This window comes from Vicia villosa, linkage group LG6 (assembly GCF_029867415.1).
Source record: "Vicia villosa cultivar HV-30 ecotype Madison, WI linkage group LG6, Vvil1.0, whole genome shotgun sequence".
Taxonomy (NCBI): Eukaryota; Viridiplantae; Streptophyta; class Magnoliopsida; order Fabales; family Fabaceae; genus Vicia; species Vicia villosa.
Window position 1 is genome coordinate 4600850 of NC_081185.1, and position 72089 is coordinate 4672938.

General features: G+C 33.1%; 4 protein-coding genes and 1 non-coding gene across 10 annotated transcripts; 3 read left to right on the top strand and 2 right to left on the bottom strand.

The window, feature by feature from the left end:
• Positions 1-13427: 13427 nt before the first annotated feature.
• On the top strand, positions 13428-14996 carry LOC131611151 (AAA-ATPase ASD, mitochondrial-like). The gene has a single exon (XM_058883253.1). It carries the CDS (start codon positions 13447-13449, stop codon positions 14938-14940), a length of 1494 nt encoding a protein of 497 aa, XP_058739236.1. The 5' UTR covers positions 13428-13446; the 3' UTR covers positions 14941-14996.
• A 2798-nt stretch (positions 14997-17794) lies between these two features.
• Positions 17795-19714, top strand: LOC131611152 (GDSL esterase/lipase LTL1-like). The gene is made up of 4 exons (XM_058883254.1): positions 17795-18061; positions 18154-18281; positions 18362-18857; positions 19293-19714. The coding sequence occupies exons 1-4, from the start codon at positions 17809-17811 to the stop codon at positions 19523-19525; spliced, it is 1110 nt and encodes a 369-aa protein (XP_058739237.1). The 5' UTR covers positions 17795-17808; the 3' UTR covers positions 19526-19714.
• Positions 19715-27449: 7735 nt separating this feature from the next.
• LOC131608778 (inositol hexakisphosphate and diphosphoinositol-pentakisphosphate kinase VIP1-like) lies at positions 27450-46425 on the top strand. 6 transcript variants are annotated; one of them, XM_058880311.1, is made up of 31 exons: positions 27450-27576; positions 27696-27845; positions 27992-28051; positions 29043-29089; positions 30039-30122; positions 30833-30896; positions 31462-31615; positions 32652-32722; positions 33335-33439; positions 33579-33671; positions 34039-34113; positions 35190-35275; positions 36094-36300; positions 36376-36475; positions 36577-36647; positions 37374-37452; positions 37852-38010; positions 38148-38190; positions 40712-40794; positions 40947-41009; positions 41082-41156; positions 41254-41379; positions 42255-42496; positions 43080-43124; positions 44043-44109; positions 44353-44424; positions 44536-44786; positions 44873-44930; positions 45143-45310; positions 45473-45547; positions 45943-46425. In XM_058880311.1, the coding sequence occupies exons 2-31, from the start codon at positions 27759-27761 to the stop codon at positions 46198-46200; spliced, it is 3168 nt and encodes a 1055-aa protein (XP_058736294.1). In that variant the 5' UTR covers positions 27450-27576; positions 27696-27758; the 3' UTR covers positions 46201-46425. The 6 variants fall into 6 exon arrangements, with proteins under 6 accessions (XP_058736294.1, XP_058736296.1, XP_058736298.1 ...); XM_058880312.1 differs by having other exon boundaries at positions 27529-27544; XM_058880313.1 differs by having other exon boundaries at positions 27506-27845; positions 45946-46425.
• Positions 38494-38567, bottom strand: TRNAN-GUU (transfer RNA asparagine (anticodon GUU)). Its single transcript has one exon. It is a non-coding gene; the product is annotated as a tRNA-Asn (tRNA).
• Positions 46426-52565: 6140 nt separating the features above from the next.
• On the bottom strand, positions 52566-53538 carry LOC131611153 (thioredoxin H2). The gene is made up of 3 exons (XM_058883255.1): positions 53318-53538; positions 53098-53220; positions 52566-52972 (listed from the first exon to the last, which is right to left on the bottom strand). Exons 1-3 carry the CDS (start codon positions 53456-53458, stop codon positions 52841-52843), a joined length of 396 nt encoding a protein of 131 aa, XP_058739238.1. The 5' UTR covers positions 53459-53538; the 3' UTR covers positions 52566-52840.
• Positions 53539-72089: the final 18551 nt, after the last annotated feature.

The following is a 72089-nucleotide window of genomic DNA, read 5'->3' on the forward strand; positions in this document are numbered from 1 at the left end:
CACTGGAAGATATCTAATGCAGAACCGCAATGTGTCTCCCTTCTGAAGGTTGCGGTCTTTGAAAAAGTCCAACCATCCACCGCATAAATACATATCCACAGTGTCTTCCCTCTTGATCATCTCGCAGTAGTACGGAACATCATTGTTGCGATCAATCAGGGTTATTCTTGGAATCTTCCCATATATACATGCACGAATAACAGCTCTTGGAATATGCTGAAAGAGAACATCAAACTCCAAATTTACATGCCTACTTTCTATGCAGCATTGTTATATTTAATGATAGTTGTCGCAGCGTAACTTACCAGAACATTATTTCTCAACTTATCTGGATTGTCAACCACCCTGGTCCAACATTGCTCTTTCACAGCCACTGATTCTGGAGTGGATTTCCTACATAAATTAAACACAACAGGATAATATAAACCATTAAAACAGTGTAATTTTACGGTCGTAAACAACATATTGCACAGATGAAACCAGCTAATTCAACCCACAATAAACTTATACCTTCCAGAATTAGCACGATTGACACCCCTGTGGGAAACTTTGACTTTGGCTTTGTATTTCTGCCTCATGGCCGACTTTTCCACACTGTTTCCAATAACTTTTCCCTTGCCTTTCACCTTCTCCAAATATTTTTCAGCTCCTCCATTCCTACACTGATTCAATACGAAATATCAGAGGCTTAATGTCCTCTTTTTTACCTTTGTAACTACTACTTCAGCCACTAATTAATTCTTACACGACTATGTCTAATATATTTTACAACATATTTACCTTGCAGCGTTGGATGCTACGTGATCCTTCTTTTGCCGGGTTGGCCGTTCACCAATGTCAGCCATTCCAGGTATACAGGTTTTCCTCTTGCCTTCACGCCGCATTCTTCCGGCATCATTGCTCATTGCAACGGCTAATGCCTTTCCGTTTTGTTTGCCTGACCCCGAATTACATTGATTTCGGCCACACAATGTCCCACCAAATACATCATGCTTTTTACATACTTGGTTTAAGCAAAAATTTAACTTTTATACTAAAAAACTTGGTTATAACAATTAAAAACCAACACACAAATACCTTCGGGTTACAGCCGGTTGAAACGATGCGCGGTAGACAGCTGCGAGATAGCTTTTGCTTCCATGCCCGGCAGCAATGACTGGGGTCTGTTGTTTCCCTTTCCCTTTCTTACCGCCTCCTGTAATTTCTTCACAGTCCAAACCATGTATTGCCAATCGACGTTGTTGTTCTTCCTCAACCACTAGTTCTCTTTTCACCTGCGATGCCTTAATTTCTTCAATCGCATCTATACTTTCTTTTTTCACACCACGTAACTCCTTTAACATTTGTTTGAGAAAAAAACTCCGTGTGCGTTTCAGACTCTTTTGGATTTCAACACGATCTTCTTCATCTCTGCACAATGACAATTTTTTTATTAATCAATCGCTTCCTCATCTTTTATCATTACATATAAAATTATTAAACCATATCAGTTTTCTAATGTCAGCTTCGCGGTTGAAGGTTCATCAATATACATGCATGAAAAGCGAAGGAATAACTATTAACACAATCCTATGGCCACTACGACTACATGCAAGGGTAATTAAACCCACAAATCGTCAGTTACTGTAACGTTTTCGCATTACGATTGGTCTAAGGCGGTGTTTGTGACTATACGACCGTATAATAGCGACAACGCTTCAAATGAATGACGACAACAACTTAACAAGATCTTACCTTGAAACGGTTACTGGGGATCGCTTCAGTGAGCTTCCTTCCATTCTGTGCCACAGAGAATCTCCGATGACTTGCGATGCTTCTATCTGCAACAAAGTCACATTTCCAAGTGAGTATAACACAAAGACTCAGAGAGAGAGGCAGCGCGAATAGTATTTCCCTTTCCTCTAAATAATTTCGTTTTCCAAGTAATAAAGTTTAGGTTTCCCACATTTATTTAATATTGTAGATGTATAACGTCCTTTCCATTACTCACAGTAATTTCCAAATTTATTTCTTTATATGGTTTATTCCATTATTACGATAAATGTCTATTTACAAATATTTTTAATCAGTTTCTTAATAGTTTTACTGCTCTATTAATTTTTTTGTTTTTATGGTTATGGTAATGCTCATTTTCAAAGAGCACTAAGCAATCCAACCATTTTATTTTTTTATTCTTATTATAAATTTCTATTCATTTATAATATACTTCCACTTTTTAATAATTTTTACTTTTTAGTCTTCCTCTCCATCTTTAGATTTATCTAATAATAATAATTTCTTTACATTTATAATATACTTCCACTTTTTAACAATTTTTACTTTTTAGTCTTACTCTATGTCTTTAGATTCATCTAATAATAATAATTGATACAACTATGCCATAATAATTTTTTATTTTTATGATTATGGTAATGCTCATTTTCAAAGAGCAATAAGCAATCCAACCATTTTATTTTTTTATTCTTATTATAAATTTTTATTCATTTATAATATACTTCCACTTTTAAATAATTTTTATTTTTTAATCGTCCTATCCATCTTTTGATTCATCTAATAATAATAATAATAATTTCTTTTCATTTATAATATGCTTCTACTTTTTAACAATTTTTACTATTTTGTCTTACTCTATGTCTATAGATCCATCTAATAATAATAAGATACAACTGTGCCATAATATCTGGTATGCACAATTCTTCTTTGACCTTTTCATGATAATCAATAATGCTTTCTTTGACTCGATATTTACTCTTAAAAAATATATATCATAATTGTTTTTAAAATATGTATTTCTTATAATATATATTTTTTACTTTTACTAAATTTTATATCTTATACTATCAAATATAAACACCCACCAATTTTTAAAAAATATATATCCTAAAATAAAAATTATACATCGAAAATGAATGTGCGTCTCATACCAGAACCCGTGCGAACGCACGAGTTTGTTACTAGTTTTCTCTAAAAATAATTAGTAAAAGATTTGTGCGCACGCACGGGTTCTGATTTGGTACGCGCATTTTGTCACATACACTTTTTTCGTTTATAAAAATATTTGTTTTAATAATACTTTTTTATGTCTATAAAAATATTTGTATCAACAATATTTTTTTCTCTCGTTTATAAAAATATTTGGATCAACTGGTATAATACACATATTTGTTGTTATGACTCCAGGTCCCTTACAGATGTGCTCTCCAAAAAATATAGTCATATATTTGAAATAACATATAAAATATATTAATATGCAATTCTATTCTAAACATATAAAAATTAGGAACAAACAAAGAAAATCAAGCATGTTATTCCATCCAACACTTACAACTTCAGACATGTAGGTAGTTGAGAAAATCACTTTGGCATATTTTCTCCAAGGACTTTCAAGCAATATTTTTCCAATACCATTGATGTTACAATTGAGAAATGAAAATTCAGAGTTATCTGTCAATGAATCTTGTCCCTGGGCTGTGATATATCCTCCATCACCAACCCACTCAGGTTTTGCTATAGAGTTTAAGATACAATCCTAATTCATCTTACAACTTAATTAGTCAAGTGTCAATATATATTATTAATTTACAATTACTATTTTTACGACAAGTACCTGATAAAGTGACCTAGCGTTTCCAAATATGAAATCAATGGATCCTTCAACGAAACATTCTTCAATAAGAGTGTAACAAAGAAACTCCACAAACCTATTTTCTCTTTTACCTGTCATCTATTTTATTAAAGTATAAGTAAAACTATTTATCAAAGGTCTATTTTATACCACTGATTTTTAATTCACAAAAAAACAATAATAAAAGCTTTAAGATTCTAATCAGTTAGGACTTGAGTGAAATATCAATAGGAAAAAATACAATATTTTAAAGAAGAATTTACCTTGATTTATCATATAAACTGCAACATTTAATTCCTTAGAAATCGTAATCAAGCGAGAAAGCATATATCAATCTCTAACTTGTAGTCCATCTCTTCAACCGTGCACATTCTTCAACCGAGAAAACAATAAATAGTGATGGAAAAATTGAAAGAGAAATAGAATGAATGAACCGTGCACCTTCTCTTGATTCTCATGAACCATGCATCTTCTTCATTTTCATAGTTTTTACGAATCCCTAATTTTAATTCAATACTTAGCCTTATTTTGCTATTGTGTTCTTGACATATCTTAAACTTTTTTATGGATCATTATTTTAACTTAGAACCTAATTTTCATACTACTAATATCTTATTAGTAAAAAAAATTAAATGGTTAATTTGTATTTTATATATGCAATTTAGTCAAACTTCTTTACTTCACATTTTTTGTATCATTCAAAAAATACTACACCACAAATAATGCATTCGGACGACAGTACAAATCTCTGACTGGTTATTAAATTAAAATTATTGTTTGAGTGGTGCGAAACTAAAATTTGTGAGTGAGAGGGAAATGTTTATAGTAGGAGTGAAATTGAAATAATTTAGGATAATCACATTTTTAATTTAATATATATTATATTATATATATTATAGGTAAAGGTTCATATTTTAAAAAAATAATATTGATAAAATAGATATTAAAATAAGTTTTAATAAAAAATATTATTTATTTGACAAATTAAATTTTATTTTTTACAATGATTTTATAATAATTTTTAATTAAAATCTAAACTACAATGTCATTTAAAAGAAATTTAAGTTTAATTTATTTTGAATAAAAAATATTAGAGATGAAATATTTCCCTTGCAAAATAATCAAACAAGTTTATGAGGGAATTTGTGAGGGAAACATTAGAGTAGAATAAAATTTATTTCAAAATATTTCACGGAAATTACTTTTATCAGTTTTGTGAGAGAATTTGTGAAGGATTTTTTGTGACAGAATAATTGCATCACAAATTTCTTCGCTACTTTTTATTCAATCTCAATTTATCATTTATACAGTTGTTCCTTACTAAATCCATCACAATTAGTGAGGAATTTACTTCCATCACTAATTTCCGTCAAACAAAGCCTTATTTCAGAAAATAATGCAACTTATCAATCTCTTCACATCAAATTTGTGGCTTAAAGTTAATGTGGTTCTTTATTGCATTAAGAAATTCTTCGTGTTTAAACGTTCTATTAGGTTTAATATTACATTTTTGAACTTTTTTAAAGTTTTTTTATTACTAGATGAATTTTTTTAATGGAGACCAATTCTTTTCGAGTTATTTTGTATTGTAGAAAGCTGGTAATAAAAATAAAAAGTTACTTCTTTAAACATATGATAAAATAAAAAATAAAAAATAAACATAATCAAATAAAACATAAATTACCTCGTTCATCGAATGTTCTGTCCCGATTTTGCAATCATGTATCCCAATGTCTACTTTACTAGAGTAAATATCCTTTCTATTTCTCAAAAGAAATAGAGATGTTCATTACTACAGTTTTAATGAAATAGTACTATTAAGTGTATAGAATTTTTCATTTTTCATGATGAAATAGTACTATTTAGTGTATAGAATTTTTCATTTTTCATGATAAAATAGTACTATTAAGTCCAATAGTTGATAAATCAAATTAAAATTAAATTGAAACAAATAAAGAAACATGCAAAATATTGATAATTACTTGTTAAGGAAAAGAAACATGTAGCAAGGACCGCCATGGAGGAAGGCATGTTTTCTCTAAAAATAACTAGTTAAAAACCTATGCGCACGCACAGGTTCTGGTTTGGTGCGTGCATTTTGTCACAACTACACATTTTCTGTTTATAAAAATATTTGTTTCAATAATACATTTTTTATGTTTATAAAAATATTCGTATCAACAATATATTATTTCTCTCTTTTATAAAAATATTTGAATCGACTGGTATAATACGCGTATTTGTTTCTTAAATGTAATCAAAATGAAATGAATGATATAATATTTTTGGAATATAAAAATATTTGATTCAATAATATATTTTTACCGTATATAAATATTATTTTTGTTTTGGAATCATTTTTAAGAATAGTTGGATCAATAGTAAACTTGTTTCGTTTATAAATATATTATTTTAAAATGGAAATATTATACTTAAATATGAAAATGAAAGGAAATAAAATCCTTACATTGTTTATATAAATATTAGGATGAATAATATTTTTATTACATATAAAAAATATTTAGATCAATAATATAATTGTTACCGTATTTATAATTGTATTTGGTAGGTTATTTTTTTTTAAAACAACATCAAGTAAATAAATATCAAAGAATTTAAATTTTTTAAAAAGTCGAATAAAACCTAGAATAGAATAATTGTGAAAATACGTTTCTTCTTTATTTAAAAAAATCATAATCTTATATAAAATAAAATTAAAATTAAAATATATATTATTATAAATATATTTAAAGAGCAATAAATAGATAAATATGTTTCCGTTTATAAAAATATTTGGTATTGTAACAGCCCAATTTTTATTTACGTATTTATTTATTAGGTGTTTATTTTTATTAATTACTATTTATGTGATAATATATTATTTGGTGCGTTTTGTGATTATTTGAATATGCATGATATTTAAATAATTAAGCAGATGTGTGAAGGTTAGTAAATACCTAGTAATGGGCCTAATTAATTAGAATGTGAAATTGGGTGGGTTAAATCAACCAAGAATAGAGAAAGTTAGAGAGGTTGTGTGAGAAAAACCTAAGTTAGAAAGAAAAGAAAGAAAAGAGGCTAGAAGAGAAGAGAAAGAAAGGAAAATCTTGAAGAGGGGAGACTAGAGATTTCATCTAATCTAAGATAAGGGTGTGAATCCAAGTGATTATAAGTGGATAATGTATGTGGGGTTAGATATGTATTATTTAGGATTGGGAGTTTACTATTTCATGAGTTTTGTCTTAAAATTGGTATGTTAATCCATAAGTTATGTAAAATATAACTTGCTATGATGATTCTGTATGTGATTCTATGAATGGGTATGTGAATAACATATGATTTGGTGTATGTATGTTGAATTGGAGAAACCCTAACCTTAGAGATTTTGTTAGAATCCATGGAATTGATTGATGAATTATATTTTGATATAATTGAACGTATGTGTTGTATATGTGATATAAACATGAAATTCATGGTAAAATCTGAACTAAAACTGATTTTGGGTGAAAATGGGGAAAAAGGAACTCGCAAAACACATTACAGAATGTAGCACGCGTCGCGCGAGTGCTAGGGAGCGTAGCGCGACCTGTGTAGAAAAACGAAATATTTTCTTTTCTTGGATTGGCTTATGTATTTGCATGCTATTGATTTATGAATAACTATCATGAGTTTTGATTAATTATTTGGCATGTATTGGATGGTTTATGGATGAATTTATAGGAGAAACATAATACTTGAAATATGTATGTGTCATGATGTGAATTGATGAATGACGATGCAATACATGTTATACCATGTTTGAATACATGTGATTGAATGATGTGGAGATGATGTATGCTAAATGATGCACTGTTTGGGATTGAAGTCATGTTTGTGGATGTTGTGCAATGTTGGATGTGATATGCTTATGTATTTTAAGAGATTATGATCGTCTTATTTGCATGAGTCTTGTTTTGTTGCACACTTACACTAGCATGAGTCTTTGAAAGAGGCAATGTCGGGTAATCTTGCAAAGATTATTTGCTTGTCCCAAACCTAACGCCGAATGGGGTTTGAAATCTTAACGCCGAATGGAGCTTTATAGGTGGTTATCTAGTCCGAGAGATGGACAATCGGCTTGCCGGAAATGATAACGGAGGGATCCACATGTATATCGCATTGAGTCACACTTGATTCTTGATAAAGTAAATATGATGTATGTTTATGTGAAGCGTGATGAATTCTTGGAATATGTTGTTGTTGTGTTATACATTTCCTATGATTATATTTATTTATAATGATTTGAATTCTTACCCTTCTGTTAGAATGATGTTATATTGCGACATAGCTCAGGTATCGAGGATAGTGGTTCTTCGGAGGTAGTTTAGCTTGGAAGCGTAGAACTCTTTTAGTGTGTCTTGACTAGATAGTCTTATTGTGCTCCGGTCAATATAACACATGGGATTTTGAGTTTATTATCTTTGACTCGATGTTCATGAGATATTTTTTTTACTCTTATGTATTTTCCTATTTGGATATGTCATGTTGTTGATGAGTGGCCTTTGAGTCCGAGACATTGTAATAGGGTGGATGATGTATGAGAATCATCCAAGTTTACCATTTTATTGATGAGATAATTGTTCCGCTGTGGCTTTGCATGTTTGTTTTGAATCTTCAATTCCGTGTTACTTTATGTGACCATTGCATGTTAAAGTGTTGTTTGGCAAAAGTGTGTAATGCCCTCATGTGATGCATGCTTATTTTTACTCTGAATGATGCAAATATATGCTTTATTGAGTAGTATAGATTTGGTGGTGTGTTACATGTATCATTTATAAAAATATTTGGATCAATAGTAAATTTTTTTCCCGTTTATAAAAAAAATTGGATGAACAATACATTTTTCACATATATAAAAAATATGATTTTTTTGACACTATTTATTAAAATATTAGGATCAAGAATTCATTGAAGTGCTTATATGATCAATGTATCAAAAAAGGAATATTGAAGGGGTCAGAGTTGTGAAAGAGATGAAGTGTGAAAGCTCCCCTAGTCGTGTCTGTATGAGTCACCAGAGTTTTGTAAAAGTAAGGAAGTAGCTCCTAATATACTAAGAAAACTCACACTCACACACACACACACACTTGAAACTCGTTTTTTATCTATCAAATATCTTTAAAATGTTTTCAAACCCCAGTCAAGTGATTAAGATACTGTCAGCCTTCTTTTTGAAACCTTTTTGCACTAACTAATCGATTAGGACCTTAAAACAATCGACTGGGAGATATTTTTGAATTACTTAAAAGAAGCTTAAACGAGTGTACAAACAATTATGACAATGTCTTAATGACTAGCAACGACCCTGTATCAAATCTTTCCATTTTGGGCTAAGAAAATTATTTGTTTAGATAATCTAATCGATTACCATTCAAGTCTAATCGATTAGACATTAAGAAGGCCCATGAATCATTTTCTTTTTCAGTTTTTCCTTCTACTATATGAAGGAGGGTCACCTCTCTTTCATTTCACACCAATTTCCAACGTTTTACATTTTCTTTGGGATTTCTCTCTCTCTCTCTCTCTCTCTCTCTCTCTCTCTCTCTCTCTCTCTCTCTCTCTCTCTCTCTCTCTCTCTCTCTCTCTCTATATATATATATATATATATATATATATATATATATATTCACTTATAGGTTCCTTGGTGCTTTTGAGTGAAGCCTTATTTGTGAGAAAAATACTTTTTAAGTGGCTGTGGTGGTTGTTTTTATTCTTAAGGGTGCGATACCTTTAAGAGATTGTGTTTTGGTTCTTGAGATCAACCATAAATCTTTGTTATTGGTTTATTTAACTCTGTCGAAAAAAGTTTTGATGTGGTTAAAGAGATCAGCCATAAATCTCTGTTTGGTTCGATAACATAGCCTGAGATAAAAGTTGTCTTTAGGTTCGGGATAAGCATGTTGAAATCTCAAGATCAAATTGTAATAAGGTTCATGGGCATAACCTATTAAAAGTTCAAAGTCTATAGTGAAACTCTCAAGAAGACTTCTTGGGGACAAGACTAGGCAAACGTTCGGTAAAACCTGTATAAATCTCTGGTGCAATCTCTCTAACTCTATCACTTTACTTCTTGCAATTTACTTTTCTGTATTTTGTTTCTGCTGCGATTACTCACTTTAAATTCATTAATACGATCTTAATCAAGAAAGGTTAAAATTTATCACGAATTTTGAATACCACAATACAGTTTTCTCTTATGTTTGACGTCACTTGCCAACACAAAACAAATCCCCTAGTTAACACTCAGAAAGAAATCATCTTTTTAACATTCAATAACAAATCGTTCCTTTTAGTACTTACAACACAATGAGTCTATATATCATGCAATACAAATTTACCTTAATCATCTGTAGTGACTCAAAGTCACAACAAAGACACATTCACAACAAATTGTAACCCACATTTACATCACATATGCTTTCACAATTTTTTTACTTAGAAACATCTCAATTTATAACATGCATATTTTCTAAACCGTGAATTATTTATAAATCACAATAATATCTACAGTTAATTCATAATATTAATCCACTGACCTAATATGAATTTAAGGGTTATCAATAAAATCAGAGACTTGTTTCATTTTATTTGAATGGATTGTATGGTGCGTGATGTGTGTCTTGTTTGTGGGTGTTCAATCACATATGAATCTATGTGGAAGTGCAATTAATAAGTTAAAGTTTAACAACAACAAAAAAATTCCATTTGACAATGAGTGATGTTTGACAAATCCATACTACTTTCCTAGCTGGAATTTTTGTCAAAGTCCAAACAACTATCCTAGCTGGAATTTTTGTCAAAGTCCAAACAACTATCCTAGCTGGATATTTGTCATGCACGATGGGAGCTGAAGGGGCATATCTGAATGTGCATGAACATGCATATGAATAATAATGGACTACTTGTCCATGTAATCAAAAAGTTTAGCCGACATTGTCTTGCAACTTGCCACACACACAAGATCCTTTAGATGATATGAATCTAAATCCAATATAATTTATTTTCTTTTGCACTTTTCTTACATGTTATTCATGTTGTTTAGAAAACTCTTTAATTTGATGCATGGTCTTTAATCCTCTCATGTTACAAAGGAATGAAAAGTTGGATAGACAAAATGAAAAACAATGTCTAGAATAGTTCACCTGATATATATTAATTGAATTAAATAAGTATAAATTATTTATTTGAGATTAAATATTTTATGATAATATTTATTTATATTTATGTATTAATATAAATAAGTTGTAGATATTTTATAAATCAATAATTAAAAAAAAATCGTGTACACTATTAAAATGTTCCAAAATATTTCGAGTTTCAATTTAAGGTGACTTTTCTTAATCTAAACCTTATTTACCTATCATGCTAATTCTAAATTACTAATATTTTGTTACAATTGGAATTTAAATAGTGGAAAGATGCCTTCAAGCAAGATCAAAACATATTGGTTTGAAAGAGAGTGTGATAGATCTAATGTAAGACATGTTCAAAAAAATGTGAATTTTAAGATTGGAGAGCAAAGAGGTTTGAAATGTCAATATTAATTGTCCTATAGAGTCGAAGATGTATGTAGTTGATAGAGTTGAATATTTCATAGCAGTCGAATATGCATGTATTTGATAGAAGGTTGAACACAATTTATAGTAGTCAAGTTGTGTGTATTTGATAGAAAGTTGAATACAACAAGTAGAAGACATGTGTATTCGATAGAGAGTCGAGTATAGTCTGTTGAATTTAATGAGTCAGTTAGTTATTTTGAGATTGCTTGATGTGCAAGTAATTTCATTATAAATAAGAAGAAACCAAATATTTGTAATAATGTTGAAAAACACTCCGACAAAAAGAAACTTTGTATTCAGTAGAATCAAAGAAACATATTATTCTTTTCTTCTATCGAAACCTAATTTTCCCCTTCAAAAATTTTCTTTACTTTTTCAAATTGATGTGCTGAAAATCGTCTTACAACTAATGTATGGTTGAATCTTAAATCAATTTAAAAAATATTGAATCCGTCAAATTTGATTCCACCATGTGCACCAAATTTTTGGACATTTAAGATCTTTTTTTAAACACTAGTCATAACATGTCTATATTCGCCCTATTAGAACTCAACCCATTGGCATTTGAGGTCATGTGGATGCTTAATACTTAAAGTGTAAGTTAATTAACTTGAAATTCCTATAAATCTAATTTAATTTGTAAATTGATAGTCTATTAATTAGTAAAATTATATTTAACCACCCACTTATAAAAGGATTATTTGATAGTTGGTCTCTTTCCCTATGCTACTAGAACCGTTGAGTAAAAGTTGAGAGGATAGACACCAACCAATAAAAGTTGTTCTACTTCACCATTATAGATGGCCCTAGCATGCTCTAAGGAAACATTTTACAAACTATCCGAGGCTATAGAAGATTGTGTTACCATAATTTGTAAAGAGCTTTTGGAGTTATGCTTATTTTGTTTATGCAAGTTGACGTTGTTTTCCAATAAAAGAAGAGTGATTAGACAAATATTCAATTTAATCATTAAAACTAAATTATATATTTTGATCATGTTAAAAAAGAATGCGCATTTTTTTTCATAGAATTTAAATTTATAGATTTTATTTATCTTATAACCAAGCATTTTACAAATTTCACAAGAAAAATGATGTCCAATCATGTGTTTTATTGACATGAAATTCACGTGGCTAAAAATAAGAGTTGTGACGTAAAAATCACGCTACAAAATAATTAAAATAATAAATGTTAGATTTTCACATCAAAAAATTTTAAAATTTGTTGTGACGTGCATATCACGTCACTAATCAAATTTCAAAAATCAAAAAAAAAAAAATTGAGTGGAAAAAGTTGACTGATAGAGTTGATTGGACTTGATAGAGTTGATTGGACTGACAACTTTATATGTTGCATTATGGTTTCCACATTGCGAGCACTTTACCGTTCTGACACTCTGTCAGCACATATAGCGACATAAAAAGTACGTCGCAAGCCCAATAGATAAAGCTTTAGCTGTGTGAAATTCACGACAGATGTTGCGAAATGAAATCCATGTTACAAGGATTAAATTTTAGCAACATGATAATCATGACGCTGTAGACTTTATTTATTAAGCAATTGTCCCGATTCCCCACACATTATCATTATTTTTCATTAGTTTTTTCTTCTTCATTTTTTTCCAAGCTTTTTAAAATATAACATATGATAATGTCTTTTTATGTAAGCTAACATTAGGACTCTTATTCATAAAATCTTGATTTATTTTCTTAATTCGTGTGAAAAGTCTAAAATAACTGATAAAAATATTGAAGAAGTAATATTAAAGTGTACATAGTATAAATAAAATAATATAAATTAGTGCGGTCAAATATATTCATCGTATATCTACTAATGCCATTGAAACAAAAGTAGTTAAAATTACTTAAAAATTTCTTAAATGCAAACGTAATAATTTAAACCCACAAAATATGACAGAAGTAACTAATTTCTTTGCATGAGATGTCAGAATTGTTTATTGTTACTATATTTCATGCAATTCAAAATTTCCCATATTTCTTTTTGTTTCTCTCTTTTATTAATAATTGTTTTTTTGTTAAGTTACTTTAGTGCTTCAAACCTAGTTGAGATAACTAAAAAATCAAAACTTCTTTGAGTGTTTCTAATAGTGTTTTATCCGTGTTTTAATAACTCCTAAAAAAGCCACTATATATATGTGTAACATGCATGTCTTTAGCAACATAAAACAAAGTGTTATACTAAAAGAAAGAAAAAAAAAAAACTATGAACAAACTATGGGCACAATTTGGCTCTATACTAGCCACCATCATGTTTATGTATGCCATAATTGAACGTTTTCTACCACCTGCATTTCGAGACACTCTTCAAATCACCACACAAAAAGTACTAAACCTTCTATACCCTTACATCCAAATCACATTCCATGAATTCTCAGGTGAAAGACTCAAAAGAAGTGAAGCCTACACTTTCATCCAAACCTACCTTAGCGAAAACTCTTCCCAACTAGCCAAAAGACTCAAAGCAGAAGTCATGAAAGACAGTCAAAATCCATTAGTTCTTAGCATAGATGATGATGAAGAAGTCACAGATGAGTTTCGAGGCGTTAAACTCTGGTGGGCCGCGATCAAAATCGAAACTTCATCGCATGGTTTTTCGTCCTTCGCGAATTATAAAAGATACTACAAACTCACTTTCCATAAAAAGCATAGAGATTTAGTAACGGTTTTGTACATCAAACATGTTTTGAGAGAAGGGAAAGAGATTTCAATGAGAAACAGGCAGAGAAAGCTTTACACAAACAACCCTAGTAGCGGTTGGTATGGCTACAAACAATCGAAATGGAGCCACATTGTTTTCGAACACCCTGCCACATTCGAAACTCTTGCAATGGAGAAGAGGAAAAAAGAAGAAGTTATTAAAGATCTTTTGAAGTTTCGAAATGGTAAGGACTATTATGCGAAAATCGGTAAGGCTTGGAAACGCGGTTACTTGCTCTATGGTCCTCCGGGGACAGGTAAATCTACTATGATAGCCGCTATGGCGAATTTCATGAACTATGATGTTTATGATCTTGAGTTAACCGCGGTTAAGGATAATACTGAGTTAAGAAAGTTGTTGATCGAGACTTCTAGTAAAGCGATTATAGTTGTTGAAGATATCGATTGTTCGCTAGATTTTACTAGCCAAAGGAAGACTAATAAGGATAAAAATGTGGAGGAAGAATTCATAGATCAAAAAGATTATTATTATCATGGTAAAAAAGATATTGAAGAAGAGAATAATAGTACTAGTAGTAGAAATAGTAAGGTAACTTTATCGGGTTTGTTGAATTTTATCGATGGAATTTGGTCGGCGTGTGGAGGGGAGAGGATTATAATTTTTACGACGAATTTTGTGGAGAAACTTGATCCTGCTCTAATTAGGAGAGGAAGAATGGACAAACATGTTGAGATGTGTTATTGTTGTTTTGAGGCATTTAAGGTTCTTGTTAAGAATTATTTAGATATTGAGTCACATGTTTTGTTTGATGAGATTGGTGATTTGTTGGAAGTGGTTGATATGACACCTGCTGATGTTGCTGAGAATTTGATGCCTAAGTCTTTGAATGAAGATGTTGAGAGTAGTTTGAGGAATTTGATTGAAGCACTTGAGGAGAAGAAGAAGGTGGAAGGACATGTTGAAGATGAAGAGAAGGAAGATGGTGTTGGAGTTGTGGAAGATGTTAAGGGAAATGGTTTTGTTGTGAGTGGAAAATGATAGAACTTTGTGATGGTGATTGCTACATTGTTTGTTCTATTATTCAGATATAGTATTGTTTAGTTTTTATGAAGTTAGATATGTCATTCTCATATATGTACTTTCTTGTCACTATATTTTATATATGAACATTTTGCAACAAAGACATTCTATATAAGGGGGTGTAGATAGCATTGCGTTTTTTCAAATGCCAAGTAGAAATCTTGTTCATAGCCTTCCAAGACCAACTTCTATTATTTAGGAAATCTTGTCCATAGCCTTCTAAGACCAACTTCTATTGTTTAGGAAATTGTTTTTCTCCCTCTAAGCATTGCTTACCTACCCTATTGAAAAATAAAAAATTACTTTTAAAATTCGGAAATGAATCTTCAGACGCCCCACATTCACGTTCGTTTTCTAGTCAAATCTTAAGACTATGTCAAAAAATAATACGGAAATGCATCTCCGTATAACTTATGGAGGTGCATCTTCGAACATTTTTTAATGAAATACGCGCCAAGGAAAAAAATAAATTTTCCTCGGTTAACCTCTCATCTGAGATGAAAAGTGACACGCTTTCAAGTTTTTCACTTTGGCATGTGACCCGAGGAAAAAAATAATGTACTTTCCATTACACTCTACGTTACTGTTAAGTGTCAAAATGTAGTTATTTTGTGTTTGTAAATAGTGGCACTTATCGATACTTTTTGTTAATAACGTTTGAATAATACCCCATTTTGTGTATAAATACGTATACTTTGTGAATATATATATTTTCATACACTTTTATACTTTTTGATAGTTTTCTACTCTTTTTGTAGGTATTCTTGCGTATTTGGAGCATGAGCAATAACGTGTCGAAGACACGGCTTCAAACGCGCGATTTTGAGCGGCGGAATCAATTCATTCGGCGAATAAAGCTCAAAATCAAAGAATAATAAATCACCAATTTGGTTGATATGTTGTAATTGTTAGATAAGAAATTGAATAAGCTTTCCAACGCTTCGAACCGGGCGCAAATCGGAGTTACGGTTCTCAAGTTACGCCATTTTTACTAAAAGCTATTTTTTCAATTCAGCAGGTTGGGCGCGATGCGCGCTCCTGCGCGCGACGCACGCTGTACCAGATCCAGAATTGTATAAATAGGCGGAAATCAGATATTTTAGGGCATGGTTGGATATTTTAGAGCTCCAATCCATCCAATAGCATTTTTTGAGTGGAAAGATGCTAGAAAACACATTGGAGCTGTCAAATGGATGATCCGGGGTTGAATCCTTCATCAATCGGAGCCGACAAACCGTGAGATTTTTGGGTTTTTCTTCTTTTCTTCTCTTTGTGGTTTCATTTGTGGGTTTCGTATATATATACTTTGATCTCATGTATATTTGTCGCCCATGGCGTTGTATAAAGTTGCTTTACAATATAAACTTGTTGTTTTTCCTGATTTTTTACATCTTGATGTTTGGGTTATGTTTGGTGGGTTGTTTTGCATCTTGATGTTAGGGGTTTGTGTTGTTGTAGAGATAGACCTCACAAATCTTGATTAGGAGAGATAATCATTAGCTTCTTGATTGTAGAGATAGATGAAGAGTTAATGTTCACTTTGTGTTGGTTCGTAATGCTACCGGGTTGTTCGATCGGTGGAGACATCGTCGATCGAGCAATATTTTAATTTAACACGGTAAGCTACCGTATGTTTGATTGGTGGAGAAATCGTCAACTAAGCATACGATAGAACTCATGGAGGTGTTTGGATACGAATGCCGACAACGGGCAACACGTGAATGGTTTAAGGAGTATAGTATACTGAGTGCAACTGGTCGATAAGTTTAAGTTTGTGAAGAGTAGATTATATGCAATATTTGATAGTTTCTTCTATTTGAAGAATGTATTCTTTTTGTGTTGATATTTACTTTTCCATTTCATATTTAAATTCATTCAAAACCAAACTCATAACTAAGAATCCGTCGAACGGCAGTTCAGTAGCACTAATCTCTGTGGACACGATAAATTCCCGGATAAATATTTCCAAAACTTTTGTTGTTTGCCGCTTTACCGCTCCAACAGTTACCTTATCCACCAAAACGATATAAAAGTCATTTTTTCAACTTGAAATAAAAGTCATTTTTAAAACCTGATATTTTCGGTAATTTTATGAACTGATGCCACACCGGAAATTTGAAATATCTGAGTTTTTTCATATACCGGATATTTCAAATTTCCGGTATTAATTTTAACTGTTGCTACATATCGAAAATTTGAAATATCCGGTATCGGAAATTTTAAATTTCTAATTTTCCGTTATGTAGCATCAGACACGGTAAATTGGTAAATCCAACAAAATTTCTGGTATTTATATAAAATTTTCGATAGGTACCAAAAATTTTAAAAAATCCAATATTTTACTGGGATAATTATGTAAATACGTCCTACTTAAGGGAATGACATATATAAAATGGGGGTTGAATCAATTCTCCTAATTCTCTCAACATCATAATCGGCAGAGTCAAATGTTAATTACTGTTGTGTTTATCATTTTATCAACATTGATAGAACTTCAAATCACCTGAGAAGTTAGGAAAGAGGGAGGTGCAACAACTTATAATGTGGCACACCATTAACAATATGGCGTTGAACCGAAGTACTAGCTCAAATATTAAATTCATTTATCAAAACTAGTCATCACATATTATAAGCTTTTCAATCTTTATGTATTCAAATATTTAGATTAGTTGACATAAAAAGCATTTACACAAATGTCACCCTAAACTTTGAACAGTCAAACACAAGACATACATTCATAACATTTGAATATTATGATAATGTTATATAAAGGCACCAATGAATCTCTACACATATACTCACATACAAAACATTCATTTAATTTCAATGGCATCCTCTTCAAATTTTGTTCCTATTCTAGTTATTTTTGGTTTTATTTTAGTACTAGGTGTTCTTGTCCCTAGAAGTGAAGCTAGGCCAAGACCATTCTTTGTATTTGGAGATTCTCTTGTTGACAATGGAAACAACAACTATATACTAACAACTGCACGCGCCGATTCTCCTCCATACGGAATCGATTATCCAACTCGTAAACCAACCGGTCGATTCTCTAACGGATACAATATTCCTGATCTTATCAGTTAAGTTTCCATGCATGCATATTAGTACCTAATCTATCTATATATGATTTCCCATAATAGAACATATCTATAACAAACTATGTTGTTTCAGGTCAACAACTTGGTGCTGAGTCTACATTACCATACTTAAGCTCGGAATTAACCGGAGAGAATCTTCTAACTGGTGCGAATTTTGGTTCGGCCGGAGTTGGAATTCTTAATGATACCGGTGTACAATTTGTAAGTAGATTTCGATATACAAATTGCGAACAAATGTGACTTTTGTAATTAACAGCAATAATGCTGTTTTTTTTTTCCAGATAAATGTGATAAGAATGCATACACAACTAGATTACTTTGAAGAGTATCAACGGCGATTAACTGCTTTAATCGGTGCATCGCGGACTAAACGACTTGTTAATCAAGCATTGTTTCTTATGACAGTTGGAGGAAATGATTTTGTAAACAACTACTACCTCATTCCCAATTCGGCAAGATCTCGCCAATATTCGTTACCACATTATGTCAAGTTCATCATTTGTGAATACAGAAAACACTTGGAGAGGCTGTATGAATTGGGTGCACGGCGAGTTCTGGTGACAGGGACAGGACCGTTAGGTTGTGCCCCTGCAGAACGCGCCATGCATAGTACTAACGGACGGTGTTCTTTTGAGCTTCAACGTGGTGCGGCGTTGTACAATCCTCGACTAGAACAAATGTTGGAAGGACTTAACAGGAGATTTGGTAGTGACATTTTCATTGCTGCAAATACAGCACAAATGCACAAAGACTTTGTTGTTAATCCAAGAGCTTATGGTAATGATACTTTATACTCTATAACTATTGCTAACTTGCATTTATAATTATCCTATTTTATACCTCATATTATTCTTATATACATATACATATACATGAATAGTGATCGAGTTAGGGGTGGGAAACGGTCGTGTTCGCTCTGTTCAGACACGACCGTAAAATCTCAAAAAAAATGCGGCAGACATAATTGAGGTTATTACGAGTCTAACATTTTGGCCCGTCTCGCGAAAAAATGAGAGTGGGGCAGAGCAGATATGCGGGCCTTGCACCTCTAAAGGTTAAAAATTGCAAAAGTCCGCAGAAAAACGGGACAAACATATTATAGGGTGGAGACCTAAAACTTTGTCTGCCCGCAAAAAGATACTAAAATGTCCAACGGGTCGGATTCGTTTTATCACGAGTGACATTTAATTTATGTTGTTGAATAATGTGTAGGATTTGTGACATCAAAAGTAGCATGTTGTGGTCAAGGACCCTATAATGGCATTGGTGTGTGCGGAACATCCTCCAACTTATGTTCCAACAGAGGCTTGTATGCATTTTGGGATCCCTTTCATCCAACTGAAAAGGCAAATAGACTTATTGTGGAGCAAATTATGTCTGGTTCAACAAGATACATGAAGCCAATGAACCTTAGCACCATTTTGGAATTGGATGCTAACACATGAATTAGATAATTGAGTCTAATAAATGATGGCCTTGTTAATCATTATGTTGGTGACAACTCTTTTTCTTTTTTGTGATTGAGTTTGTTGTTAATATGTATGGAGTAAAATGTTGTATTTCCGTAGAGTTAAAGTAAACAAACAGGGCATCATTTCTTGTTGTTGCTTTGGTTTTGAAAGACAGAAGCTTATGTATGTCCCTAGTAGATATAATTTAGCTAGTCTGTTATGAAAAGTAACATGACTACTTACTTATTAACATATACTCCAAATGCTGCAAATAATTTTTTTTTAACAATTGAAATTGTCAGAATAAATAGTTTTGAACTAAACCAATGGCTAATCCGCAAAGGATTCTTCGGTCCACATAAGTAAGCAACACTTTATTTCGAGCGTTTAACTCGCAATTCTCTGAGTTATATTTTACATCCTCTTTTTTGGTGTTTTGTCGTAAATACCCTTATTAAAATATCGATATTTTCAAAAGTCATATGTATATTTGAAATTTCAAAAAGTTATCTAAATTTACCGAAATATTTTTTTGTTTGTTACCGAAAATTTAAAATTTCTGTGATAATATATCGGAATCTTTTTAATTTCCAGTATTTACTAAACTTCTCGAAATTTTCAAATTTCCGGTATTATATTAGTAAGTTGTTTTTCAATTTTTCCTTGATTTTTCTCAAATAATTGAATCGGTAAAAAAGCTATATATATATATATATATATATATATATATATATATATATATATATATATATATATATATATATATATATATATAAAGGAAAAAGGTAACATGTTTCTCAAAGACCCGAGTTAATAAATTATTTATAGAAATTTTTTTAGAACACGTGCTTTCAATTCAATGTGTCAAAACTTTAAATATAACTTTATTACATTTAATTATATTTAACTTTTTCTAATTTAACATGTGTTATAAAGACACATATGATAGCATGACCCATATTTAAATTATACTTTAACAAAATTAAAGAAAGTTTCTCAACCCACCCCATGGTTATCTTACACACCACGCAAAATTCTATTTTTGCCCCCAGCTTCCGTAGATCCACATCCGGAAGCACCCCATATTTTGAAAAAATTTGATTCTTTCCGTAGATGCATCTACAGAAAGGTAATAAACTAGTGTATATGAGATAAAAATACACATTAAAGTATCTTAAGGGAAGCTTCCGTAGATGCATCTATGGAACAGCGTGTTCCGTAGATGCGTCTACATAAAGGTCTGATATAGTTTGAACCAGCATGATCACTCTCCCATTGTTTCATTTCTCCAAACTCATCATACTCCACACCCTAAATACACTAAATCATCAATACCTTATTTCACTCCAATACTCAAACTTTTTGGTGCAACAAATTAAAGGGAGCAAGAAGAGTCTGAATTTCAGGTGAATAATCACTTTCAACCACTACATTCTTCACATTGTCAATGAATTTTTCTGTAAAAAAGTTACGTTGCTTCCGTAGATCCATCTACGGAACGTGATGATGATGAACACTTCCGTAGATGCATCTACGGAATAGTCCCAATAGTTTTTTCCAGCATTTTATAATTCTGTGTGATTTTGTCAAATAGGTATGGTGCACCCCGATAATATTTCAAGAGAAGTAGCTGATTTATTCAATGTAGCTGCGAGTATCGATGGGGTAGTTGCAAATGTGGTAGATGTCGCAGGTGACTTTCGTAGCAAGCAAGACTTTGATGATCGCGAAAGCATGCTAACATGGATTCGTAGGAACGCAACTAATCTTGGTTTTTGTGAGGTGATAGGAAGATCGGATAATGGTACGGCAAGAAGAAATCCATTTGTAACAATATTGTGCGAAAGAAGCGGGAAATACCATCCTCCTCTAAAGATTTTAAAAGAGACGACACGGGGACTAGAAAAAGCGAGTGTCCATTTAAAATCTGTTGTTACATGTTGGCTAGCACAAAGTGGAGATGCTCAGTTGTTTGTGGTTTGCATAACCATGATTTGTGCGCAAAATTACAAGGCCATCCAGTGGCATGTCGGCTCAATCCGGTTGAGAAGGCATTTATTGAAGACATGTCCTTGAATTTTGTTCAACCGAAAAATATACTTGCCACATTGAAAAGGAAGGAACCCGACAATATTTCAAATATAGGGCAAGTGTATAATCAACGGTACCGCAATAAAAAGGCGAGTAAGGGAGATAGGAGCGAGATGCAACATTTGTTGAAAATGTTGGATGATAACAAATACCTGGTGCGATACAGATATTGCGATGACAAGGTTACGGTCCGAGATATTTTTTAGACTCATCCGGATTCCATAAAGTTGTTAAACAATTTCTCGACAGTGCTCCTTCTCGATTCTACCTATAAGACCAACAAGTATCGACTCCTATTATTCGAGATGGTCGGTGTTACATCCACCGAGAAGACATTTGTCGTTGGTTTTTCTTTTTTGGAGTGTGAAAAGGAGGATAATTTTAGGTGGGCCTTGGAGGTGTGTCACTCACTTTTGTGTAAAGCATGGGACACCATAAATCACATGATTTCAAACCAACACAACAAATACAAACGTCGTTCGGTTGGAGCATTACGGTTTTGGAGCATCGATTTAAGAACAACATCCTTTACTCTCAATTGATCGGCAATGTGTCTCGGGCCGGATTGAATTATATTTTTCAAGAGGCGAATCGAGGTGAAACAATTGGTGGGGATACCGCAAAGTGTGGTTGCACTATTACTATTACTATTACGTATGGTCTTCCGTTAAGACAAAAGGTGCTCTGAAGAAAGTGAAGTCTACGCCAAATGACAACTCGACAACACGGTCTCCTTCATGAAAATAGTAGGAAAACTTCCGTAGATCCATCTATGGAAGGGTATTACAATGAAAATTATAGGTCTTTACCGTAGATGCATCTACGGAAATGTGTTACGTATGATCATTCCGTGGATACATCTACGGAACTTTCTGTGACAGACATTGTGTGGTCCATATTCTCCAAAGGCTTCTATAAATTTGGGGTTTCTAGGTTTGCATTCCACACAAGCACAAACCCTAAACATAAACACAAAAATGTCTCGCATTATGCCAGATGGATGTCACCGAACATCAATGAAGCGTCTCGATCCTGAACCGGAATACCGCATAAGGGATGGGCATGTTATTTTCTCTCCCGTCAAACCACTCGTGCCCGTGAAATTTTGAAATATTCATTCCTTCGACCAACTCAAGAGGACTATCATGTCTTTTAGAAGGGGAGTACAAATCCGAAGAAGAAATCAAAAGGATCCAGAGGCTTAGAACAAGTACCTCGTTTGCGATCGAAAAAACGGAACGTTGGTGGGTTGAAGTGAAATTCGACATGGATTGCATTCAAATGATGCATGGATTAGATGACATTGTTTTAACCGTTGTAATTTCTTAGATCTATTAGTTTTCTTAATTTTCTGTTTGAAATTTCGTTGTAATATCGATTAATTAATGAATCAATGCAATGTCTTTTATAGTTAGAAATGCTTCTGCTCTGATTTTCTGGGTATGGGTTGATTCTGAATATGCATCTACGGAAACCCGGAAAAAAAAAATGGTCAATTCGGTGATGTGTAAGAGGGGTATGGGGTTGGTTGAGAAATTTCCAAATTAAAATGACCAAAATTTGTTAAAAGAATGAAAGGTCAAAATTGTTAATGGTGATATTTGAAAGCTAAAATTGTTGTTGAACTTATATTTAATAATAAATGGATAAGTTCAGTTAATTATGTGTGGGCATTAACAGCAACTCGATTAAATAATAAAGATTCTAAGAATAATACAAACAAAACTGACAAAAGAATATCCCATTTTTTAATTCATAAAATCTGAGTTAACAAAATCTTAGATGATTTGTTTATTACAATCTCAATAAAATAATACGTATAAGATTCTAATTATACTAAATAACAAGAAAGATGAATCTTAGATGACCAAGAAAAACAAAAGAAACCAGCAGAAAGAAACATACACTTGAGTCAATAATCTTTTCTTGTGGGGACCTCAAAAGTTATGTGACTTTAGGTGCCCAACATACAACATTCCACTTGTCCAATAGTTTTTCTTAAAAAGCTAATCTTTCTAAAAGCTATTAATTTTTGAATAAGTTAAAGTATCTCTATGCGCAATTAAAAATTAATCAATTAAGAAAACTAAATTTATTTAAATATTCAGTAGAAAAATATCCACAATTCTCAAAAATCGATATTGTTAAGTTAAATATATATCAAAATTTGGAAAAAATTTTAATAATCAAGTTTTAAAAGAAATATACATATTTAATTCATATTTCAAGAAAATAATCTCAATAACTATGTTTGAGGTGTTTTACACGTAAGCGTCATTCCACACCAATGGCGCCTTCTTTTTAATTTTTTTTCATGCGGATTTACTGTTACCTGCAGATTTCTCTGCGAATTTATCTGCATAATATTTTCATATTTAGTTCACGTGTAAATCCGCAAGTAAATTCGCAGGTAACAGTAAATCCGCATGTAACTGACATTTTAAAAAAAAAATAGGAGACACCATATGGAATGACGTCTAGGTGTAAAACACCCCAAACATGGTTATTGAGGTAATTTTCTTGAAATATGAAATTAGTTATAAATTTTTCTTTTAAAACTTGGTTATTAAAAAACATTTCCTCAAAATTTATATTCTGGATCTTACAATTAGGATGACCAAACAAATCCGACCCGTCTAGCATGCATGTTTTTTGAACCTGGATCGTCTCCAGCCAATTCTCTTCTGCTGTCTCTTCTACTCTCATCACACCCCTTCATCTATAATTTTTCACTCTTTTCAAAACTGCACTTTTTGTTTATTAGTTTTTGATGAAATTTCAACCATTATATGAAAACATGAGGAAAGGCTGGACCAAAAAGCTGCAGAAGATATATTTTCATGTTTTTCCCCACTTTTTTTTTTGCTAGACAGACCAATATTTTAGGGCTACATTCTCTATTGTGTTTGTTCATCCCACTTTTTACGAGCATTTGCAGACGCGAATACTAATCTATTTTATTTATTTATTTATTTTTAACTTTAAAGATACAATGTCCGCATACGCGCTCCGCAGATCTTTCATTTGCTGCATCCGCACCCTTAACTATGTCTCTATGTCTGTTCTATTTTTTCTCTAAATTTTTGTAGAACCGATTTTCACAGACGGACATGCTCGTTTGCTATTCCTATTTATAGTTGTGTGCAAATTCTCTATGGCAAGCATGTCATGGGAAGTTAGCTACTAGAAGTAGGCTTTATCGGTTTGGCATTGTGGGATTCCAAAATTGTAGTTTCTGTGTGCAGGAGGAGACACAAGATCATTTGTTGTTTGATTGCACAAAAACCAGGAAAATTTGGAAACAAGTCCTATTGTGGATCGGGTTCAACCATGAACCTAAAAGATGGACATAAGAGCTATTTTGGGTGACTAATATCTGTAAAGGAAAATCTGTTAGATCCAGCTTACTGAAGATGACTTTTGCTGAAGCGGTTTATGGTGTATGGAACTTTAGAAATTCAATTAGTTTTGGGAATCTGGTTGATGATAATAGAACTGTTAAGAACATTATTGATATGCTTGTATATAGGGGACGGACCAAGGATAAACTTAGACCTAATTTGGCTTCCTTGATGATGTAGTCTTTCTAGTCTAGTTGACCTTTTGGTCGCTTTGTGTAATCTGTTTTTTGAATTAATATATAAGTAATTTGATTTTAAAAAATGATCAAATAAATGAAAGATAACCACAAATGAAAAAAAAATACAAGAAATCAATTAGATCTCAAACCATTGGATCCACCATTAACCTAATCCCATAAAACTCAATTATTAATTTTTGTGTAAGCAAATTTGTAATAATTATTAAGTGACAAATCTTTTCTAAATTTTTTAACACTAGTGTAGAATTATATTGACACACTTTTGGTAATGTGATAAAGCTAATCCTTTAATCCTTTTGGCTCCAAGAGCACCCAAAAGACCTCCACCCCATGATAGTAGTTATATATATTATCAGGATGTCACATTATGACAATGACCCAGAAAGCAGAAAGCAGAAAGCAGCAACACAACAATCTAGAGTGGGTTCCGTTTGGATTCTTCCATAGGATATAATTTACAAAATCCTATTTTTCTGGTTCAATTTATGAACCTTTTTCCACCTATCTTCTTCAAGTAAAAGTCTACTGCCATTTTATCTTACTTTTCACTGCATATTCCAGAATCCTCCAAATAGATCCTATGTCTCGAAACGTATGCATCAGTCACAAAATTGTACATTTTTTTCACTAACTTTATTTGATTTTCAATTAAATATTTTATAATTTATCATATCCAAGATAGATAATTTTAGTATTGTTTAAAATTTAATTATTATAACAAACAAAAATTAAGTTTCTATATGAAAAAAATCAGTTATCATGAATATTAAAATAAAATCAAAATTTTTAAATAAATTAATCTATATATAAATAGATCTACAAAATTTTGATGTGAATTTGATCTTTCCAATTTTATTTATAGAAATGATACAATTTAAAAATAATTTGTGCATAATTCATTAATAATATAATATTATTTTTAATTAAATAATATTTAATTTAATATTACTATTTTAAATTAAAATAAATTATATTATATAATTAGATTTTATTTTAGTATAAATTAAATATCTTTGACATATAAATATAGAGATAATTTTTTAATTAAAAAAATTGTATAATAATAGTAAATAAACTTTAATTTTTTTATTAAAAACTATGTTTTTTCATATTTCTTTTTATAATAGAAATATCTTAGCACAGCTAGATATTTATAGATAGTAGGGGTGTTCGCGGTGCGGTTTGGTTCGGTTTTGAGCATAAAAGTCATCCTAACCGCGAGATAAAAATGCATGCGGTTCGGTTTGGTTCGGTTGATTTTTAAAAAGTCATCCAAACCAAACCAAACCAAACCAATGCGGTTAGGATCGGTTCGGTTGACTGCGGTTTACACTATAAAATAAAAATGTACTGAAATAAAAGGAAAAAGGAAAGTAATTCAATGTCAATATAATATATGATATTATACCATACAAAAGAAATTATATTACAAGAACCGTAGAGAACTAAAAATACATTATAAATGAAATACATATATTAGACAGTAGAGAATTATATATATATATATATATATATATATATATATATATATATATATATATATATATATAAAATACAAAAACTAAGTGGATTATGCCAAAACTTAAGTTAATAAATTAATTATTAAAATTCAAAACGTTAGATGTGGCTGTGCGTAATTGAATTTGGAAAGATAATAAATTAATTATAAAAATTTAAAACTTAAGTTAAATATGCGGTTTGGTTCGGTTCCGTTCGGTTTCGTGAAATAAAAACCGCAAACCAAACCAAACCGTGCGGTTCAGTCCAAAAACCATCCAAAATCATCCAAACCAAACGCGGTTTTTTGCGGTTTCGGTTTGGATTGGTTCGATTTGCGGTTTTGCTTTTGGATTGGTTCGGATACGATCACCCCTAATAGATAGAGCCAAATATAGATATTTAATGTTGCTATCTTGTCAATTGTTATTATTAGTAAATTCCAATGCATGAACTCAATAAACTTTAACAAAAACTAATATTGAATTTTAAATTAAAAAAAAGGTTTTTGTTACTATTCGATTATCCTCTTTTCGATTAAATCAGTTTAGTTGATATTTGTTTAACAACGTCCAATTGAAATACTCCGAATTTGAGACTATAAAGTAAAAAAAAAACATAAAATATAACATATTTTTAATAAAAATAAATATTAATTTTGTTATGTTATGGGAGGAATCTATTATCCACATTTATATTAATTGTTTTTATCTTAATAATATTTTTCATCAAAAAATATTCTGAAAATGGTATAAACCAAACACTACACTACGCTGCATAACTACTACTCGTTTCTTTATCTTTTCCACATCTGCGTGACCCTCGTGAGTCGTGAACTCGTGACTGTGTTTACTCCGTAACTCGCTTTTCTATTCTCTTTCCACACTATAAATAACAAACCGACTCAGCAGTTACGTTTTCTGCCATTTTCTCTCTCCACCTTCTTCCACTTACTTCACTCTCACGATTTTTCAGTTTTCCGTTTCGCATTTCTCGCGTTCACGATAACCGTTAACAGCTACGGATACGGCGGAGGATATGGCGGATGGAGGAGCTGTTGCGCCGCCGACGAAGATAAAGATTGGAGTATGCGTGATGGAAAAGAAGGTGAAATGTGGCTTCGAGGTTCAATCTCTCTTTTTGATTTTGATTTTTACGCTGGATCCAGTTTTTTCTTCTTCCTTTTCATGTTTAGCTTTTATGTTCAGAATAGAGAAGAGTTTTTGGTGTTGTGAATGTGTATGATTCCGTTGCTCTGTTTTTTGTTGCAGGTTTCTTCCGCTCCTATGGAGCAGATTCTTCAGAGGTTACAAGCATTTGGTGAATTTGAGGTAGGTGTATTTTCAATTCATATCATCATCGTTGATTTGGAATTGACTAGTGCACTGTTTAAAATATAGATTATCTTAGAACCTCGGTAACACCGACACCTCTGAAAAACTGAAAAACAGTATGTCCGTGTCCGTTTTAAACTGACTTCAACTCTTGAGATTGTTTAATATATGCATTTTTTCAAATTATTATATTTGCGGTGTCCGTGCCTCATAGCTATGGCCTCATAGCTTAGAACTTATAGCATAAAAGCCTATTATATAAATGCTTATATAACACAAGATAAGATAAAAACAAAGTGTTTTATATAAGCTATAAATTGGTTTTATATTCTATATATAGAGTTTATGAAAATAAGCTGAAATCGAATAAATTATGGAAATGTCATTAGTTGTTTCAATAAGCTCTTAAAAGTAGCCTCAGAGTTGCTTATGCTAGTAAATAAGTTTAAATCCAAGCCTAAGGGCCTGTTTGGATTGGCTTATTTGAGCTTATCTTATTTTATAAGTTTTGTGACATTGTTTGGAGGAGCTTATTAAAACAGCTTATAACTAGGCAAATATTTTGTGACATTGTTTGGAGGAGCTTATTAAAACAGCTTATAATATTAATCATAAACTTTTTTGAACTTCTTTTTATAAGTTCTCAAAGATAAGTTATGAAAATAATTTATAGCACATATAAAAATAATTTAAATTTATTTTATCTTTTGTTAGAAAAATAGCTTATGCAAGCTTTTTCATAAGTGCTTATTTTGATAAGCACTTAAGCTCCAAATAAGCTATTTATCCAAACAGGCCCTAAATAATCCCATCCAAACATGTCATTTGTTCATGAATCTACTTAGAATGACATTTTTTTCGTATATATATATTTTTTGTAATGGATTAAAATGTACTTGATTCTATATTTTTCTCACTCTCTCTTGTAGTTGTTAATTGTGGTTGTGCCTTTTGCAATATTCTTATCTGAACTTCGTATTGTATGCAGGTTACACATTTTGGGGACAAGGTTATTCTTGAAGAACCAATAGAGAGGTATATAGTTGATATCTTTAGTTGAGACTTATTTTGACTTGGTATTTTGAAGAACTATATTGGTCTGTTTCTAGTTCATTTTTGAAAGCTACATTTGTTTCAAGTTTCAACAACTTGCTTAGTATTTTGTAATGGCTTTCACTTTTAGTTCTCTTCATTGAGCAACTGGTTGAAATAATAGAATGTACTCAAGCTCAATCAATAGACAGATATTGGTTATTCTCATGCCTTTCAGGAGATATTTACATACTCGGTGGCACTAAGGATTATTGGTTGCTTTAAGCAAAGGAAATATCTATATGTCATGTGAGAAGTTAAAATTCCAAATCGAAGGATTTATTTTTTCTGTTTGGGCTTTTTATAATCCCATTAATTGCAGCTATTTTTAGCCGATTGGAAAGAGCCTTAAACAATTTGTTTGGATAGATGGAAAACAAAAGAATGGTAACAATGCTGATAATAATTCCTTTGTACAACATAATTTACTGATGGAAAGCAGATAAATTCACATATGTATAACTGGGAGACACGGGAAGGGAAAGAAATGGAAATGTCAATGCAAAAGTATTATATTTGTAGAGCCTACCATATTATGTAATTTTTTACTATTTCATTTTTATTGGTGGTAGATAAATTTGGAAGTTCATACGATTTAACTGAATACTTGACTTCCGTTTTTTATGTCTACACTTTTGGAGGGAATAAAGATAGATTAAATATGCTCTCTTAGGGAAGAGTTTACTCTCTTACCATATCTTCTTATTTTCTCATAATGCATCCAAACAAGATATCAAACTGATTTTTAATTTTATTTTCTAATATGTTACGTGAATCATATTTTCTTTTAAGCCGCCTTGTATGTTATAGTTGAAATATTTGTTGCTGTTATCTTTTTGGTATTTATTTTCACCCTGTTTGCATACTAAGTTCAAACAACATTTTGTTTCAGCTGGCCAATATGTGATTGTTTGATTGCTTTTCATTCCTCTGGATATCCCCTTGAAAAGGCCGAAGCATATGCTGCTTTGCGAAAGTAAGACTGTTTAGCTATGAACTTTAATTTATTTGTATATCATATAAATTTTATGAACCTTATCTACTATCTAATCTCATCAAAATGTTGGATTATAAAACTTCAAGATGTTGTGAGATTACTATTGGGGGCCCCAGTTACACCTAGGATGGGAAAATGCTAATGAAAATGAGGGTATTTGTTTGCTAGCTTCTTGATAATCAACTTCTAGGATGAATGGGAACATAATCTAATGGACAGAATGGGGATTTAGGCTGTAATAATTCTACCTAGGTGGAAGAGGGGGTTAAAAGTAAGGGAATAATGGCTAGGTTAGGAGCAAGACATCAAAGGGAGTTAGGGAGAGAAGGGAGCTATTTTCATACATTTTATTACTAGTTCAAACTTAGACACTCAATGTCTCAGTGTGCGTCGGATGTTTTTGGATTAGGGCTTTAATTTCTTGTAGTTGTAGGTAGGCCTTGTAATTTTCATAGTAGAGGATATAGACCTATGATGTATATTGAAATTTTGTGTATATTTTAACTCTTCGTTGCAGACAACGTTGATGTTTACTTAATTATGAACATGCATAAAAATAATTTCATTTCATAATCTGTGCGTGTATTAGTATTGCTATGCTCTTTTGTGAATTTTTTTTCCATAGTATCTTCCTTTCAATTGTTGAATGAGAAAGACTTTTGATCCGAAACTTATTCATTGTGATCTAGACCTTTTCTAGTAAACGAACTGGAGCCGCAACATCTTCTTCATGATCGAAGGAAAGTCTACGAGGTAGGAGAGATCAGATTATTTCTTTCTTTTAGTTAGATACTTGCGTTTTTTCAATTTATTTGAGATTTCACTGTGTCATGTGCATGAAGTTATCTTGGATTTTTGTTTAAAAATTAAATATTGTATCTTTCATTTGTTTGAAGTCTTGGATTTCTGTTTAATAAGCTTCACTATGTAATTGGGTTTTTTTCTGCAACCATATACTGGGAGATGGCTTATTTATTTCTAAATTGATTTATACTACTTAAAAGTTTTTAAAATAAAAATGGTTTTGTAATTAAATAGTTGTTAGAGATATAAAGCCAATCTTGGATCTCTCTGCCTAATAGTTTAGGCATTTGGGAGCATTTGACTTTAACTTATCACACTATCATGGAGTTGTGCATTTTGCCTTTTGAAGAATTGGTAATAACAATACCCAAGACCTGTTCTGTTGGTATTATGAACCTTATATATGATTGTTTGGTTGGTTATGTGTAACCAATTACAGCCAATATTACTTTATACAATTTCTTCTCTGATACGTAATATGTGGTTTTAATAATGTTCAATTTCATGTTTCAAGCGTCTTGAAATGTTTGGAATCCATGTTCCGAGATATGCCCTTGTAAATCGAGAAGTACCATACCAACAGCTTGATTACTTCATTGAGGAAGAAGATTTTGTTGAGGTTCATGGTATGCGTTTCTGGAAGCCATTTGTGGAGAAGCCTATTGACGGTGAGCTTTTCTGCTTCTCATCTTATGACCGAAACTACTTACCCTGTTCCTTTGATTTGATTCATGCAGCAAAGGCAATACGGTTTGGTGTGATCTAATTTAGACTGCATTAAAAAACAACCGATTTATTAAAAAACTACTGATTTACACAAACTAGTGTAACCACCAAGCTCAATTGTTGAGGCAATCCTCACCTTACAAGCTGGTTTTGTAAGATTGACTTAGAGCTAATCCAAATTCTTAAGGTTAATTCTTTTTTGTGCAATATGAATATATGATTCATTTTGGATCTTTATTAATTATAGACATTGAACCACAGTCATTTTGGCCATGTCTAGGGGATACTATTACCTATGTTGTAGACTCGTTCATTCATTTCCAGACTTGTAATTCTAAGTGAGTCAATGAGGTTTGGGTGGAAATGAGTTTTATAAACTAGGTATTTGATTTTTCCCCCTAGAATCATAAACTCTTACGATTTAATGAGTTAACACAAGGGCTTGACAACCGTAGGCACAGTGGCTTTGTCTTATTAAAAAACTTGAGAATTTTGTGAGTATTTGATGTTAAGTTGTCAAACATACTTTCCATGGACTGTAAGCAGTCTTAATTACATAATTGTTATTGATCTCTTTTAAGAGTCCCTCATTGGACAATATATGACATGAACATATGTTTATAAGTGAGGGAAATCTTCACCTGACAAGCTAGTTTTGTAAGGTCGAACCACAATCTAAGATGATACCAGAGCCGGGTTGAAAATTTCAATCTGGAAATTGGACCCAGGTCCGTGCTAGAATGTTAGATGTATGAATATGTTTGGGAAACCTCATCCTTTGGGCTAGCTTTTGGGATGAGATCCAAGTACATTTAACAATCTATTTGTATGAAGGTTTTCAGTTCTGATGATCATCTACTTTTTCCTTTTTTTTTGACAAGTAAAACTCTTCTTTTTTTTTTCTTTGTTTCTTTGATATATATAACAACCTGTTGCAATTTTTTTTAATGTGGGATAACCTTATTATTTTTTTTGAAGGTGATAACCATAGTATAATGATATACTATCCTAGTTCAGCTGGTGGAGGCATGAAAGAACTATTTAGGAAGGTAAATTTTTGAGTGACATGTCACTCTTCCTAATTTGGGAATATAATGCGGTACTGGTAATATATATTGATAGTGGACATCCCTTTTCCAGGAGACATGGTAAAAAGTTTTTGACCTGGCTGTTTAGTTTTTTGGCTACTTAATTAATAAATGAATAGTAAGAGCTTTAAATAAAAAGGAGGAGAAAACTTAGTAGAATTTTGAATATTATAGATGATAACTTGATACTGACTTTATTCCAAAGATTACACACCATTCTCTGTTTCTAAGATACAAGACTCAATCCTAAATAAAAATTAAGGAAAAAAAAAAAATAATAATAATAATAATAATAATAATAATAATAAGATATATGAAAATTTATCCTAGGAGAAAATCTAAGGTACACTAAGGTTGCAAAATGATCCCAAGGGATAAACCAAGATGTTCGAGAATAATATATTAAGTTATAATCAGATATAATTTTATTTTCTAACAATTGCATCCGCGGAATCATCAGTATGTATAACAAAAGTGACATTAAGTTTCTGGCATTGTTGATGTTATCCTTTCTTTTCTTAGAGTTTGAATATTTAAGCAATCTGGTCTGTTTTGGGTACCGTATGATCTTAGGTTGGCAACAGGTCTAGTGAGTTCCATCCAGAGGTGAGAAGGGTGAGGCGTGAAGGCTCCTATATTTATGAGGAGTTCATGCCAACTGGAGGGACAGATGTTAAGGTTTGATAGTTTGAGGTTTATCTTGTTTTGTATGCGTTTGTATTGATAATTATATCTTTGGGATGTTGACTCCTGTCACATTTTTCCAAATTTTTTCACATCACAAATGGTTTTACAAATATTCAACCTATGATTGCAGGTGTATACAGTAGGCCCTGAATATGCTCATGCTGAAGCGAGAAAGTCTCCTGTGGTTGATGGTGTTGTCATGAGAAATCCCGATGGGAAGGAAGTAAGCAATCTGCTAAACATTCTAGTTTCTTTTCCCATATATTTGTTTCAGTTTTTATGATCTATTTTGTCATTGCTATTGACTTCATGGATTACTACTTATTACCATAATGCTTGTCATTGCTCTTCCTGGATTTCTGTATTCTCTGAGAAATTTTCTGTTATTTTTGCACATGTCTCCTGCTAAGGTGCCTTCTTATGTCTGATCTATAGCTGCTTATTTTTTCTGGTTGGTTAAATTGTTTATATTTTTTAGGCTTTAGTGAAGGTTTCTCTAATCATGCGAACATGTAATGGTTATCTTAGTTGTAGTTTTTGTGTTAACAATTTGAATTTCTTTTTGAAGATCGTAAAATTTCATTTGGTAGGTTAGGTATCCAGTGTTACTTACTCCTGCAGAAAAACAAATGGCAAGAGAGGTTTGCATTGCATTCAGGCAATCGGTATGTTGTGTTAATATGATATTGCACACTACTATTATAAGATAAAGTGACATTTTTTTTGTTGTAATTATTTTTTTTGAAACATTCACAACCGAATGTCTTGTCCTGATTTGTATATTTATGTTGATTTACGTTAAACTGTTGTAGTATGTGGTGATTAATATCTTAGGCTCTGTTTAGAAGTTATTAGGGGAGGTAAGGGGGAGGACTTTGAGAAAAAGGAAGGAGGAAAGGGAAATAGAAGAAATGTCAGTCCTTAAACTTTAATGGGGGAGTTTATTTTTGTTCATAATATAAGATTCTCTTAATACGAGGAAACTCCATGTTTTGGAGGATTCTCCATGCTATAATACTCTCAACCGTAGAATATGTTAGGTTTACCGGCTCAGCATAATTGAATACGTTGGTAGTTATCCAACCATAGATGATTATGGAGTTAGAAACTTAACACTAGCACATTCTCAATTTTTCTCTCACTTTCCTTTGTACTCTTACTGCTCTCAATATGATACTCCTCGAGTAGCTAATCGCCTAATCTACATGGAGAACATGAAATTAATACGAAACAGTAAGAGCCTGTTTGAGTTCTCTTTACAAAAACAGTTTTTAGTTTTAAAAAATTAAAATCTAACATAACTAGTTTGATTAGGTTGTTTTGTATAAGTGTTTTATAAAACTGTATCTTGTTTTAAAACTAAAAAACCAAAACTGATGATACTTGGTTGAAAAACAAATTTTCATAACTATTTTATGTAACAATTTTTAATAACTAAAACTTAACATAATCAGACATGTCTTAAATACTTTTTTTGTTTTCTTTTTCTGATGTTAATGCATTTCTAGTGTAAGACATTAACTTTATGAAGGTCTTGGATTAAGGCGTTTAAATTCCATATTTCCTTCAACAACCATGGCAAGGGCTATTGTCATTGAAAATTTTGCTGTACACATGCAACTTCATATGCATGTCATCACTAAAATAAATGATTTTGAAAAATGGCTATGTTTTGGTGGTGAAAAGAAAATAAGAGTTCTGTTCTTAGTGTTCCACTGTAAACCATTAAACTTTCTTGCAGGTTTGTGGGTTTGATCTCCTGAGATGTGAGGGACGCTCCTATGTTTGTGATGTGAATGGATGGAGCTTCGTGAAAAATTCACACAAGTAACATTCTATAATTACATTTTTTTGAAGTGTTTATTTTAATACTTGAAACATGATTCCAGTTACATAAATAGTTATTCAGTTTCTTCTGCTAATTAAATTACAACGTTTCATTTACAAATTAATACAACTATTTTCCCACGAAATTAAATTATCACATCTAAGTTGGGGATTTTATTTGATACTAGTTCTATCCATAACATCTGTTGTACAAGACAAATATACTGTTTGGCATGCTATTGAAAAATGAATAATATTCCATGAAAACCAGTATGCATTGGATGTTGAATTTTGTGAACCATAAGTAATATTTCTTGTAGTTACACTTGTGTATAAAGTGCGTGTTGTCTTTTTCTGGATTAAGAATTTGCAAAGATTTTCTCCTGATATTTTGTGAAATGTATGTGAATTGGAGCTTTCCTGATCATCTTTTGTTTGATATTTTTACAGACAATAGTTTGGTATTTGATTAAGAGAATTCCTAAATCAATTTTCCAAACATATATCACAAAATAGACACAGTGAAATGAGTAAATTAAAATGAAGTTATTCAAATTCAAATGTCCTCTTAATCTTGTATTTACTGTTTCAGAATCTTACTGACCCAAACGCGCGTTCACAAAAGTTAGTGACATAAACAAAAGTTAGTGACATAAACAAAGATATTCACTCTAGGCTGCATATTTTCTTCAGTATTATGTGGTCTTATTTTTTGCTATATTTGTTGCACACTGTAGAATGTAAAGTAAGCAAAAAGAACTTAATAACAACTTGCTTCTTTTTGTGAAAATCTCTTTTTCTTCTTGATGCTTCTGAAGGTATTATGACGATGCTGCCTGTGTGCTGCGGAAGATGTTCTTAGATGCTAAAGCACCTCATCTTTCTTCAGCGATTCCGCCAATTTTACCGTGGAAAGTAAATGAACCAGCCCAACCTACTGAGGGACTTACACGTCAGGGTAGTGGTATTATTGGAACTTTTGGACAATCTGAGGAACTACGTTGTGTAATTGCTGTTATTCGTCAGTATGTTCTGTTCCCTTCTTATCATAGATTTGATAAGTGTTATGTTCTTTCCTATTTACTCTTCTGTTTTCGCAGTGGTGATAGAACTCCCAAACAAAAGGTGAAGCTAAAAGTTACTGAGGAAAAGCTTCTGAACCTAATGTTAAAATACAATGGAGGTAGACCTAGAGCAGAGGTAATACTATTGTCTAGTGCTTTTGTAATATTTATAAAATTTCATTTGAGCTACCAGATTCTTTACATTTTCCGCATGATCTAACGATCTTTTGTTTGCAGACAAAACTTAAAAGCGCCATTCAACTGCAAGATCTGTTAGATGCCACACGCATGCTGGTTCCACGTACCAGGTGATTGTTCCTTCATAAACTTACAAATAATTATACATTAATTTGGTATTTAATTCACTTTCAATTTCACACCAAAGAATAATAAAATTTCACAAGATTGTGACTGGTGGTCTGGCTTTAGGTAAGAGGATGTCATGTGCAGTTTTGTAATTTTGCCTGATTACTATCTGCCCACTTTTGACTAGTGTAAATGGGTTGGAGGTAAAAAATAACAAAAAATTACATTTCCCAATGATAGAAGAATAGTTTATTAGAGGAGAAGAGAAATACAATATAGAGCTTTGTTCTGGCTTTAACCGAGTTTTAAAAAAGAAGAAGAAAGAATAAGAAGAAAGAAATACAATATAGAACTTTGTTCTGGCTATAGCATATATAATATAACATGCGTCCAGCTGTTTTTTGAATGCAATCTATTCTCTGAATCCAATTTTCAACTATAGAAAACCAAACAGACCTGTAGAAGGATTTCCATGTCTCTTTTTAAATCATTCCCACAGTAATCAAGGAACAACAAATGGATAATTAGAAAAAATGAAGTTCTTATGAAAATATTTCCAGTTTAGGACAATTAAGCAATCAAATCATGAATAAAGATCTTCCTCATTTACCACTATTCAATCATCATTAGCTTAGTTATAAAACCAACAATTTTATTTCCAGATATATGAGTTACCATTTTGGTCCGCAAAGTATTCTGAATTAACTATAGATGTATGTGTTGTTTAGACCAGATAGAGAAAGTGATAGTGAGGCTGAAGGAGAGCATGGTGAAAAGCTCCGTCAAGTTAAAGCTGTTCTTGAAGAGGTTGTTAATTCTCTCGACCAATTTTGTATATTATTCATGAGTTTATTTAGTACTAATTACCTGATTTTAATATTTGACCTCCGTGAATACTTGATTTTCAATAGAACACTATGGCATTGCTTATTCTATGTATTGATCCCACTTAGTGAAAACAAGATTTTGTTGTTTCTGCTCTGCGTTTATCTAGATGAAAGAACAGTTACTCCTGTAAACAATAGTAATTCAGGAAAATCTGTTATTGGGACATGCCGGGCAGATTGCTTCCGAAAGAGGAAGTTAAATTCTTGGCTGTACTTTCAAATCATAAATAATTGTAGCCATTCTTTTTTTGTTTTCTTATAATTTGTTATCATAAATTTTTGGAGATGTTTCTTAGACTTTTTTCAATCTGAATACCAGGGAGGTCATTTCTCTGGCATATATAGAAAAGTTCAACTAAAGCCTCTAAAGTGGATCAAAGTGGCCAAAAGCAATGGTGAAGGTGAAGAGGAGAGACCTGTTGAAGCTCTGATGGTTCTTAAATATGGTGGTGTTCTTACACATGCTGGCAGAAAGCAGGTTAAAGTGATTAGCAAAACAATAGTTCTGCTCAGCTTGAGTTTGATTTGATTGTTACAATTATTGCTGAGGATAAATTTATGTTCTTATTTATAGTCTTCTTTTCAGATGTGTTGAAAATGTTTTTTTTTTTGCAGGCAGAAGAACTTGGAAGATATTTCCGGAATAATATGTATCCAGGTAATTGAATCATATTTTCATTCAGCAACATATGTCTAAACTTTAATGGTTGTATTTTAAACAAAAACATTCATCATATAATAGGAGATTTTTTTCTTTTAATTTCACATTTTCTAGTTTAATATTTGATTATTTCTGAGACTCTTCTTTCAAATCTGCATGCTGGATGCCTGAATGCCTGAATGCATGCTTTTAGAGAATTTCTTAAATTTTGGGTTGGGCCTAAATAATACCTATAAAACTGGCTTGTAACCAGACCCATGTACATTGAAAATTTTGTAACATAAAAATAAGACTCAAAAACGCTAGAAGGAGGGGTTGAACCTCCGACCTTGTGGTTAACAGCCACACGCTCTAACCAACTGAGCTATTCCAGCTTCTGTTGATTAGAGCAATTTATTATATAATACTCCCTCCATTTTTTATTATAAGTTGTTTTGGAAAAAAAATTTGTACCACAATATAAATTGTTTTACAATACTAATTAATTTTTAATGCCATTTTTTCTATTATACCCGTAGATATTTATTATACTCTCTTCTTTCAATTCTGTAAGTTTATCTTCTCCGTACCATTATTGAAGGACAATTTTGTAACATTCTTTGTAAGTTTTCTTTTTCATACGTTATTACATTTCTTAATAAGTGTGAAAAGTCCAAAACAACTTATAATAAAAATCGGACAGAGTATTATTATTGTTCATGAAAGAAACATAATTTATACAATAAAGCCTAGGTGAGTATAATGTACTATATAAATCACTGCATATTATGGGAGATTTTTTTCCTTTGATCTCACATTTTTTAGTTTAAAATTTGATTATTTCTGAGACTCCTCTTTCAAATCTGCATGCTGGATACCTGAATGCATGTTTTCAAAGATTTTTTTAGAATTCAGATTGGGCCTAACTCACCACTACAAAACCGGCTTGTAAGGTGAAGATTGTCCCACTTATAAACACATGTTCAGACCATATATTGTCCGATGTGCCACTCAACAGATATATAACTCTGCGTGGATCTCCACTTAATTGTTAAACCTTTTACAACAGTTAATATTGGATATGCTGTATGTTATTGGTTTCATTCCCAACACATCTCTCCTTACTTCCTCAAAATCTGTCTATTTACATGTGTTGAAAAGGAGATTCAGTTTTATTGTAATTCAAGCATAACTTAATATTCATTTGCTAATTTTTAGAGAATGAATTCTTGATTCAGTTCAGTAGGAATATTCTAGGGAATTCTGTTTTCAATTATCATTTCAAAAATGATTACAAGGGGTTGCATTCCTTATATAGGAGTGTTTGAGCTACACAAGCTATAACTAACTTGACGCTAGTCATTGACTCAGTTAGTTAATTAGTTACATCAGAGTTTATCCTCTAGATGCATGCCTATGATAATGTGCTGTACAGTGCAGTTAGTTACATGGTAAAGTGTTCTGTAAGGTGAATCCTCATGCTTGACTTGGATCAGTCTATGCATTCTCTAATACTAATAAGGATAGTTTTTGTTGATTGTATTTACTATTATCATTCATTCGTTCTTTTATAATTGTACAATGACCTTAGATGGTCTCGCCCTACTTGCCGGCGTCTCTTGGTCCTGTTCTACCAAAGTTTGACTTCTTTTTGTTGCTTCTGTTTGTTGGGTCTTTTGGCCTGGTCTTATTTCTGTTTTAACAATATTTGGTCATTTATGATTGTTCAACGGTGTTTGCATAAACTGTTTTCTGGTTTAGTTCAGCAGCAGTTTTTCGTCTCCACGGATGTAAATCCTCAAACTGGAGCTTGATCTCCTTTGTGTTTTCTTCCTCTTCCACCGGAACCCAATGACGTTGATTGGCAAGTATTATTTTTATTGGAGGTATATGGTGGAGGAGTTGTTTTGGGGCCAACAGATGTTGAAGCATCTCGTTAAAAAGCTTACTAAAATTGGGGCGACTTAGAAAGAGGGATGACAAAGCCCTCCCTGCTTATATTATTGCTATGGAATTCAATTCAAGCAAACTAATGGTGCATTTTTGTCAATATAAAACATGTTATGATGTGTGGGAAAGGGGCTAGATTATTCAAACCAATGAAATACGACAAATGTAAGAGTTGGTTCATAGCCTGTAATACTTCAGATGATTGATTGTGATCCACCCTTTACTTGAAAAGAACAATCTGCCATCCTGAAGCTACGTGGACAAGTATAAATGTTGTATACAGTTCAAACCAATTTTCAGCAGTTAAGAATATTTATTTGCATTTTGAAAGAAATAGTTGTGATGCATCTCAATTTGTTTACTGATTTCAACCAGTTTCATACAATAAGTGAAATAGAACGCATGCAAGCTGAACAGTAAGCGAATACACAAATATATCTATCTATCTTGGAAACGGCAGCATCAGTGCTTCTTATGTTTTAGTCGCCATAACTGGATTCAGAGACGATATTTCTTTCATTATAGCACTGAGATGGTAGTGGACTGTAATATGTATAGAAAAGGTAAATCAAATTCTTTACAATTGCAGGAGAAGGTACTGGCCTGCTTCGCCTCCATAGTACATATCGTCATGATCTTAAGATTTACAGCTCTGACGAGGGTCGTGTGCAGGTATGGGCTAAATTTCTCTAACCTTCCCAATATCAAAATAAAGCCTAAATTCTTTATTTTCGATACCTAGACTTTGTTGCTACTTGTACAATCTGTCTCAAAGAACATCATCTGAAAGGTCTTCTTGACAATGCCTTGGTATACCTTGTCAGATGTCTGCAGCTGCATTTGCCAAAGGTCTTCTTGATCTTGAAGGGCAGCTAACTCCAATCCTGGTTTGTTTTCTTGAATAAAATATTTGATCTTTTCTCTGTTTTGTGTTTAGTTTAACTGAAATTTTATCTCAGGTTTCCCTTGTTAGCAAAGATTCCTCTATGTTGGATGGGCTTGACAATGCCAGTATTGAAATGGAAGAAGCCAAGGTTTGTGATTATGATGACGTATAGTCCTTTTTCTACCTTATAGGCTTTGCAATAACGATGATACATTGAGAGTTGTTTATGCTCGAATACTCTGCAGGCTCGGCTGAATGAAATTATTACCTCTAGTTTAAAGACCGTTCATGGCGATGAATCGCCTGAATTTTCTTGGATGGTTGATGGAGCTGGATTGCCATCCAATGCATCAGAATTGCTTCCAAAGTTGGTAATGTTTTGTAATGCAGCTTCACATCATTGTGTCTTTAATCCCTTTATGATTAAGAGGGGAAGCTAAACTGCTCTTTTTTTTAATTTAAGGAAAGTTATCTAGCTCTCTTATGGAAGGCATTAAATACTTGGTATATGCTGACAAATGTCTGCTGCCTAATGAAGATTCTAGTATTTAACTTCATTTTAGGTTCGTCTAGTCTTGCTACAATAAGGAAAGTGTGCAAGTGAAAATCTTAATTCTTACTGAGACTTGAGAGATAGTATTTCGATCAAGTATGCTATTATCTACACCATATCTTAATATTAATAGTTAAGTTCTTATTGAAATACCATTTTTAATTTGCTTTGTGGTCCTAACTCCTAACATAATCTTGTAAACGAGAAAACTGAAATTTAAAGGAATTGAGTAACCCCGTCTTATCACCAAATAGCACTTCAAGGAACAAAGGTAGAGAACTTTCCAAAGTAACTTCAAATAATGGGCGACAACTTAGTGGTATATATTTTCACAAAATAAGATTTGTTGCTAAAATGCTGATAGAGTGGAATAATTTAAATCCGTCTTATATGTAGACATATTTTAAGATCACAAATATGTCAGAAAAAAATTAAGCTATTCCGAATTATCAAATTTCAGTAGGCTCATTTCCCGATCTTATGTCAATATTCAGACCATGTCATCTTCCGTCTGTGGGAAACCTGTTTGTTTGCTGTTGTCTGAGTTTACTAATCAACACAGGATAGTGTTTTCACGATAAACAATTGCCTTCTTCTAGGCTTTCACTATCAATAGAATGTGAAACCATTATTGTAAATATGCAACTAAAGCTGTTTTTGTTTTCTAATTTCCCCTCTGTGTCTCATGGACAGGTAAGTTTGATTAAGAAGGTTACTGAACAAGTAAGACTTCTTGCGAAGGATGAAGATGAGAATCTTACAGAAACTAACTTATATGATATTATTCCTCCTTATGACCAAGCAAGAGCACTTGGGAAGACAAATATTGATGTTGATCGTATAGCTTCAGGCTTACCTTGTGGTAGTGAAGGGTTTCTCTTAATGTATGCTCGGTGGAAAAAACTTGAAAGAGACCTATATAATGAACGAAAGGAGTAAGTATTTACCTTTTGTTGATTTGATCTTGTTTTGTTTATTTTGTATGATATTAGAAGATAAAAGGTTACTTCAAAGCCATTAATACATGAGAAAAATTAGTTGCATACAAGACAGAACAGAAGGCTGTGACATTCACATTAGAATATTTAAAAACTAGATATTGTATAGTCAAAACTTACTACAGATCCCCGTGATTTAGATATGGATACTTTATGTTTATTGCTGGACACATATATGGCCTTTTTACTATGCAAATATATCATTAAATTATCTCATTTAAATTACTTTTCTTGCCTAGCCATTGCAAGATAGAGTCTTCTTTAGTTTCACCTTGTATCATGTTAAACCAACAAAATATTATTTTGCAGTTGGAATTCTAACTTTCCTTGCATTAATTAAAATTTTCAGTTTTTTCTAGTTTCTATTTCACATTAGCTTTTTCCATTGTTAATTTATTAAAAAAACTATCGTGAACTCCTCCTATTCCTACATCACACATGTATAGTCATTATGCCTTCAATTTTCTTGTTGCGTGAGTGTAACATGATGGCTGACACTCAAATGGTATTTCTTGCACAGACGGTTTGACATCACACAAATTCCTGACGTCTATGATTCATGCAAGTAAGTTATCTCTTTCATTATGTTTTAATTATAGTCAGCTTCCCGAAACATGTTTTCTGATTTCAAGGGGATTGTTATGCAATGCTTTGTCTTTTATTTCTTGATGGCTGCAAAAGTATCTAACATTTATCTTATCTTTCTCTTTTCTCGACACCTTTTTGGATATTGTTTATGTTACAGAACTAAAAGTTCAGCTCGGTTGAGTTGAATTTTGCTAAAGTTTTGAGAACATATAGTAAAACAAAAATGAAGGCATATTATTTCACATTCAAATTTAAGATGAAGCTCTTAGTTTATTAGATTTTATTTTTAGCATCAGATTGTGGAGAATAAATAAACAAAGAGCTAATTAACATGAGTGACTAACAGAAAAGGTACTTATAGCAAGAAAATAAGAGGTCTTCCACTGAGCTATTCTACCAGGTCATGTTATAGATCTCTTTTCTGTTAAATTAGGGGTTTTCCACCTATAATTTCTCAGCTTTAACTAATGAATAGATCCTTGAGTGTTTGTTCCTGTTCTGATACTCTTCAACCTTTCTCTCCTTTTCTATCTTCTCTTAAAAAATTACCCTACTATCCTATATATTTTCTGCTCCTGGCTATTCTTTTACCATTGTCCCTCCCCCGGTTTTAAATGCATCTCAAGCCTATATGTAGTATTTGAGTTGTGACTGGGCTTTAAGATTTAGAAGGTCTTTACAGTTGATTGGTGGAAATTTTCCTGCCTATGGTGTTATCAGCCAGATACTTAAAACTAAATCTTATGTATATGTGTGAGTATCAAATATGCATTAATGTTTAACCAATCTTCAATACGATGAATTTGAAAAATGAAGTGGCAGCTTCATTTAATAAGTTTTGTAGCTTCTTTTATTCCTTTCTTATGAGAAGTCAAAATTTTCTTGCACATTACAGATATGATCTCTTGCACAATGCACATCTTAATCTAGAAGGATTGGATGAACTCTTTAAAGTTGCTCAGGTATGTTACATTAGGAGAATCCATTCTCAGCTAAAACTGATTGAATCAGTGCAAGATAAACACTTTTTATAATATTATAAATAGTGTATTTCTGCAAGTATTTTGAATTAAACATTGTTTGTTAAAAACAAAGATTATCAGGTATTACATTGCAGAAATGAATCACAAACATATTTGTCTGTATATTACATATCATTTACCGAAGAGTTCTATTTGTTCCTTGATGTACCTCCTTATTTGTAGGCACTTGCTGATGGTGTAATACCAAATGAATACGGAATTAATCCAAGTCAGAAACTGAAGATTGGCTCCAAGGTAACCTCCTGCTATAAGGAGTATTGCCAATTGCATTAAATGTTATAAATTTTGATGAACACGTGGGTTAATTTGATGCTTTGTTCAATTGTCCGTGTCTTTCAAATCTAGATTGCACGACGATTATTGGGAAAGCTTTTGATTGATTTGAGGAACACCCGTGAAGAAGCCATTAGTGTTGCTGAGTTAAAGAGTAACCACGAGCATGATTCATCATTCACGAAAACTGAAAAGGAAAATTCAGATGCCAAGCCAAAACTTAATAAGAATGATGAAGTGAGAAAATCCATCACTTTGAGCGATATATCAATGGACCAGGATGAAGATGATGATAAAGAGACCAAATATCGTTTGGATCCAAAGTAAATATTGCTTTTATTTTATGCTATACACTATACTGTATTCTCATAGTGTTCGTGTTATATTCTCATTGTTTATTCTCTGCCAGGTATGCAAATGTAAAGACACCTGAACGTCATGTGCGGACACGCCTATACTTCACATCAGTGAGTGCTGTGTTGTTTAATGTTGTAAACCCTTGAAAATAAATTTACTTCTAAACCCCTCCCGACCCGAATGAAATAAATATTGAATGCCTTTAACTAAAAGAAGCATCCAAATTTATTGATTTATAAAGTTCTGTTGATATTTGCCAAGCATTCATTTTAGTTTTGTTTCCAAAGTGGTGTGTTTTATACCATATTATCTTTGTTGACAGGAATCACATATTCATTCACTCATGAACGTTCTTCGCTATTGTAATATGGATGAATCTCTTGAAGAAGAAGATAGTCTTGTTTGCTACAATGCTCTAGAGCGCCTACATAGAACAAAGGAGCTTGACTACATGAGTTACATTGTCCTGAGGATGTTTGAAAACACAGAGGTATGTTACTTTGACAATTTCACCCAATCAACATTTCTAACTGAGCAAACCCTTGATTTGGTCCCTGAATGTATGAGACCCTGTTGCTATAGCTCCAGGTGCTAATGTAATGTATTCTAGTATGCTGTTTTAATTAAAAATGACTTCTAACTTTCAAAACAGGTGGCTTTAGAAGATCCAAAAAGGTTCCGCATAGAGCTGACCTTCAGTCGTGGTGCTGATCTATCACCTTTGCAGGTAATGATATATAGTTTATTTGGATAGCCTGATAAGAAATCTAGAATGGTGGATTTCATTTCTCTTCATTCTCCCTTAAAATATCTGGTGTCTATCGCGAGTGAAATTCATTTCATTACCCCTAGGTCTTACGGTTGCTTCTGGTGCAATGGTTTTGAGCTTCCTATTAAACCAGAGATTTTCAATCTATATAAAGCTTCATTCTCCTCAAAATTCGCTTCTCATAGGTCGTAGGCATGTAGCTTATTGATATACTTCAGTGCGAAATCCATTTATTCATGATATACTTCATTGTCTTGACAACTTTTCAAGTAAAAAGTATATCAGTAAATATGCATATTGTGTATTGAATTTCTTTTCATCAACTTATTTCTGTTGTGTTTTATGGTTGGCAGAAGAACGATAGCGAGGCTGCTTCGTTGCATCAGGAGCACACACTACCTATTATGGGACCAGAAAGGCTACAAGAAATAGGTTCATGTCTCACATTAGAAAAAATGGAGATGATGTTTCGTCCATTTGCTATGCCTGCAGAAGACTTCCCTCCTCCATCAACACCGGCCGGATTCTCTGGCTATTTCTCAAAAAGCGTACTCGAGCGTCTAGTAAATCTATGGCCTTTTCATAAGCATGCCCATTCTAATGGGAAATAGTAAACTTGCTAAATGCTCCTCATTCCTCCATCTGTTCTTCATATTTTTAATGTATAAATGGAAAAGTTTGGGAAAAACAAAGTTTATGTACTTGTTAACCATGTGTGGGTTTTATATACATGTGCGGTGAGTAAACTTGCTTCCCACATTTAAACTGTTTTGGTTTGGTACATCTTTGGCATTTAAGAATTTTTTTCTTTCTGATAATCCTATTTTTTGAGAAAATGTTACTTGCCAGTTATTTAATTTTCAAAGATTGTCCTGGGTTCGATCCCTGCCCTGGGTACGCAGCAGTGGCTAGTCAATATAAAAACTTTGTTTAACGATCAGTTAAGAAAGCGTATGAATGGCTTAATTATAATTCTTTAGTTCAACCTATACGAATCCAAGAATAATAAAATTAACAACATTTAGAAGTGGTATGGATAGATTTGATGATTTTGGATTTGAATTTGAATGATAATGGAAAGGTTAAATAATCAACTAATCTATCAACAATTTACTACCATTTTTTCTGAAATTTTAATCAAATCTATTCATTAATTCTGAAAATCATTTTATCTACCTATTGACCTAATTTCATAAGACAGATATCTATTCAAGCCACTTATAAAAAATTCACTTATAAAAAATTATTAAATTTAATTATTAAATAAATAATTATTTTTTAAAGAGTCTAATTTAATGGTAATTATTACTTTAGTGGATTAAATAAAATAGAATTTAAAATGAAATCTAATTAAAAACAGAAGAAAAAAACTAAACAAAAGAAGTTGAAAAAATAATATTTAATTTACTTTATAATTTAATTTTTTTAATAAAATATTATAAAACAAATTAAAAGATGCAGAATGGAGGCCATTGGTGGTAGCCACTATGTAGCATCTCCCATAGTTTTCATTCCTCTCATAGTAGCAGAGACTGCCAAATTGCCAATCAGGCTAGCATGATAAATCAAAAAACAAATTAGACATTAATTTAATTGAATCTTTGGTCCTTTAACAAAAAAATTACAAAATCCTCTTGACTAATATTCTGTTACATGAAATGATTTTTTCTGTTAGTTTTGACGAAAAACCGTTAAGTATGGATGACGTGGCATAACATGTAGGCACTCATTAATGAAAATGAAGAAGATATATTTAAACACTACTGATAATAATGAAAATGAAAATCAAAGACCGAAAGTCTTGTGTAAGAAAGATAGATATTTTGTCACTTCTTATCCTTATCTTCTAAAAAAAAATCTTTTTTTTTCATTTTAAATATATTTTTGAAGAAAATATTTTTAGGTTACTCACGATTCACACCCCTTTGTTGTTTTATAAGCACATGTTGTATGTGTTTCTTACCTTGAAAAGGAGTTATATTTAGTTTTTAAAATTACTATACTTCTTTCTATGATAATTAAGATATATGTCTGGATGAGAAATTGATGATGTTGTTCCCTAATTATTACTTTCCCGTCTCAAATAATTATAAAAAATTTGGAGAAAAAAATATTTCAAATTATAATTCACTTTACAATTAATATAATTTTTTTCAACATATCCTCTATCATTATTACTCTTCCTTATTCGTAGTCTGCAATGTAATTATTAAATAATATTTTTATAAAATTATAAATTATTTCACTTTTGCATAAAATAATAATTACATTTCTAAGAAATTTGTATGAAATGCTTAACACATCTTGTAATTTGAAATGAAGGTAATAGTATTTAGTGCCATGTGATAATTTATATTAAAATAATAAATTATAGCATGTTAATTTGTATTGCTAGTTGATGATGATGATACCTATTATAAGAAATATGCATGATTAGCCGTTCTCTTAAATCCAACATTGTTATTAATTTTTGGGTTACAATATTGATGATTTAAAAATTATCATTTATAAGGCGCGAATATGAAATCAAACTCTGAATAACCTATATAAATTCACATTGTCTGTTCTAAATTACGAGAACTTATTATTGAAGTTTGATAATGGTAACAATTGATTAAAGATATTATAGTATATAATCGTTGATATGATATATGATAGATGCCTTATATATAATCGTTTGAATTAGAATTATTATTTATGCAAAATCTACAAGTATTAATGATTAATAGAGAAGCTTGTAGTTATGTTCATGGTTCAATCAAACTTTATCCTCGTCACTTAAGATTTGAAGGTCTTTATTACTATTAAATCTTGAAAATAATTGTATATTGTATTATGATAGTTAACATTGTGGTATCTTTATTGGCATATGATTTTATTGAAAGTATTTTACTATTTTAATTTTCTTTTGTTTGAAACAAATCATCTATAATATAAGAAAATACACTGTCTTGGAAATGACCGATATGCCCCCTACTTTTATGTTGTTTTACGTGGACACTCTTTTCTTGAAGCCTCTTCACTTCTCACTCTCTTCTTGCTTCTAATATTTGTTTTCTTCTTTTTTTTAACTCATTTACTCTCTCTCTCTCTCTCTCTCTCTCTCTCTCTCTCTCTCTCTCTCTCTCTCTCTCTCTCTCTCTCTCTCTCTCTCTCTCTCTCTCTCTCTCTCTCTCTCTCTCTCTCTCTCTCTCTATATATATATATATATATATATATATATATATATATATATATCTTAATTTATCACGTTCAATCTACATCTTTCTCACTACTTCCTTCTTCTATTTCTTTCTTCTTCCTTCTTCACCTTTCTTCTTCTTCTTCTTCTTTCTTCTTCCTCTTTTTATCAAAAATTTTTAGATAGTACTTCTCAATAGCTTCACACTTGAATCGTTCATTTTATAAGATTCACTTCTCATTATTTAGCATCTTACATTTTAACTTTGAATGATTTTTAGGATGTATTTCATTATTGACAAAGATTATGTTTCCATCTTCTTCAGGTAAGTTTCTAATCCTTTTATTTTGTTTGTTTTGTGTTTTACATAGATTTAAGAATCAAAATTTTAGATTTCATTTTGTGTTGTCAAGATCTGGGGAAAAATAGATCTGAAAAATATAGGTATGAAAAAAATGTGGTTTAGAGAAAATGTGGTTTGGAGAAAATGGGTATGGAGAAAAGTATATCTAATTTTTCCCAAATTTTTAGAGTTGAAATATTTGAAGCAACAAGCATCAGCTAACACAAATGAGACTTTTGTATACAAGTATTCCCTATCTCTCTCTTTTCTTTTGATAGTTTGGTGTATAACATCCACTATTTTACTTTTGTATACATATATTCCTATTATATGTTTTTCAGGTTTATCCTATTATATGTTTTTCAGGTTTATGGGTGTGGTTGTACTTCAAAAATGCATTGGAGGCTAGGGTGGGATTTGTTCTTCAGGTTTATGTGATTTATTTTATATACAATGGGGCATATAGATTAGTCATTCTTTTGGAAAACACACGATTAGTTTATGTGTGTATTAGCAAGAGCTTTGGATTGTCAGAGAGATCTTGGATGAGAAGATTGATAAAAAAAATATAGATTTTCTCTTATTTTCTATTATTTTAAATTTTTCGATTTTTAGATTTCATTTGTTTATTCCTATTTTCTATTGGTTTGAATTTTTATTTTTAAAATGATATTTTTTGTTGTTGTTTCAAAAATGGTTTAAATTTTTTATTGTGATTATTTTTGAATTACAGTGAATTTTATTTACTGCATTTAATGTTTTTTTGTTTTGTGAGAGGAGAAAAGGAATATTATTTGACATGACACCATTAATATATTTAATATCACCAATTGTTTTTTCAATAAAAATGTATAATATTTTTATTTAATATCATACATTATTAAGCAATAAATAATTATTATGACTTGGATTTAAATATTTTAATAGTAAAAAATATGAAGAAAAAAAATAAGTTTGGGTGGCTTGGACATATTTTAAAAAAAATCTATAGATGCTCTCAACCTTTATAGGTGCTCTCACACCACCATGAAAAGTCCATAATATCCTCAGAGTCTGGATATGCATCTCCGAAAGCGCCTATTTTCACAATTTCTCAAACAAAATTGAAGAGACACCCCTTTCACGTTAAAATTTAATCCAGAGATGCATCTCTGTATGTGAAAAAGTGCGTCTGAAGATGCATCTCCGTAAACACCATTTATTCAAAAACGATTGGTGGTCCGATGATGCATCTCCGAACGCTTTCTTTCATTAACCTGTGCTAGAACCCTTCCATATTCCTCCTTCTTCATTTTCTAAAAAAACTCTCAAAAAACACATTTGAGCTCTCCCTCACCCATACATTGCATTGAAGCATCAATGGAGCTCTTTCTCCTTCTTTCCATCATATAATAACCTCGAAACATCTTCTTTGTATCAATCAATTCTATTTTGGTAAGTTTTTCAAATTTTATTTTCTTTTTTTGTTTTGATTTGTAATTAGTTTTTTAGCATAGGTGAGATACTTTAGGCACTTTAGGTTGTAGTGTAAACGAACTTGATAGGTTAGATAAATATGCAATGAATTTTTTGGAATTGTTAGGGCAGAAAATGAGTTTTCCATGGTAGAGCAAAATCCCAGGTTTGTTCGGAGATGCATCTCCATATTTGCTCTACACTGTTTTAGGAGATGTATATTCGGATTGGGCGCAGTAAAAAAAAATTAGGACATTTTATGGATTTTTTGAATTTCTTCGGACATGTTATTTATATCTATCTCTGTTTATAATGTTGGGGCAATGGGTAACAACAACGAAGGTCGGGTTAGTCTCGTGTGTGTGTCCCAAATCACGTCGATACGACATGAAAGGGCCGCAACCAAGACCATGAGGCCTCGAGTTACTGATGACTTGTTTAATGCTCCTGTTACATTACAGCCCCAGCCATCTAGTTCTCGTAGTCGACTATCTCGGGCATCTCAAGCATATGATGCATCAAAACTTGGGTTTCTGAGGCCCTGTCAACCCTAAAGCTCAGGAGGAAGCCTATTAGGATGCCCCATTAGAGATTTATCCAAGAGGGTCATACAACCCTTCCTTACTTTATAATTATGATGAGCATGCTGCTAGGCATGTATGAAATAGAAAGGTATATTTCTCTTGGTTGTATGGTACCAGATGACGTTTGCTTCTACCCATAAGAAGGTCACTGCCAGACGCGTCATTTTGACGTCATTTCCTTATATTCTAATTGGCTGGCATGTGGGTAATCTCTTAGAAATGTCAGTTTAGCTACTCGCAAATTATTCTGAGACCTTCCAATGACTCTGCTCCTTCCACCGTCCACCAAAAAGGGACACTTCAGAGATGGGTCTTCGATTGCACCCAAATACAATTTAGAAATGTATTTCCGAACCACATTTTGTTCAAAATGTGATGGATCTCAAAATAGCACATTTTAGTTGTGATTTGGATGAGTCCAAAAATACATCTCCAGACTTATGACATGTTTAGAATTTTAAAGGTGTGGTATGCTTATATAAGAGCCTATTGAACAATTTCCTAAATTTTGTTGTAAAAATTATACATCAGATAAAAATGATTCAAACAACTAGAGATAGAAGATAAAAAATATATATTAAAAATGATTAAAATAATGAAATTAACATATAGAATGAAAATATAGTTTTGGATAAAAGATTATGACCAAATTTAATCCATACTCGGGAATGATTGAACAACATTTGTCTTAGCTAGTGATGATTAAGCTTTATTAATTCAATTAAATGATTAGCTAGTGATGGAAATTATCTTCTCTCTAAGGGTGTGTTTGGTTTAAAAGAGAAGTAGTGAAGAGAGAAGTAGATAAGAGAGAGTGAGAGAAGAGAGAAAAATGTGAGAAATAGAGTAGATTTAATGTATTGTTTGTTATAAGAGAAGTATGAGAGAAATAGAAGAGAAAGAAGTGTTAAGATATTTTAAAAATACTAAAATGCCCTTAATTTAAAAAGATTTAGTCAAGATTAATTTTATTAAATTATTAAATAACATTAATTAGTTTCATACTCATTTAAATAATAAAATAAAATTTAAAAATTATTAATATATAATTAAAATAACATATAATTATTTATAATAAAAAAATATTTTTAAAAGAACACATTAAAATATTTTAGAATTATTAAGTTGAATTGTAGAAAATAATGGTAATCTTGTAAATTTATACAATTAGCACAAGTTATCCTTGTTTCTTCCTTGTTTCTTTGCATATGAGAGAAGAAATAAAAAGTTGGTGGGCCCCGGCTATTTTACTCTATCTCTTCTAATTCTTTGGTAAGCCAAGCAGAAGAAATGCTAGGTTTCTTCGCTCTTGCTCTCACATATCATCATATACAATGTTTTAAAAATTCATCCTCAGCAGCAAAAGCAGCAAAAACGACGACTGCAACAAAACCATATTAACAAGTGCTGATCTGATATTTAAAAAACAAATTATGATTAATTCATATCATAACAATTGTAATCAGTATCGCAACACTTATACGCTAGTGTGACCGACTCTGACCCTAAACCTTCATCATAATTGAACATATGTAATATCAAATAAATACATAAACATCATATTCAACATGTTCAAATTTTACAATTTCATCATCATTAACATCAATATCAATATTATCATTACAACATCATGTTCAATTTTTTCTCTTATTATTTAAAATAAAATAAAAAAGATAAAAATAATATTACTAAGCTCTGTGCCTTTGAATCTTGGTTTTGAGTTCATCTTTTTTCGCACCAACAATCTTATCAACCTCTTTCCCATTCTTCAACAACAAAAACGTCGGCATAGCCTGCACCTTAAATTCCCGCGCCACATCCTATCATTTCCCCCAAAAAAATAAAAAATCAGAAAAAACAAAAATAAATACATTATAAATAAATAAAATTAAAAAAAAATAGAAAAAATCATTGAAATCAAATTAATTAAGAATAACAATTTTACAGATAATTCGTCAACGTCGATCTTGATGAATTCAACATCAGTGAATTCGTTAGCGAAAGCATGAACAATCGGTTCCATCATCTTACAGGGTCCACACCAAGTAGCAGAGAAATCAATCACAACCTTTTGTATAAGAAAAAAAACAAAACGATTCAGATCTGAAAAATTAGGTTAAAAAAAGGGGAAATTGAAATTTGAAGAGATTATTAGGGTTTGTTACGAGTTTAGGGGAGTCTTTGATTTCGTTGAAGTGGAGCTGCCAGCGTGCGGATGAGTGGAAGGTTTTGACGGATTGATCCGAGGATTGTGAGGTGGTTGCGGCGGCGTCGGCGCCGAGGAGGGAAGAGAAAAATGAGCCCATTGGTTTTGCGTTGACTTGCTTGCTTGAGAACTACGCTTTTTTGTGAAAGAGATTATTACTATGACTATTATGATGATGACTTGTTAGATGTTTTTATATATGTTATATTATTTCTTTATTCTTTAACACTATTCTCTGTCCTACAACGAGTGATCATTTTATACAGAATACAGATTAAGAAAAGTGTAAGAAAAAGAGATAATATTGTTTTTAGATGGTAGAATTAGAAAAAATTATTGGAAATTAAAATGAATCATTCATTTTGAGACATCATTTCATTTCAAATGGGTCACTTGTTGTCAGACAGAGGGAGCATATTTTTTATTTATATAAATTTATATAAATAATTTATTTTAAAAAATTTTAAACTAGGTAATTTTAAACCAGTACAGATCATCCCATTTCCAATCAAAACCTCTCCCAAAACCACTGAGCCTTTACTTCTAAAATTACTAATTTGTTTGTGCCTTGAAACATTGAGGAAGCACTAGATGATCCCAACTGGAAATCAGCAGTCCTAGATGAGCTTAACGCACTCAAGAACAATGAAACATGGGAAGTAAGTGGGTTTTTATAATCAAGTGCAAAGTAGATGGAAGTGTGTAGAGGTACAAGGCTAGATTAGTAGCTAAGGGATTTATCCAAACATATGGTATAGATTATCAGGAGACCCTTGCTCTAGTTTCAAAACTTAATTCCATACATGTTCTTTTATCCCTTGCTGCCAACTTCAATTGGCATTTACATCAACTGGATGTAAAGAATGATTTTCTAAATAGAGAACTAGAGGAAGAAGTATTTGTGATTCTTCCCTCTGGATTATAGGAAAAATTAGGAAGAAATAAAGTGTGTAGATTTAAGAAGTATTTGCATGGTTTGAAACAATCCCCAAGAGCTTGAGAGGTTCGAAACCGTGGTAAAAGAACTTTGTTACATCCAAAGTTAAGCTGATCATACACTATGTTATAAACATTCAACCACTAGTAAAAAAATTATTTTGATTGTATATGTGGATGACATCATATTAGCATGTGATGATAGCTTGTAGCTCAAAAGCTTAAGGAAGAAACTTGCTAAGGTCTTTTGTAACACCCTTCTAAACCCCGCGGCAATTAAATAAATATTTCAGAAAAACATGAAACAAGGGTGCCACAATTCATATTTAAAATAAATATCATATGTCATTGTCATGCGTTCACTGAGGAATTCATCATAATACATAATAATTCATGTTTCTACACAGCAGAACATTCATCAACGGATAAGCATAACATCATCTATGCAATATCTCACAAGATTAATCCGATAACAACAAAATAAAATATCATCATAAACTCTAAACTAGCATTCCCCCAGTGTTACAATATCAGAGCATGACACTTGACGCTATACTAACACACTGACTTATGAGCTAATCCTCACCAAGTCGAAAGTCGTTATCCTCAATCTGAAACAACAACATGTAAGGGTGAGTCTCATCGCAATTAACAAATATTATTGCACCATAAATAATAACACATCATAGTTATATCATTCACCCAATTGTATTATATTAAGACAATTCAACAAAACATGCAACCAACACATCATCAATTCATAACACTGAAACACATTCAATCATGTTATGAAATCATGCATATGAATGAAATGACACTATGCATATGGTACCAAACATCATCAATGGGAATAACCCACTGACCGATCCAACATCATCAAGATACGGCCCTGCCAACACAAATTCCACACAATGAGAATTATGCCCTTTACTGAATCCACAACATCATCTGGATTCAGCCCTCAACACATGATTATGAATGAATGCAAACATATATGAAACATACTTATACCATCTTCGAGTCTATGAGTAACATCATCCAATACTCAAACCACCATCATCATCAAAGTATGTTTATATACATTAGCATCATTCAAATACAATAAATCATCATCATCATTAAGAACATACATGTATCTGCATCAATCCTCATCATCATCATTCATAAGGAGCATACATGTGTTCACATCATCCAAACAAAACAATCATCATTATACAATTCTCAACAATCATCACATCACATAATCATGTTTTCAAACACATCTTATATTGTCACATTTCATCATATATGTCAACAATACCTCATCCATTAAACTAACAAAATATTCACATCTTACTCATATCCTCGCATAGAGTATCTTATAAACTTCACCATCCGATTAAGCAAATCATCATACAACTCATATTTTAAATATAGCATGTATCGTCATATCTCATCGTATATGTCCATAACACATCATTCATCAAAACAAGCAAATCATGGTTTAAAATAATAAAAAGTTACACCTCATTTCATCATTTAAACACAGAGATTATTTTATGAGGTTCATCATACTCAAAACGGCACTCAAAACAGGCCAACGGTTTAAAAGATACATCATTTTCAAGTTTGGAAAATTTCTGCACAGCAAGATCCGCTCAGCGGACCACTAGCGACTCGTGACAGAAGCGAACTACCTTTAGACCTCCGCTCAGCGGACCATTAGCGACCTTTGACAGAAGCTAACTAGGTCGGGTCCTCCGCTTAGCGGACCCCCCTCCGCTTAGCGGACGTGCGATTTTGCAGATTCTCAAGTCTGCGACAGACCCTGCGATCTCACACATTCTAAGTCCAAAATCAATTCTAAACATCATATACAGCCAAATAATCATCAATTGCATCATCATACATTATTATACATCAAAACAACACATTATTAACCAATAATCCATGCAATTTCATCAATTATAACATCTCTAAACCTAACATATAATCCAATTGACCTAGACAATATTCCTAATCAATGTTATCATCCAAAACACGATAAGAAATGTTAACCGAAGAGTCCCCCTTACCTTAGCCAAGAGTTCTTGATTGGTCTCTCCCTCTACTGCTCCTCTTTCACGTTCTTCGTGTTCCAAATCCTCCAGTTCTTTCATGTTCTCCCTTTTTCCAAACTCTTTTCACGTTCCCTTCCTTTCTTCCCAATTCCTTATTATTTTATAAAATAACCTTTAATTAGAATAGGGCCTTTACTAACATAACACCCCCTCATTCCTTAACATCACACGTGGCCCAACACCATAAACCATTCTTTTTCAATTAAATTCCACAAACCACCAATAATTCTAATTATTAATTAAATTTCCAATTAAATTAGAAATTAAAATATACGGGTGTTACATCTTTGAAATTAAAGAACTTGGCCCTCTAAAATACTTCCTTGAAATTGAATTTGCAATATTAAAGGAGGGTATTTTTATGAATCAGTGAAAGTATGTTCTGAATCTTTTAAAAGAAACTGAACAACTCGGATGTAAGCTTGTTGAGACGCTCATGAAAATCAACATAAAATTGCAGCCTGCTGAAGCTAGAAATTCAGAGTCCAAATCAAGCAAACTTTAAATTTTCAATGACAAAAAATCTAAAATCTTATTAAAAAAATTGAATTTTAAAATTGAAAGACTAAAATCACATTTTTAAATTTAAATCAAATTTGTATTACCATAATATCTAAAATTAGGGATTAAGTATTACAATAATATCTAAAATTAGGGATTAAAAATATGAATTTAAATTTTTTTAAAGAAATTGAAATAAATATGTTAGACCAAAATATCATTTTATATTAAATAGAAGAATTAATTGAGTATTTATTTAAAAAATATTATACAAAATTATGAAATATTAGTAACATATTACACTTCGTTTATATTTCATCACTAGTCAGAGACCCGTATTGTCGTTCGGGTGTATTATTTGTGGTGTAGTATTTTTTGAACGATACGAAAAAATGTGAAATAAAGAAGTTTGACCAAATTGCACATATAAAATAGAAATTAACCATTTAAAAAAAAGTTTACTAATAAGATATTAGTAGTATGAAAATTAGGCTCTAAGTTAAAATAATGATCCACAAAAAAGGTTTAAAATAGGTCAACACGGATAAGTTTATTCATATCTTAGATCATTTGGTAATGTTTGGTTGTTGGTGATATATAATTGTTATTATAAAATCACTAATAATTGAAAATATTTAAAAATAAATATGTAACAAATCAACAACATGATAAATAGAATATATTTAATAACATTAACTATTTACAATATTTTGTTGATTAAATAAAAAAAATATTGTGGTAATAATGACCCGTGATAATAACTAAGACACTTATAAAGTGAGTCTTTAAAATATAATAACAATAAATTTTTTAATGTATCATATATTTGACTCGAGAGATGGAGTCGAAGGAATATAAATCTACTTGAGATGGAACTTAGTTTTTGAGAAAATTTTAAAATTACTGATTGGATTGGTGATGAAATTATCCTTAGCAATATATATATTATAGTTAGTTTTAGATGCATTAATTGAAAAAGTGATGTAATTTTTGTGCTATCAAAAAGGTTGAAGCAGTTTGCACTTGCGGTATTTTTTGTCCTGATAGAATTAGAAAAATAAAAGAGAAAAGCAGGACATAAAGGTGCCGCAACATATAATTATACTTTTCTTCAAAAAATAGTAATACAAAAATTCATTTTCATATCTAATTTATAAAACTTAAATTTTAAATTAAACCAACGTTGAAATTAAGTTATAATTTTTTACAATTTTTTTTACGGCCTAAAAAAATTTGTTGTATCATGGATGTATTTGAAACTAAATTATATATATAATATTGGAGATTCAATTGATAACAAATTAAAAAATGAGAATAAATGTGATTAACACTTTGTAATTATATTTATCATCTTAAATAAAAATGTAATGAGATTTAATAGCTAAATTATAATGAATTGGAACTTTAAATTGTAAAATTGTTCGATTTTGATTGTTAACACATATTCTAATGGTTATAATTTATTCCCTCATGTAAGCAATACAAATAGAATAAAAAATTTAATAAAAATTTTATTCTCCCATAAAATTGTAAATAATTGAATAAACAATTAAAAAAGAAACTAAACTAATGGAAAGAAAATTAAGATGGAACTAAGAGAAACATAGTCCATGTGATTGATAGGTATAGCAGGAAAAAAGTAGTGTGCATGTTTGTCTCTCAACAAAATAAAAAGACAGATTGTATATAATCATTTACATTCTCCATAGTATATTATGATATTAATTTGAGGTTCACTTGCTTTGTGAAACATGATTATTGTATAATTATCTTAAATCAAAATATTTCGATTCTAAGATTAAAAATAGTAGCTAGATAATGAAAAACAGAGACACATTGATTTGAAACTATATGTAGTACGTTTTACACATGGCCAATAATATCAAATTATTAATCAAAGTACCCAATGGCAATAACGAAGTTAATAATTTCATATCTAAAATTTGCATTATTATTATCATCTGAAAGTGATACAAACCAAATTATCTATTTGGATACCACACTCTACTTCAAATCAAACTACTTTTCAACCTCTCTGAAAATTTACTCTTGAAAGAAAAATGACAATAAAATATTGTTACAAAGATTTGGTTCCTTTTAGTGTTATGGTGATCATATGATATGCATCAATGTTGCTTAGAACACTCTCTTCAAAGATACTCAGACTAGATCTCCAAATACTTATTATCGTTTTTATTAAAAATAAAATAATCAAACTTTAAACTTTTGTCATTATCGGTAAACAAACTTAAAGAACTTCTCTCATTTTAAAACCATCCATTGGTATTTTATTTGTTTCCCTCTCAATAGTTATTTCTCTAATTTTTTTACCAATATGTTTTGCTCTTTCTATATTCATTAACACAAAATTTAACAGTTACAAAAAAATTAAGTTTATCAAATAGTCTTCTATGTAGCAAGAAAGAAGATATTATTGGTGTTGTTTTATTGTGAACAAAGACGAAGAAATAAGAGAAGATATCAAACATTCAAAATGCAAATTATGAAATGTATATTGAGCAAAGGGTGAAATACCCTTAGTTTGCCTTTTCATTTTAATGATTCAAGTAAATTAACTTTTGCAGTTGTGAGATATTGGATCGAACTCTAGTATTGTCGAAGGGTAGCTTCTTGGTTCGACAGTCCGACAGAGTTAAGCATGAAGTCGAAGGGTTGCTCACATGCTGGTGTCGAAGTGTGCATGCTGTAGTCGAAGATGGGTCGAGCATGCAGATGTCGAAGATGCTAGGGTTGTTAGCATGTTAAATTAGGTTTTAGTGTTTAAACCCTAATTTGTTAAGTTAGCTTGTTTATTAAGTTGACTTGTGTAATGGGCCTTGCTGAAAAAGCCCATTAGTTAGTATGTTAGGTTTTATTATAAATAGCATACTAGTCTCTCATCATTGCTAAGCTGCAAATCCTAATTTAGGGTGAGAGAGGTTATTTGTTATTCTTGTAAACTTGTAATCTTGTTTTAAGAGAAAGTAAAAGAATAGCAGTTATAACCAATTCTTGTGTTCTTCTTCTTCCTTGTTCTTTATTCTTCCCTAATTCCCTATTATACTTTGTTTTTGGTATCGTTTTTCACAACAAATTGGTGCGGTGAGCGTGGAGAAGATGCCTTCAACAAAGTATGAGATTGAAAAGTTCACCGGAGTGAATGATTTCGGTCTGTGGCGCTTGAAGATGAAAGCCCTACTGGTTCAGCAGGGTTGTTTGGAAGCGTTGAAGGGAGAGGCAGCCATGAATGCAGAATTGACGGCAGCGGAGAAGACAAATATGATCGAGAAAGCACACAGCGCAATTTTGTTGAGCCTTGGTGATAAGGTTCTCCGGCAGGTATCAAAGGAGACGACGGCATCAGGGTTATGGGTGAAACTTGAAAGTTTGTATATGACCAAATCGCTGGTAAATCGACTCTACCTGAAGCAAGCTTTGTATTCATTCAAGATGATTGAAGACAAAGTATTGGCTGAGCAGTTGGATATGTTCAACAAGCTGATTCTTGATCTTGAAAATATTGATGTGAAGATCGATGATGAAGATCAAACGCTGTTACTATTGTGTTCTTTGCCTCGATCACATGCTCACTTCAAAGAAACTCTCTTGTATGGAAGGGAGTCCCTGACGTTTGAAGAAGTTCAATCAGCCTTGTACTCTAAGGACTTGAATGAACGAAAGGAGCATAAACCTTCGACTGTTGGCGAAGGTTTGGCCGTTAAAGGAAAACTCTTACGAAAGGATGGTAAGTTCGACAAGAAGAAAGGCAAAAGCCAGTCGAAGACTTACAGTGGCGAAGCATCTGGCATTCGATGCTACCATTGTAAGAAGGAGGGTCACACAAGAAAGGTGTGCCCTGAACGCTTGAAATATCATGGAGGTAAGGATAATGGCAACGCTGCCATTGTTCAAGATGATTTCGAATCATCTGATGTTCTTGTGGTTTCAAGCAGTGACTCTAAGAAGGAGTGGATTATGGATTCAGGTTGCACTTGGCACATGACTCCAAACAAAGACTTGTTCGAGGAATTATGTGATCAAGATGGTGGATCAGTATTGCTGGGAAACAACAAGGCTTGCAAGATTGCAGGTGTTGGATCTGTGAGATTCAAGCTCCATGATGAGTCAATAAGGTTGTTGACTGAAGTCAAGTATGTTCCTGATTTGAAGAGAAATCTGCTTTCTCTTGGTGAATTCGACAAGAAAGGATATGTTTTCCAAGGAGAGAAAAGTATCCTAAGAGTCATGAAGGGTTCGAAGGAAGTCTTGAGAGGCGTGAAGAAACAAGGCTTGTATACCCTTGAGGCTGAAGTTGTAAGTGGTTCGACAAATGTTGTATCCACGAAACCTTTGTCGAAGACAGAAATCTGGCACATGAGATTGGGCCATGTCAGTGAAAGGGGTCTGGTCGAATTAGGGAAACAAAATCTGCTTGGTGGAGACAAAATCGAAAAGCTGAAGTTTTGTGAACCCTGTGTACTTGGAAAATCTTGCAGAGTGAAGTTCAACAAAGGCAAACAAAGAACACATGGATCCCTTGATTACATCCATGCTGATCTTTGGGGGCCTGCAAGGTGTCCATTGTAACATCCCAAAATTTCTAATTTAATTAGTTTAATTTAATTTTAAATTAATTAATTTGGATTAGCATTTTATTGGAATTATGTGGAAAGAAATATAAAATGTTAAGTTGTTGGGCCTTATGGTGGAATTAGTAATATGGGGGTGTAAGTGTAAGGGAGCCCATCTCTAATTTTATGTTTTCATGAAATAAGGAAAAACAAGAGGAAAAAGAGTTAGAACGTGAAAAACAAGAAGTTGTGAGAAGAGGAGCTGAAGAACGTGAAAGAGAACCAAGAGGGAGAAGACTCACTCAAGGATTTGACTAAGGTAAGGGGGGACTTCTCTGATTATCATCTATTATCGGGTTAGAGGTTAATAATATTGAGTAGATGTAGGATTCGGGTCAATTGAGTCATATGATAGGTTTAGGGATTGAATCAAATTGTATGATAATTGATCTTGTGTATGAAATCTATGATATTGTGTGATCATGGCTTTGTTTGATGTGTAATTGATGTATTGTGATGTGTATTTCGTGGTATGTGTGCATTTCATTTCCTATTATTCGAATTGGTGTAATTGGAATGAGTTGGGAATGGTTGGAATGATGTTTCCTGCAGAATTTGGGGTTGCAGGTACGCAGTAACCGGTTACTGGGAGCAGGGTAACCGATTACTGCAGTGTAAAAAGGGAAATATTGCTGGCTGGGAGTCGGTAATCGGTTACTGAAAGCAGGGTAACCGATTACCCATACAAAAAACAGGGGGATGTATTTTCTGGAAGTCAGTAATCGGTTACTGAAAACAGGGTAACCGATTACCCATACAAAAACCAGGGGGATGTGTTTCGTGAGTCAGGGTAACCGGTTACTGGCCTTTGGGTAACCGATTACCACTGAAGGTTTTTGAAAAATGCAGAATTTTGTAAAATGCATAACTTTTGAACCGTTGGTCCGTTTCGCGTGCCGTTTTGAGCTAAACGAACCTTATTAAATAATCTATGTGATGATTAATGATGTGATTGTGATTGAATGATGCATATATATATATAAACATGCTTGATGATGATGATGATTATGATGAGATGGGTATTTTGACGATGTTACTCATAGACTTGACGATGGTATAAGTATGTTCATATATGTTTGCATTCATTCATGTTCATTGGTGATACTGTATCCATAAGGGTGTGTTGGATCAGTGAAGGGCATGATTCCCATTGTGTGGAATCTGTGCCGGCAGGGCCGTATCTTGATGATGTTGGATCGGTCATGGGTTATTCCCATTTGATGATGTTGGTACCACATGCATAGTGTCAGTTGCATTCATATGCATGACTTTTATAACATGATTGGATGTATTCCAGTGTTATAAATATTGATGATGTTGGTTGATTGCTTTGTGATGATGAAACTTGTCTGAATGTCTGTTTGTGAAACAATTGGGTGAACAATACAGCTATGATGTGTTATTGCCTTATAGCCTTATAACATTTGTTAATTATGATGAAGACTCACCCTTACATGTTGTCATTTTCAGATTGAGGATAGCGGCTATTCGACTCGGTGAGGATTAGCTCATGAGTCAGTTGTTTGGTTAGCGTCAGGTGTCATGCTCTGATAGTTGTAACACTGGGGACGCAAACGTTTAGAGTTTAAGTTTTGATAACTCTAGTTTTGTTTTTATGTTGAAGGATTGGTGTGAAAATGTTAAACTTAATCTGTTGAACTATTTCCGCTGTGTTGACATGAATTGTTTTGATTAATAAGAATTGCCTCAGTGAATGCATGACATGACTGAATGATGTTTTAATTTATTTTGAAATTGTGACACCCTCATTTCATGTACTCTGAATAACTCTATTTAATTTGCCGCGGGGTTTAGAAGGGTGTTACAATAGTGGTATCAGAGCATAGTCGGTCGTTGTGACCAGAGTCTTAGTGTCAGTCTTTCTTGTGTATGCGACTCGTACTAACTGACTTGTCGATACTTTTGTTCTGATTAAATTAATTGTGATTTAAGCAGAGCAATGGCTGGAAGAGGAGGAAGAAACGATGATGCTATCGCTGAGGCTCTGGGCATGATTGCTGGTGTGCTGGGAGGAAATGCTGGAGGGGCAGGGATCGGTGCTGACAGGCAACTGGGGAATTTTCAGAGGAACAATCCTCCGTTGTTCAAGGGTACGCATGATCCAGAAGGTGCTCAGAAGTGGCTGAAAGAGATCGAACGGATTTTCAGAGTCATTGATTGTGCTGAAAATCTGAAGGTGAGGTATGGTACGCATATGTTATCCGAAGAAGCTGATGACTGGTGGATGGCGACCAGAGCTGAACTAGAGGCTGATGATGTGGGTATTTCTTGGCCTGTGTTCAAAAGAGAGTTTTTGAGAAGGTACTTTCCTGAGGACGTACGAGGCCGAAAGGAAATTGAATTTCTGGAGTTGGTTCAAGGTAATATGACAGTGCCAGAATATGCTTCGAAGTTTGTTGAGTTGGCAAAGTACTACGTTCACTACAACAACGATGAAGCTAGTGAATTCTCGAAGTGCATCAAATTTGAGAACGGTCTCCGTGATGAGATTAAGCAGGGAATCAGGTACCAGAGGATTCGGAGATTTGTTGATTTGGTAGACTGTAGCAGGATCTTTGAAGAAGATAACCTTAAGCTGAAGTCATCTCACTCTCGCGAGTTAGTTGACAGGAAAGGTAAGAAGCCTATGGAAAAAGGAAAACCGTATGGTAGAGGTAATCCAAAGATTGGTGGTTGGAAGAGGCCTAGTGGGGAAGACTCCAGTGCTTTTGTCAGGTGCTATACCTGTGGTGAGGTCGGTCACCGTAGGAATGAGTGCAAGCTGAACCAGAAGAAGTGCTTCAAGTGTGAAGAGGTGGGTCATGTTGCCGCTGATTGTAAGAAGAAGACTGTGACTTGTTACAATTGTGGTGAAGAGGGCCACATTAGCCCACAGTGTCCTAAACCGAAGAAGAATCAAGCTGGAGGAAAAGTTTTTGCCTTGACTGGGACAGAGACTACTCCAGAGGATAGATTAATTAAAGGTACGTGTTTCATTCATGGCACACCTTTGGTTGCAATTATTGATACTGGAGCAACTCATTCTTTTATTTCCTTGGATTGCGCTAAAAGGTTGAATTTAGAAATATCTGAAATAAATGGAAGCATGGTTATTGACACTCCTGCGTCGGGTTCAGTAACTACTTCATCTGCTTGTTTGAATTGTCCTGTTGATGTTTTTGGTAGAGAATTTGGAATGGACTTAGTGTGTCTTCCATTGAAACAACTCGATGTCATCCTGGGAATGAACTGGTTGGAATTCAACCGTGTTCATATAAACTGTTTTACGAAGACGGTAATCTTTCCCGAAGCTGTTAATACTGATGATCTGGACATGACGGCTAGACAAGTGAAAGAAGCCATTAAGGACGGTGCGGCAGTGTTCATGATGTTCGCAATGATGGACCTGAAAAAGAAGGTGGTGCGTAGTGAATTACCAGTAGTGTGTGAATTTCCGGAAGTTTTTCCTGAAGATGTGAATGACTTACCACCGGAAAGAGAAGTAGAGTTTACTATTGAATTGATTCCGGGAACTAGTCCAGTGTCGATGGCACCATATCGTATGTCACCATCAGAGTTGGCCGAGTTGAAGAAGCAATTAGAGGAGTTGCTTGAGAAGAAATTCATTCGTCCGAGTGTTTCTCCGTGGGGTGCACCGGTATTGTTGGTAAAGAAGAAAGAGGGTTCCATGAGACTATGTGTAGACTACCGACAATTAAACAAAGTTACTATCAAGAATCGGTATCCGTTGCCGAGGATTGATGACTTGATGGATTAGTTGGTTGGAGCTTGCGTGTTTAGTAAAATTGATCTGAGGTCTGGATATCACCAGATTCGAGTGAAAGAAGATGACATTCAGAAGACGGCGTTTAGAACAAGGTATGGGCATTATGAATATTTGGTGATGCCATTTGGAGTTACGAATGCACCTGGTGTTTTTATGGAGTATATGAATAGAATCTTCCATCCTTATCTTGATAAATTTGTGGTAGTATTTATAGATGATATTTTGATATACTCCAAGAACGAAGAAGAGCATGCAGAACATCTCAGAACTGTGTTAGAATTATTGAAGGAGAAGAAACTTTTCGCAAAATTGTCAAAGTGCGAATTTTGGTTGAATGAGGTTAGTTTCCTTGGACATGTGATTTCTAAGAATGGTATTGCTGTTGATCCTACGAAGATAGAAGCGGTATCTCAGTGGGAAGCTCCGAAATCAGTTTCGGAAATTCGTAGTTTTCTTGGTCTTGCAGGTTACTACAGAAAGTTTATAGAAGGCTTTTCAAAGTTAGCATTGCCGTTAACTAAATTGACCAGGAAGGGTCAGACTTTTATTTGGGATGCAAAATGCGAAGAGGGATTCCAAGAGTTGAAGAAGAGGCTGACGAGTGCTCCTATCTTAATTTTGCCGAATCCGGCAGAATCCTTTGTCGTTTATTGCGATGCTTCGCTGATGGGTTTAGGTGGTGTACTGATGCAGAATCAACAAGTGGTCGCATATGCTTCGAGACAACTTAAAGTGCATGAAAGGAATTATCCGACTCATGATTTAGAGCTGGCAGCTGTGGTTTTTGTCTTGAAATTGTGGCGACATTATTTGTACGGTTCGAGGTTCGAGGTGTTCAGTGACCACAAGAGCCTGAAGTATCTCTTTGACCAGAATGAGCTGAATATGAGACAGAGGAGGTGGTTAGAATTCTTGAAGGACTATGATTTTGGTTTGAATTACCATCCTGGTAAGGCAAACGTAGTTGCTGACGCATTGAGCAGGAAAACTTTGCACATGTCTATGCTAATGGTTAGAGAATTGGATTTGATTGAACAATTCCGAGATTTGAGTTTGGTATGCGAAGGTACTACTACTAGTATTAAATTGGGTATGCTGAAGTTGACCAGTGGTATTCTTGAAGAGATCAGAGAGGGTTAAAAAGCTGATGTTGAGTTGATCGATAAGTTGACTTCGATTAATCAAGGTAAAGGAGGTGAATTCAGAGTTGACGAGAATGGTATATTGAGGTTTGGAGACAGGGTTTGTGTTCCTGATCTTGCTGAACTCCGGAAGAGTATTCTAGAAGAAGGACACCGTAGTGGATTGAGTATTCATCCTGGTGCTACCAAGATGTATCATGATTTGAAAAAGCTGTTTTGGTGGCCTGGAATGAAGAAGGAAATTGCTGAATTTGTATTCTCTTGTTTGACGTGTCAGAAGTCAAAGGTTGAACATCAGAAGCCATATGGATTCATGCAACCGATGTTTATTCCCGAGTGGAAGTGGGATAGCATATCAATGGATTTTGTTTCTGGGTTACCGAGGACCGTTAAGAATTGTGAAGCTATCTGGGTTGTTGTAGACAGGTTGACGAAGTCTGCACATTTCATACCAGTGAGGATGGATTATCCGATGGAGAAGTTGGCTCAATTGTATATTGAAAAGATAGTTAGCCTACATGGTATTCCTTCGAGTATCGTGTCAGACAGAGATCCGAGATTCACGTCGAAGTTCTGGGAAGGTTTGCAGAAGGCTTTGGGTACTAAGCTGAGATTGAGTTCTGCTTATCATCCGCAGACAGATGGACAGACTGAGAGGACGATTCAGTCGTTAGAAGATTTGTTACGTGCTTGTGTACTAGAAAAAGGAGGTGCTTGGGATAGTTATCTGCCTTTGATTGAGTTTACCTACAACAACAGTTTTCATTCGAGTATCGGTATGGCTCCGTTTGAAGCTTTGTATGGTCGGAGGTGTAGGACGCCTTTATGTTGGTATGAGTCCGGTGAGAGTGTTGTGATTGGACCGGAAATTGTACAACAAACTACGGAAAAGATTAAGATGATTCAAGAGAAGATGAAAGCGTCTCAGAGTCGTCAAAAGAGTTACCATGACAAGAGGAGGAAAACACTTGAGTTTCAAGAGGGAGACCATGTGTTTATGAGAGTTACTCCTATGACAGGAATTGGTAGGGCGTTGAAGTCGAAGAAGTTGACTCCGCGTTTTATTGGACCTTTCCAAGTTTCCGAAAAAGTGGGAGAAGTAGCTTATCGTATTGCTTTGCCGCCAATGCTTGCAAATTTGCATGACGTATTTCATGTATCGCAATTGAGGAAGTACGTTGCGGATCCATCCCATGTGATCCAAGTAGATGATGTGCAGGTGAAAGATAACTTGACCGTTGAAACCTTACCTGTGAGGATTGAAGATCGGAAGCTGAAACAGTTGCGTGGCAAGGAAATAGCCTTGGTTAGAGTAGCTTGGGGAGGACCGGCTGAGGGGAATGTCACCTGGGAGTTGGAAAGCCAGATGAAAGATTCCTATCCGGAACTCTTTGCTTGAGGTATGTTTTCGAGGACGAAAACTCGTTTAGTGGGGGAGAGTTGTAACATCCCAAAATTTCTAATTTAATTAGTTTAATTTAATTTTAAATTAATTAATTTGGATTAGCATTTTATTGGAATTATGTGGAAAGAAATATAAAATGTTAAGTTGTTGGGCCTTATGGTGGAATTAGTAATATGGAGGTGTAAGTGTAAGGGAGCCCATCTCTAATTTTATGTTTTCATGAAATAAGGAAAAACAAGAGGAAAAAGAGTTAGAACGTGAAAAACAAGAAGTTGTGAGAAGAGGAGCTGAAGAACGTGAAGAGAACCAAGAGGGAGAAGACCCACTCAAGGATTTGACTAAGGTAAGGGGGGGCTTCTCTTATTATCATCTATTATCGGGTTAGGGGTTAATAATATTGAGTAGATGTAGGATTCGGGTCAATTGAGTCATATGATAGGTTTAGGGATTGAATCAAATTGTATGATAATTGATCTTGTGTATGAAATCTATGATATTGTGTGATCATGGCTTTGTTTGATGTGTAATTGATGTATTGTGATGTGTATTTCGTGGTATGTGTGCATTTCATTTCCTATTATTCGAATTGGTGTAATTGGAATGAGTTGGGAATGGTTGGAATGCTGTTTCCTGCAGAATTTGGGGTTGCAGGTACGCAGTAACCGGTTACTGGGAGCAGGGTAACCGATTACTGCAGTGTAAAAAGGGAAATATTGATGGCTGGGAGTCGGTAATCGGTTACTGAAAGCAGGGTAACCGATTACCCATACAAAAAACAGGGGGATGTATTTTCTGGAAGTCAGTAATCGGTTACTGAAAACAGGGTAACCGATTACCCATACAAAAACCAGGGGGATGTGTTTCGTGAGTCAGGGTAACCGGTTACTGGCCTTTGGGTAACCGATTACCACTGAAGGTTTTTGAAAAATGCAGAATTTTGTAAAATGCATAACTTTTGAACCGTTGGTCCGTTTCGCGTGCCGTTTTGAGCTAAACGAACCTTATTAAATAATCTATGTGATGATTAATGATGTGATTGTGATTGAATGATGCATATATATATAAACATGCTTGATGATGATGATGATTATGATGAGATGGGTATTTTGACGATGTTACTCATAGACTTGACGATGGTATAAGTATGTTCATATATGTTTGCATTCATTCATGTTCATTGGTGATACTGTATCCATAAGGGTGTGTTGGATCAGTGAAGGGCATGATTCCCATTGTGTGGAATCTGTGCCGGCAGGGCCGTATCTTGATGATGTTGGATCGGTCATGGGTTATTCCCATTTGATGATGTTGGTACCACATGCATAGTGTCAGTTGCATTCATATGCATGACTTTTATAACATGATTGGATGTATTCCAGTGTTATAAATATTGATGATGTTGGTTGATTGCTTTGTGATGATGAAACTTGTCTGAATGTCTGTTTGTGAAACAATTGGGTGAACAATACAGCTATGATGTGTTATTGCCTTATAACCTTATAACATTTGTTAATTATGATGAAGACTCACCCTTACATGTTGTCATTTTCAGATTGAGGATAGCGGCTATTCGACTCGGTGAGGATTAGCTCATGAGTCAGTTGTTTGGTTAGCGTCAGGTGTCATGCTCTGATAGTTGTAACACTGGGGACGCAAACGTTTAGAGTTTAAGTTTTGATAACTCTAGTTTTGTTTTTATGTTGAAGGATTGGTGTGAAAATGTTAAACTTAATCTGTTGAACTATTTCCGCTGTGTTGACATGAATTGTTTTGATTAATAAGAATTGCCTCAGTGAATGCATGACATGACTGAATGATGTTTTAATTTATTTTGAAATTGTGACACCCTCATTTCATGTACTCTGAATAACTCTATTTAATTTGCCGCGGGGTTTAGAAGGGTGTTACATCCATCACATTCAGGAGCAAGGTATTTTCTATCCATAGTAGATGATTATTCCAGAAAATTATGGGTATTCATCCAGAAGACTAAGGATGAAACTTTTGAGAATTTCAAAAGTTGGAAGACTCTGGTTGAAAATCAGACTGGCAGAAAGGTCAAGAGGTTGAAAACCGACAATGGCCTTGAATTTTGCAATGAGGCATTCGACAGTTTTTGTGCTGCCTCTGGTATTGCAAGGCATAGAACTACTGCAGGTACTCCACAGCAAAATGGTTTGGCTGAAAGGTTTAATCGAACTATTTTGGAGAGAGTCAGATGCATGTTGACTAGTGCGGGGTTAACAAAGGTGTTCTGGGCTGAGGCTGTTTCGACAGCAACATATCTCATAAACAGATGTCCTTCGACAGCGTTAGATATGAAGACACCTGAAGAAGTTTGGTCGGGACATCCACCAGATCTCGACAAACTGAGAGTATTTGGCTGCGTAGCCTATGCTCACATTAGGCAAGACAAGGTCGAACCTAGATCTCTGAAATGCATGTTCATGGGATACCCTGAAGGAGTCAAAGCTTATAGGCTATGGTGCCTAGAGCCAGGTCACAGGAGGTGTATCACCAGTCGAGATGTAGTTTTCAATGAAGCTAAAATGGCTTTTAAGAAAACTGATGATGTTGGTCGAAGTACAGAAACATCTGACGAAGAGCTGTAACAGGTAGAGATTCCTGTTGAGGTGGAGCATGTTGATGCTGAATTGCATATCCCAGATGAAGTCGAAGAAGAAGCAGAAGATGCTGAAGTTGAGGAAACTGACGATGACTACCTATTGTCGAGAGATAGGTCGAGAAGAGTCATCAAGCCACCTCAAAGACTTGGATATGCAGATCTTATAGCTTATGCCTTAATCTCTGCAAGTGAGGTTCTAGACGAAGAACCTAGAGACTATAAGGAAGTTATGAGGAGTCGAAATAAGACTGAATGGCTGAAGGCCATGGATGATGAGATGAAATCTCTTCATGATAATCATACTTGGGAACTGATCAAGAAACCTGATGGGGCAAGGTTAGTCAGCTGTAAATGGATTTTCAAAGTTAAGGAAGGAATTGAAGGAGTGACGTCGAAAAGATACAAGGCAAGGTTAGTTGCAAGGGGTTTCACTCAGAAAGAAGGTGTCGACTTCAATGATGTGTTTTCTCCTGTTGTGAAGCATAGGTCCATTCGAATGTTGCTTGCCATGGTGGCACAGTTCGATCTTGAACTGGAATAGATGGATGTGAAGACTGCGTTCTTGTATGGTGATCTAGATGAAACGATCCTGATGAGGCAACCTGAAGGGTATGTCGAAAAGGGGAAGGAAGATTATGTGTGCGAGTTAAAGAGATCTTTGTATGGGCTGAAACAATCTCCTCGACAGTGGAATAGGAGATTCGACAAGTTCATGACACGCATAAGTTTCATTAGAAGTCAGTTCGACCACTGCGTTTACTTCAGATTTCGACCTGGTAATTCATTTGTTATTTTGTTGCTTTATGTGGATGATATTCTCATAGCAAGCAACAGTGTTGAAGATGTGATGAGGGTGAAGGCTGAACTCAATAAGGAGTTCGATATGAAGGATTTGGGAGCTGCTTCCAGAATTCTTGGAATTGACATTCGGAGAGATAGAAAGAAGTCGAAGATATGCTTATCTCAAGAGGCATATCTACGGAAGATTCTTGAAAAGTATGGTATGTCGAATTCGAAGCCAGTTGTGACTCCAACAAACCCTCAATTCAAGCTGAGTATTGATCAGTGTCCCAGTACTGATGTCGAAAGAGCCTATATGAATAGCATCCCATATGCTAATATAGTCGGCTCTTTGATGTATGCTATGGTCTGTACTAGACCCGACATAGCTTACGCAGTCAGTCTTGTAAGCAGGTACATGGCGAATCCTGGAAAGGCTCACTGGCAAGCATTGAAGTGGATTTTAAGGTACATAAATGGGTCTCTGAATAGAGTCCTAATTTATGGTGGAGCCTTGGGTGAAGATAGTAAAGCAGTAATAGAAGGATATGTCGACTCTGATTATGCAGGTTGTATGGATTCTAGAAAGTCTATTTCTGGATATGTTTTCACTATGTTTGGCACAGCAATTAGTTGGAAAGCAACTCTTCAGAAGGTTGTTGCTCTATCAACCACTGAAGCGGAATATATTGCTCTCACTGAAGCTGTGAAAGAAGCATTGTGGCTTGAAGGTTTTGCGAAGGAGCTGAAACTTCAAGGTCGAGGTATCACTGTTAAATGTGATAGTCAAAGTGCAATACACCTGTCAAAGAATTCAGCCTATC

What these genes read in the sequence shown, in the direction of transcription:
- LOC131611151 (XM_058883253.1), top strand. Translation starts at nt 13,447, where the DNA reads ATGAACAAACTATGGGCACAATTTGGCTCTATACTAGCCACCATCATG.
- LOC131611152 (XM_058883254.1), top strand. Translation starts at nt 17,809, where the DNA reads ATGGCATCCTCTTCAAATTTTGTTCCTATTCTAGTTATTTTTGGTTTT. An exon ending in CAATATTCCTGATCTTATCA is followed by an intron (nt 18,062 to 18,153) that starts GTTAAGTTTCCA and finishes ATGTTGTTTCAG; the next exon opens with GTCAACAACTTGGTGCTGAG. An exon ending in TGTTAATCCAAGAGCTTATG is followed by an intron (nt 18,858 to 19,292) that starts GTAATGATACTT and finishes AATAATGTGTAG; the next exon opens with GATTTGTGACATCAAAAGTA.
- LOC131608778 (XM_058880311.1), top strand. Translation starts at nt 27,759, where the DNA reads ATGGCGGATGGAGGAGCTGTTGCGCCGCCGACGAAGATAAAGATTGGA. An exon ending in TGAAAGAACTATTTAGGAAG is followed by an intron (nt 32,723 to 33,334) that starts GTAAATTTTTGA and finishes GTATGATCTTAG; the next exon opens with GTTGGCAACAGGTCTAGTGA. An exon ending in AACTCTTTAAAGTTGCTCAG is followed by an intron (nt 44,110 to 44,352) that starts GTATGTTACATT and finishes CCTTATTTGTAG; the next exon opens with GCACTTGCTGATGGTGTAAT.
- LOC131611153 (XM_058883255.1), bottom strand. Translation starts at nt 53,458, where the DNA reads ATGGGCTCATTTTTCTCTTCCCTCCTCGGCGCCGACGCCGCCGCAACC. An exon ending in TCAAAGACTCCCCTAAACTC is followed by an intron (nt 53,221 to 53,317) that starts GTAACAAACCCT and finishes CTTATACAAAAG; the next exon opens with GTTGTGATTGATTTCTCTGC. An exon ending in TCGACGTTGACGAATTATCT is followed by an intron (nt 52,973 to 53,097) that starts GTAAAATTGTTA and finishes GGGAAATGATAG; the next exon opens with GATGTGGCGCGGGAATTTAA.